General features: G+C 31.6%; 3 protein-coding genes across 6 annotated transcripts in view; all 3 read right to left on the bottom strand.

Annotated features, from left to right (window-relative positions):
- The window catches only part of LOC116776318 (uncharacterized), a 10,000-nt gene extending 4,273 nt beyond the window's left edge, over positions 1 to 5,727 (bottom strand). The window contains exon 1 of the mRNA XM_061525408.1: positions 5,532 to 5,727. Coding sequence (XP_061381392.1) covers positions 5,532 to 5,574 — 43 coding nt within the window. The 5' untranslated portion in view covers positions 5,575 to 5,727. The remainder of the gene's footprint in view (positions 1 to 5,531) is intronic.
- An 8,972-nt stretch (positions 5,728 to 14,699) lies between these two features.
- Positions 14,700 to 30,444, bottom strand: LOC116776261 (homeobox protein Hox-B4a). The gene is made up of 5 exons (XM_032669405.2): positions 30,356 to 30,444; positions 27,694 to 28,199; positions 26,237 to 26,410; positions 16,877 to 17,034; positions 14,700 to 15,564 (listed from the first exon to the last, which is right to left on the bottom strand). The coding sequence occupies exons 2-5, from the start codon at positions 28,190 to 28,192 to the stop codon at positions 15,217 to 15,219; spliced, it is 1,179 nt and encodes a 392-aa protein (XP_032525296.2). The 5' UTR covers positions 28,193 to 28,199; positions 30,356 to 30,444; the 3' UTR covers positions 14,700 to 15,216.
- A 9,090-nt stretch (positions 30,445 to 39,534) lies between these two features.
- LOC116776081 (uncharacterized) lies at positions 39,535 to 70,443 on the bottom strand. 4 transcript variants are annotated; one of them, XM_032669183.2, is made up of 32 exons: positions 70,054 to 70,443; positions 56,520 to 56,780; positions 56,140 to 56,220; positions 55,011 to 55,211; positions 54,259 to 54,413; positions 53,731 to 53,825; positions 53,227 to 53,293; positions 53,098 to 53,153; positions 52,723 to 52,852; positions 52,123 to 52,265; positions 51,700 to 51,793; positions 51,325 to 51,445; positions 51,011 to 51,106; positions 50,461 to 50,563; positions 49,476 to 49,574; positions 49,206 to 49,327; positions 48,826 to 48,912; positions 48,539 to 48,602; positions 48,369 to 48,427; positions 47,772 to 48,296; positions 45,679 to 45,772; positions 45,024 to 45,097; positions 44,475 to 44,577; positions 43,686 to 43,755; positions 43,117 to 43,189; positions 42,307 to 42,444; positions 41,998 to 42,099; positions 41,523 to 41,617; positions 41,087 to 41,163; positions 40,865 to 40,935; positions 40,742 to 40,787; positions 39,535 to 40,612 (listed from the first exon to the last, which is right to left on the bottom strand). In XM_032669183.2, the coding sequence occupies exons 3-32, from the start codon at positions 56,206 to 56,208 to the stop codon at positions 40,560 to 40,562; spliced, it is 3,282 nt and encodes a 1,093-aa protein (XP_032525074.2). In that variant the 5' UTR covers positions 56,209 to 56,220; positions 56,520 to 56,780; positions 70,054 to 70,443; the 3' UTR covers positions 39,535 to 40,559. The 4 variants fall into 4 exon arrangements, with proteins under 4 accessions (XP_032525074.2, XP_061381245.1, XP_061381244.1 ...); XM_061525261.1 differs by having other exon boundaries at positions 41,523 to 41,596; positions 70,054 to 70,442; XM_061525260.1 differs by having other exon boundaries at positions 52,123 to 52,253; positions 70,054 to 70,442.
- Positions 70,444 to 71,635: the final 1,192 nt, after the last annotated feature.

Below are 71,635 nucleotides of genomic sequence, written 5' to 3'. Positions count from 1 at the left end.
TAGTTTGACAATGAAAACGCGTACTACGGATACGATTTTATTATTACCCAACTAATTTAGTTTATTCAATTGTGTTTATGTTTTATTATATGAGCCATTTATATATAATCATGTAATATTTACATTAGTATGTCAATTTCACTTATGAATTAAAAAAAATAAGTCAAACACAAGTATATATATTTTTAATATTATAGGCTATAACGCAAAAAACTATACTCCACACTTATAATGTTGTAAATTTCTGGTAACTCGAAGATTATTTTTTACTATTTCCCTTCCATAATTAGTAAATTTTTTTAGTGCAAATAATTTGTATGAACGATAGTAACAATGTGAAAACTAACAAAAATACTCGTATGTTTTACTCATTTTCGTTTCTTATGACATAAAATTTTGTAAAATATTGTCGATTTCTATATAAGAGATAATTTTGTGAGACAGCTGTTCTGGGTTCATTGGTCTTAAGATCCACATCTTTGGGAACCGAAAACTTCATGATGAAGGACAAAGAAAGTGTACAGTAAAGAGGTTGATCACTATCCTCGTTTACTGATTCACGAATTAAGATTGGATTTATTTAATTAAGACATATATATACGTTATATATTAATACATATTTTTAATTTATATATATATATATATATGACGATAATTTTCGTTGAAACCTGTCCCTGGAACCTGTTTCTCCTAAACTCAGCAACCGGACGAGCATATAATACAACCAAGACTCGCTTCGTTACTCATTACATAGATTTTACTGAACCGGTTTTGTTAAAAATTCTATTTAGATAGCTCTGGAGATGGAATAATGATATTCCTATTGTACAAAATATACCGTAATTTGGGAAAAAAGAAAAACAAATGAAAATTTAAAAAAACTTGTATAAATTACAGACTTATATGATATTAATTTATCATATAATTACAGAGTATCCCAATAATAACCTGAGCCATAATAATTGTAAACGTTTCCTTTAACATAAATACATACGTGTATAAATATTTTAATAGTTAATCATTGTTCCGGTGACAGACGCACGGACAATATAACTAATTACATATTTTATTTTTAAAACTCACGATATTACAATCGAATTTTAACGTAGGAAAATTTAAATGATGGTTCTGCAAAGAAAACAAAAGACGTATACTAAGTTTTTTTTTTGAAAAATTGTAATATAATATTGAGAAACAGTTCTGTGTGAAGCCAGCAATAACGCTGCAATTAATATAAACATATATCTCACAGATAGCAAATATTCAATATATATATAGAAGTAATTAAATTCTTATTATAAATTATAACATTCTTTAATAAAGAGGAAACTTCTCATCATTCCACGGATTCACCGTGCGGGTGGCGGAGCCATCGTTGCAGGGAGAGGAGCTTCAACAGTACCTACGATCCAAGTATAGGTTTAAGGGGCTCCTAACTAACGCGCGTTAAACGCTCACCTCCAACGTCCAAGCACTTCTCTACTAAACCAAATTTAAAATGAACCTGTTAGGGCTGCCTTCGAAGTAGGTTCTAATAATGAGCTGATGTTGGTTCTGGACAGGCTCAAGTCTTTTAGTAGTTTGTAGAGAGACTTAGCTGTTATAATTCTCGCTCCCACTTCTACCACGTACGAATGTACAACGAACCTACTTCGAGTGAGCTCGTAATACTTGTTGACCTTGATGGCATGGTCTTTGGGATGTTGGTTTCCTAAAGAACCGTAAGCTCTATTAGCACAACGCACTTTAAAATTCGCGAAGATAGAAATATGTCTGATCTTGAGGTCGACGCACATTATCCTCTGGAATTTTATATTGTTTCTCATACGTATCCATCATTATAGTCCAATCCAAAGACACTTTAATGATAGAGTAAGGCTTGACGTTTGATTGTGTAGCCCTAGTGCCTTCTTACAAAACCTATTGATAGCTTGTTTGTGGTAGTAATTTCAAAAATATATATGTAATGTAAATACATTTTTTTAAATGAAACGTATTTAAAAAAAGGAAAAACCAAAATTAAAAAAAAAAATCTCATCAAGATTTATTACACTGATATTTTTCGAAAAAAAAAAACCAGGAAGTGACTTTCAAAACCTTGAAATAAATAAAAGAAAATAAAATGTCCCTGTCAAATAAACACAAGAGGTTTAAGAGAGGAGTTTAGGCTACGGACTATCATTTATTTGAAACGACTCGACGAGATCTCACATAAAAAACTTGGAATCAAATCCTTGAAGAACAAGTTTAACCGGTCGACCTACAGACACCGTTGTCAGATACTTAACAACATTGTTATGTAATAATAATAACGAAATTTAAAAAAAAAACCGATATTGGCACTACGGACGTAAACAAAGGCTTAAGTGCGGTTTATGAAAAAAAAAAGACAGTCAGTGTAAAAACTTAAATGACGAATTGATTTGAAATCATACGAATGACTAGGCTGTTTTATAGCATTAAAATTTATATTAGTTTTAAAAATTCACCTAAACACCGTCAGTTGCGTGTTTTTTCGTTCTTAATCATTAGCGACACTAATAATTAATAAAGATATAAATGTCACAACAAATTTAACTTCATAGATTATCACACACAATGTCAACGTTAGTTTATGAATGTGCACGGAACTCTCTATAAGTAGTATACACACACACATAGACTTCCCGTCTATAAGACAATTTATTTTAGACTCAGCGGAGTTTGGAGGTTCAGTTGGATTTAATTTCTATAAATAAATTAAAGTTACGTATAAATATTAAGTTCTGGCGCTTCATTGAGTTTACAGCTAAGATAGTTGCAAGGAAACTCGGGGTCCTTGCACAAGTGCGGCCGTACTTCACGCCGCGACATGCTTTGTTTATACAAAGCACAGATCCGGTGGACTGTGGAATAATACTGTCACATCTTGGACGCTAGGACTCAGCTGAGAGACGTTCTGAGACCTGTTGGTGACCACGACTTGGTTAAATCCAATCTCGTCAGCCTAGAGTACCGGCGAAAAGTAGCCTCTCAGTATTCTACAGCATACACTCTGGAGAGTGTGCATAGGATTTACACTATTTAATACCCGCAACCCTTTCTATATCGGAAAACCAACGCACGGCTGGCCTCCATCCTTAAGTTGTAGATCTTCTCCGCATCCGGTCGAAGCGATACGCTTACGAAGGGATACGCTAATCAATCCTCATGCGGACAGCGAGAGATTGGAACAGTTTGCCTGCGTATGTGTTTCCTTCGTGTTATAATTTAGGATTCATCAAGGATGGGTCGTATAGACTAACCCTGAGACAGTTAATTCTTCACCTAAGACTTCATATCCATCTTCTGACGGGTGCAATGACAATCAACCACTAGCCAGTCGTAATAAAATAATATTGAGAAACAAATTTGTTTTTGCCGCCAGAAAAAGTCGTCCTCAAGCAATTACAGTTGTGGTTGATTCAAACTTGTTATGTAACGTATTGAAAACTAAACGAACATCGCCGGGGCAACACCGTTGTATAAAATATAACGACTGACGTTGCTGACTCCGAGAAACGAACAGCTGGCATTGTGAACCGGATAACGATGATACAACATAGCAGTGAAATGACATTGATATCGTAACATCTTATTGTTTTACAATTACAATATACTATATATATTAACAATGTATAGGGTAAAATTAAACGAATGTAAGTGAAATGTGTCCTCGAATATTAATAACTAAATTTTGATCAGAAATTTGACACTTACTTAATGCAAAAACTATTCATTACACACTAGATTAAGGTTCACTTCTCCGGTCTTTATAACCTTATTCAGATATATATATTGAGAAAAAAATATATATCTAGTATAGTTTACTGCATTACTTGTAAGCATCGGTAATTATTTAATTTTAAAATTAATTACACGTTTTAAATTTAAACATTTCTTCAGCAATGCATTACGCAATAACGTATGCATTTGCTAATTGGAGCGTCGCTTTACGATTTCGCGATTATAATTTGAATTATAAAACATTTTTACGAACTAGTTTCACATATTAAGAGAATTTTTTGTTTAACGATCCAATTTAAAAAAAAATCATGAATGATAACAGATTATATATATCTATATGAAATGACAGGTAATAATAGTATTTTAGGTCATTTAAGGCACAGGCCATACATGACTTTTGTATGTTTAGGAATATAAAAATATGAAATATATTAAAACTTTTTTAATTTGTTGGCTTAGCAGAAATAATGTGACACAAAAAAAAACAGTTTAGAACTAAGGTTTAATTGATTATTATCATTATGTACATTTACAACAATTGAGATAAAATATGGAGTGGCTTTTTAATAACTAAGTTATTTGTATAAGTTTAAATGACAAAGGAATTTGAGATATATATATACATATATATGTTATTGAGATGAGCTAAAATACAGCTTTACCGTCAATAGTCTTAACTTTTTTTAAACTATTCTATTATAGCTTTGTGTATTGTAACAGAATATACAATCCTGTTTAAAACTCCCTTAAATTAGATAAGAAATTTAGTATTGTTTAGAATTCTAATACTAAAGTAAAAATATTTCTGACTTAAATAATATTTGAAATTAGTATACCATTTTATTATTGTTCATTTGTACTCAAATAAACATTAAATATGTATTTTTAATGAAAATCAGATATAGTAAAACTACTCGTTATAATTTGATTTCAAAACAAAATCTATGTGTAACGGGGTTTTTGTCTGTTTCGACATTTTCATCGGGTTGTTATAGCATAAAAGATTTGAAATAATGATTAAAAATAAATAAAAAAAAAACCTTAATACTTTTTGTGAGTCACATAAAGGTAAGACTTTACCTTTAGACTGTATATAGATACATACACAAAATATTGTTTAAAAGAAAAATTGTGTTAGTTGAGAGTTCAATGCTCTTATGCCTTTTATATTAAAATTGAAAAAAAATTTTTTGTTTACCTAATTGTTTATGAAGCAAGAGTACACATTTTTTGTTCCAAGAATAGACAGATAAGAAATAATTTTTAGTAGATTAAAGTAGAAATTTAAAATGACATATTATTTATGGTTTCAATTTCACTTTGAACAGTGAAAATATTTTTTGTTGGAAATGTTTAAATTAAATTTAAAAATAAGACAGTACTGACAGTTGTGTTTAAAAAAAAATACTTTGTTTATTATATTTTATGATTTGCAAATATATTTTTATTTTATCAATATCTTGAATTATTGTTGATATTGCTTTCAGCTGGGAATTAAAAAGTATCTAAAACTTCTAGAAAGAAAGAAAAGAAATCTAAATTACGAACAAGATCGTTAGATGAAAAAACTAGTTATATTTAAGGTAACATTTTCAATGGACACTTGATGAGAATACAAAACAATCATTGTTAAGGCGATAATTGGATAATAGGACGTTATAATACATACAGTTCACAGACCCGTTTAATATTTCACAATACATCCAAAACCAGTAATTTCCCACATATTTGTTGCATTATAATCTGATGAATAAAGAAATAAATACCTTGGGATCCCAGCACGACGATCTTCGCCTCAACAACCTTCATTATGAGTAATTAGCACTATACTAAAACACTTATATACATAATTAAACAAAAATTTACATTTCCTTATGAAAATAATGAGAAACAAACTAAAAAATATTATTTAAAAATAAATGGACGTGCTTCCATTATGACAGGATAAACATATCTAAGTTTAGATGATCGATTTAAGAAGGATTTTTGGAAACATCATAACATAATATACATTTAATTTTTAATGGATTATACTTTTTGCAGCGCCATCTGTGAGAAGATTTAAAAAACTATTAGTTGGCTCGCAGAATGAATTGTCTCTATTACACAATAGATGGCACCACTTGAAACGAAATTGAATTAGTATTGTTACTATCGTCCCGAATTTGTCTTAAAATGTCGTGATAAATTGGGCAATTGAACTGTGAACTGGTCTCGATTTACGGCCACATTTTAAATGTCTTTTATTAATTCATAAAATAAAGTTTCATTTATTTATAACATATAATCTTTTAACATTTAACCCCTGGGACTTAATTATAACCAAATATTCAATCAATAAAAATAAATATTAACCTGACTCAAAAGTAAAAAATAATCTTTAATATTAACAAAAAAAGTGGGAAGAAAATATTAGTATTGTTATGAGAAAAGCATGGGGCGCCTTGTACCATATCTTTCACACTATTTTTGAACTAATCGTAAGAAAAAAGTAATAGTATAGTAAACATCTATGTAGCTTACCAACAATACAATAGCGGTTGAGCGAGCATGCTCTATCTCTTTCACTCTCATGTAAAGGATCTATGATATGATATGATCCTGGCAATCCTAATGATTGAATTGATATAAATTCTACGAGGTATTAATTTGCCACCGGTCCTTGATAAGCCTACAATGTTTGTGAAATCGGTCCGTTTAATGGGTCAAAATCGGTTTGGAAGAAGTCGCTCACAAACATATACACATACACGTGAAGCTAAACAAAAGCATGTAATTATGGTTTTTGAACTTCAAATTTGCTGTCGGTAGCAACTGTAAGGAAAAACAACGAGGATAATGTAATGCAATATTTTTTGTAAAGTGAACAACTGACTAACAATGTCGTTTTAAATTAGTTTTAAATATATTTCATATAAAAATAATAATATATATAAAATTAATTAAATTTTTTAACGTTACTTTAGTGTCAGACAGCCAGATACAACATTTTAAACGTGAGCATTTACTTTTCAAACATTCAATACACTCATAAAGAATATACGTATTTCTAATATATATTTTTTTGATGTTAAACTTTATAGTTATTAAGTTATTTATAATTTTAATAGGCTGTCGCTGTTAATAAAAAAACTTTACTCACATTATCTAGAATTAAATAGATTGTCACAGATTATAAATAGAAAAATATTATGCGAATCCATTGTTAATTACGACAAAAAAATTAAAAAAAAAATCTCATTTGTCATATTCATTATTACAATTTACTAAATTATTTAATACCTTAACTGATAATATTATGACATTTTGTGTATTTTTTGATTAGTTGAAAATAAAACTTTTAATCGTACTCGAAATAATAAGAAATGAATTTTTTATGAGTAGTAGTATAATGTATGGCTTTTAACAAATATAAGCTAAGTTATTATTAATGTTAATATATATAATTACTTATAAAATTATTATAATAATATTGCTATAATTAATTTATTAAAATTTGAAATTTAAATTATATAAATGTAAAAAGTATTGAATACACACACACACGCACGCGCACACGCACGCGCTCACGCACGCGCCCACGCACACGCACACACACACACACACACACACACACACACACTATATATAATTCTCTTGTTTTGTGATTACGAATGTAGAGTTATCAAATCCTGGTTATCTTGGTTATAGCACACATCCCTATTTCATCTCTGTTAATTTTTTAATGTTGTTTTCTATCCATCTATTAATTTAATTCTTATAAAGAGAATGAATAATTATAATTATAAATGAGAGATGATTTACAAATTAATCAGGTTGTAATTCCATAGAATTATTAATTACACTAATAGGGACCTGTAATTAATGTCACATTTTACGTTTCCGTTTTAATCTTTTAGTACCTAAAATGTAATTTATTTTAAGAACTATTTACAAATAACAAAAAAATATATATATATTATATCTATTATAATTTTTGAACGAAACTAGAATATAATATACTTTAATTATGTACTATATAAATACCAGTACTTTTAGTTTTGTAGAATTGTCTTTATTGACGAACAGACAAGATATTGTAGAATTAATTAACATAATTATACAACGATATTTGAACCCTAATAGTTTCATTTAAATTACATTATAATGTAGTATTGAATTAATTTCATAGTGAGACACGGTAGCTCGTTTTGGGGAGCGGCTGTAACACGTATCGGATCACGAGGAGTTCTAGGTTCGGACCCGGCAATTAATCTTCATTTTAATTTTATATATAACAAAGGAATATATTTACAGTATACATTTTTGTTTAATGCTATAAAATGTTATATATTTTAAGTTTATATATATTCTTATATACAACTATCATTTATGTATTTCATGATAGACAAATTCACATATTCTATCGGAGATATTTAACGAATATCCAAAAGTCTTAAAGACATATTAAGTGTAAAGAGGCTCAGGATATTATCTGAAACAAGAAACGTTTATTTACGTTCACTTATCTTTTCTAAAAGTTATGTTATGGCTGCCTTAAACAAAACACGTTATGTGCAAGGTGACATTCGTTTCATTATACAAGTGTGTTCTTGAATTATGTAATAAAAATATATAATGTGGCCATAGAGATTGTGGTTTATCAAGGGTGTGAGGCAAGGCTTTGAAATAAGCAGTGTTATATGGTCATCATGATGAAGACGAGATATGGAAGCGATCTTGCATTTAATAAATAAGGACAAAAACCCGAGCGAGAAAATACTGACACATGAGCTTGTGTTAATTTTAAACGGTTGTGATAAATTTAATTGTATAGTGTTTTTCTCTAATGCAATCTTTGGCGAAAATTACTTTAAAACTGACGGTATTTATGTATACGCGAAAACTCAGGTGCAAGTCCATGAAAGGTTTTTTGAGAATTTAAGACAAACGTGTTGTTCTAATATTTGCTGTAAATGACATTATGGCAAAAAATGATTTGATTGACAATGAAAAAATGTAAAAAATAATATATAATCAAAATAATACTTCGAAAATATAGCAAAATGTCAAATAATTCGTATATATTTTTGGACATTAGTCTATAATCTTTTGGTGTCATTAACCGTCAATCACTATAAAGATATGTCGTAAACGCAGCTTGTGCTATAAATAAACCATTAATAGTTAATAGATGATAAAATTTACGAGATACTTCACACAATATAATATTTTTTAAGATCTCAGCTGATCGATTACAGCTTTGTATGGAAATTTGGAAGTAATATCTGAGATAACGACGCCATTTTGATTAAATGTCAAATATACGAATTACAGAATTCAACATTTTATATTTGCGTCAAAATTGTTTATGAAAACGTATGAAAAAAATAAAATTATTATTATCTTATTTGCAAATATTCTTACAGAAATGAGATAAAAGAGGTTAAGTAATGGAAATAGCCGATTTCCACGCGCTTTGGCGGGGATTTCGGGCGCCATTACAATATTTGAAAAGTCAGATTTACAACACTGTGAATTCAATTCTTATGATACTTATTGCTCACAACATAAAGTTTAATTTGGCGAAAACTATGAATACCTCAAATTGGTTAGCATAAAACCATTCAGCCACAAGTCAAGTTGCGATTCGAAAACATTATACAGATTAAATCTATCCAGATTTATATAACGTTGTTCAATTCATTTATGAGTCAATTAATATATTAAATATATATTTAAATTTTTTTCGTTCTCATTATTGGTTCATAGATTATATTACAATACATAATGAGTACAGATAGTAAAATAAACTTTATTTAAAATTATAAGTGTTTATGATATCTATCGATACTAATTTTCACTGGGATATAAATAATGTTTACATGTAATTTTATTATATTTTTTATTATACACAACTCTATATAGTTCCAATGAATAGAAATACAAAGAAATATATCGTATTGGAGTGAACGCAGACGCGTGTATCTCGTTTACATAAAAAAACAATTTCGTTAACATATATCGCAGTTACCGACTCAAAATGGCTGTTCACCGTAAATTAACTATTTGGCCATCATTCTGATTTTATTCTATTGCCTTTTGGTTTTCGTTTTGAATTATATCGAATAGTTTACGGAAGTTGTGTTAAACTAATTATTCGATTAATTGGATGTTTGATATTCGATATCATCTTGAGTTTCTCTGTTATAAACAATATACAAATCTATCTATCTTCTGATTTTACTCTTATATGAAAATATAAGTGATTATTTCTATCAATCAATTTACTATAAATTAAAAAAATTATATATCATTTAACATTCTAATAATTGCTAGTTAGTTATGTAAAAAGAATTTCAAGATTGCAAATTATATATACATGTATACCCATTAACGTCAACTTATATCACATATGGAGAAATAGCAAAATCCTAGGCGTTATTTCCGCGCGAACAAACAGTAATTCGTCCACTCAGCGAAGTCTGTCTTTATGATACATTAAGCAAATTACATAAAGAAATCTCATATGTTAAGGTACAATGTATTGTAATTTAGATAAAAGCCTGCTAAAGCGTAAAGTGCTCGTAAAATGGAGTGGCAATAAATTTGTTACAGCGCCATCTATCAGACAAGGTCATGTTGAATTCATGACTTGCTAATAGATGGCGTTAGTTGTGCTTTCATCCCGATAACGTTCATTAAAATGGCAATTGTATTTATTCATTATTTTTACGCTCATACATGGTTTAGTCTACGGGTTCGTTCGTGTTAAAATCATATTTTCTTTCATATTGAGTTCTAATGGGTTTAAAAGGAGGCTGGTTTTAAATTATTATTTAATGTATTTTATGTACCTACTAGTATTACTATATACATTTATATTTAATTATATACATTACAAGCTTCTAAAATCCTTGTACAGCAACCTTAGACTCCAATTAGGTAACACGATGTTAAGGTATACAAGTTAAAAAAAATTGTGGTCATGAAATTTAATGTTAGAGTAAAGTACTGTGACTACAAATTTAATTAAGTATAATTTTAATTCGTTTGTCCGAGCAGTAACTGTTTAAACTACGAGCTAATACAATATGAAATCTTTGTTTAGGGAATAAGAAATTAGAAAAGTCTAAGCTGAGTTAAACATTATAAAATAATTATAATTTATTTGGATCAAATAAAATAAAATATATTATATATTATTATTATTTAATAAGACATAATCTGTTGACTCAGTAGTACAATACAAAGAGGCGTCTAATAATAGCGTCTTTGTATTCAAGGAAAGTTCGCAATTCAAACTGCGTAGATTGTTGGCTGAGTACAATGCGGTGTTGCTATACCTCGTCAAACGGAGGACAATCATGTGAACCGGCAACACTGAAGAATACTACGGATACGACCAATATATTATTACTTATTATTTTTATCTATGTTCACATTTCATGATGATTTTATAATACAAAATCATGTCTATTAATTTATTAAGTAACAAAATATTTTACTGAAAATTAATATTAAAATCTCTCATTTCCATAAAATGCTTAAAATATATTAACAATACGGGATATTGACAATAGAGTTTTATATGTCGTATTAAATTCATGATAATCTTATGTTAAAATTATTTATTAAAAAAATAAAAGTATTATCCATATATTTCTATCGTACCACAAACGAGCAATCAGCCAGCGATCGCCAACACGACAATACCCCCCTCCCCGCTCCTTCCAAATTCAATTTGCACCAATCAACGGGCGCCGTCTTCCCGCCTTCGCCCGGACGTGAATTCGTTCGTTTTAAATTACATTTTTATTCTTTTTAAATTGTGCTCGCTCTTTTTTTTTCGTATTTTTCGTAATTGGGAACACTGTTTTCGGAATACAAAGGATATATTTATATTAATATACATATATATAAACTTTATATAATCATTATTTATGTTATAGTGTCTTTTTTACGTGTGTATAATAAATATAAATCTTTGTTTATTTAATTCAACTGTTATGGAATGTGAAGTAAAATTAATATAAACATGAAAAAAATAAATGTCCCTGTCATGACTGCGTGTCAATTTTGTATGCAAATAGTTTGTCACAAGAATAACAATGAAGAGATCAGAATTGAAACGCGAATTTGCAAATAGTATCCATCCCTCAAACAGAACAGAATCGTGGAATATCAATATTTGATATTTGATTTTGTAACGAAAACGGCACCATATTGCTCACTTCTCGCGCGCTTTTTGACATTTTTTTTTTCTTATACAATCTATGGATTAAAATTATTATATAATAAAATAATTATAGTATAAATTTTTATTTTTATTTAAAATTTATGTTTCAATCTAAATTAATTTGAATTATATTGATCACATCAGGTATAGAAAAAACTATTTAATATAATTTAATCAGAGATCAAAGGAATATTTGAAGTTTTTAAACGATAGGAATGGATACCATCAGCCATCTTTCTTTTCAGTGACATTTTTATCCTCATATTATAAATAATTTAATGAATAACGCTTTATGAGGAATACTATCTCTATATATAAATATCTTTGTTTTAACATGTATGTATATTTTTTACAACAGATAGATAGACATACACAGATACAACCTGATTTGGACCTTTTGATTTCAGTTTACTATTAAGGATTTTATCTACGAATATAGTTTTTTCGTGAATATCTTAAAATACGATAAGAATATTATAGTTCCTGGGTTTCGATACTGTTTTCATTAAAATTGGTATCGTCTTGGTTTGATAGTTATTAGATAGGGATTTCTTAATATATATATGTATATATATATCACTTAAATAATTTATATTGTCTCATGAGAACGCTTACCTCAGCCAACGCCCTCGTATTCCTATATCAATTATAGTTTTATATTTACTTAATAAAGAAAAGCTGTCGATTACATTCAATCAATATTTATTTATTAAACTATTCAATAAAAATTAACCTTCATAGATAGATTCAACCTTGGAATTAATGCGTTTCGTTACTTTTCTTAAAAAAATTCATAATGTGTATTTTTTGGGATTTGAATTTGTCAGATCTTACAATAGACATAATCGTTTAAATAAAGAGATTGAAATTTTTAACTGTAATATATATAAATCTATTTGTAGTTTAAAACAATATTTAAAATAATATTTCTGAAATAAAATTCCATCGAAGTTTTTTTTTTTATAATTACTTTATAAATGATTTCTCTTAAAATCTGTTTGATACTCTACCAGGTAATCTCCTTGTTATTTTTATATATTTTTTCTAAAATAACATATTTCTAACTCACAGGCTGTTCGTTAAAATATACTGAAAACGAAGACTGCTCTGGAAAATTGATTTTACTTACGAAATAACTTATTGTAGTATCTACAAGCTGTGTGTTTTTTGAGCAAATAATATTAAGGTCTATATTCCTACAATTCAGGGATTGCTAAGAAATTAAGCATATATTTATACATTCACTTAAATTATCGCAGATAAATGTATTTTCGTATAACAATATAAAATGGCGCCATTAATGATTACTGTGAGTTATAAGACGTAGAGCGAGAGGGGATATATCTCCGTCTCACTCGCACCAGACGCCGCTCGAATGTTGAGTTTTTCGTAATTCATACCCGCGGGTATTAGGGCGAGTATACATTATACTAATAAGAGGAAGCATTATCTTAATATATATATATATATATATATATATATATATATATATATATATATATATATATATATATATATATAATTTTAAAAATACAGTACTTTTACTACAGTACTTTTTACTACAGTAAAATATTTTTTTTTTTTTAAATGACATAATCGAAATTAATTTTAATATATGTGCTTTAAATTTAATAACGTGTTGATATTGTTTTATTTTCTAATATATTATTATTTTCTTTGTTTATATGAAAATTATTCGCATTTATCTCATCAATGGTATACAATGTTCATCCTACTATCCAGAAGCTTCTTCCCCTTAATGTTGTCTTGCAAGCTATCGCAGACGGATTTCTTACGAACATTACACCCCGAATATTTCTATACTGTTATATTTCGGACAAAATCATTATTTTATCATCAAATTCAGTTATTGTTGTGCATAATGCTATGTTTTCATTTAAAAAAGGTTTATAGTAGCTTAATATTTGACACGTATGACCTTGAAAACAATATGTGACAGATGATTTTGTTATGACAAATTAAAAGGAGATTTCGTATCTAATAGTAAGTAAGTATGTTAGTTGTACAAGATGATAACGGATATAGTATGTACACTCAAATTTGATACTCATACGGAGCGTTATGTAGTTTTTCATTCATAAATCCTGGCATATAGTATTAACGTATGTTATTGAATGAGAACAGGGTGACGCTTCGTTAATAGTGTAATGTTGCATATTTCGAGAAGAGCTAATATTCGACTTATTTCAGAGAGGTTCATTACAGGAGAATTCGTCAGAGGAAGACATTATTATTGTAGTAAGTAAGCGTCGTAGCGCCATAGTAATGTTGCTATATATTGTCATTTTTCATAAAAAAAAATGTGTATAATATCATCATTAAAGGCAGTATTTAAAATTTTAAGTTAATAATAAATTTGAAGTATTATTTTCGTTATGAAATCGAATTTATTTTATTTTATTTATGTAAAGATTTGTTGTAATTTTTGTTTTTTTTTTTTTTTTTTGGGTGATCCATTAAAACACATCGTTCCAACATATTAATCTATATTTTTATAATTTTTTTATACATAACTTACATATATTTACAATGATTGCAAATTAACGCTCTATTAAAATAAAAATATCTAACAAATGAAAAAAAAAATTAGGTTATTTATATTTAAAAAAAAAGAGATCTTTGTCTGAAACTTAGTTATAAATAAGAAACATTTGAAATCCTAAATTAAGTAGGTAAAATTCATGCCGTTTTATAATAATTACCTCAAATTAGTTTTTTTTTTTTCAAATAATACAATCGTAAAGATGCCGTAATATTCACATTAAAAATTATATTTAATGTCCTTAAATTAATCTATATCAATATATTTTATTATAATCATTATATAATCTATATTTGGCCTGTATCAGTTCAAATTAAGTACTTATTATACATACAATTCATTAATGTTTTTACAGTATTACCAACTTAACTCATGTAACTTCCCGTTCTCTATTGTTTTTATTGATTTGGTACAATCATGTCACTAATTCTAAATGTTTGACTACATTTTGGTCTAATATATTCTGGGTTTCAAACGGAAATTATTTCACGTATCCCTAAAACATTTAAACATCTGAGGTATGGTTTACACTTACTATAAAAACCTTGCACATCTCTAGGACTAGAAATATTCCTTAAAATACACCGTATACAAGACAAATTGAAATCAAGCAACGTACTTTTTTTTTTGCTTAAATTAATTTAATTAAACCGAAAAATTTGATTCACTTTCATACTACGTAAGGCCTGAACATGTCAATGCCGGGCCGGCCGCCATCTTGGTTCATGACGACCAATCCGCGTCTATTGTTTTCCAAATTCGAATTGAAATTGGCGGCGGCCATCGCTCTCTCTCTCTCTAGCGCTATGATTCTGTCTCTGTCTAACAGCGGGGCCGGCTTGACAGATGTCAAATCTGCCGCTATGTGCTGTGAAGGTTGTTTGTCGTGTTCAGCCACTGGTACGTCCTTAGGTTTGTTTTTGTCGTCGTGGCTCTGCGGTTCTTTGATCTTCGTATCCTGTTGTGCTTTTTTCGACCGCTTCCACTTCATTCTACGGTTTTGGAACCATATTTTCACCTTTAACAGAAACAATTAAATTTAATCATCCTAAATACGCGTTTGGATTACATTTGCGTTTGAAAAGTTTTCTTTTTTTTTTGTTTCTAACACTCAAGATTATCGCGATATATCATAAGTAGACGCCGAGATTAATCTTTAAACCCACATAAAACGCCCCAAGCAATAAAGTTGATGGCGTACGTTTTGCCGCCCCCATAATCTTGTACCGGCATTTGTAAACTCAAATCCGGGCATCGTTCAAGTAGACAGCCGGTTAACGTCATTACCGGGTTCACGATGTTTTTGTTACGGTTATGATAAATACGGATATAGTTTTTACCTCGCTTGAAGGGATCTTTTCATTTCGATTTAAATTTCAGTATTTCCGAAAACGTGTATGAATGTTTTTTTATTCAAACAGATAGTTTATGGTCATGAGGTAAAGGCAGATTCAATATTACTTCTTTATTATTTAATATTATACATTAATAACAAAATAACTAACAATAGTTAGTATTATTTATTATTCTATGAGATATATCCAACCCTTGTCACTACTTAGGTATTCTGAACTATTGGTGTAGAACATATCGCATAATGCTATTGACTTGAGAATACGTAAGAGCCATTTTTAATTCTTATTTAATCATCAAAACTTTAATTTCAATGTATTTTAAGATCAGAAGGATTTCATGAGAGCTGAACCAATGAGATTAATACTGAGTAATGAGGAGTTTAAGCTAAGAATAAGCGTGCTTGAGCCTACCTTCGTGATTATTATCCAATGGGGAGCTGATGAATTTGGGCGAAATTTAATGTATGTAGGTAAATAAATGTTTTTATCTAATTACTAACTTGTGTAAAAAAAATCTAAGTTAGTTAATGTAGTCTAATCTGAGATTAAATTTTTTCGTTTAACTGGTTGGTTAACAGTTGGTTAACAGGTAAGTTTAGGATTTAACCCTAATGTGTAACCGGCTTTAAAATATATAGGTATTTAGTATTCGATAGTACTTCGATCTTAACGTTCATTACTTTCCTATAACCGATAATTGTTATAAAGATTTTAAGAGATATGGAATTTTAGAATGAAAAAAAAAAACTATTTTATTGCATACAAATATGTAGGTATGTTGTCATATTTAAGTATAATAATTTTTCTACAAAACAAGACCTCAGCACAGATTATATTAAAAACACTGAAAAACACAAATTAACATAAAAAACGAATTAATTAATTACTTCCGTTAGTTGTCGTTAGTGTCAAAATATACCAACTTCTTAATTTCGTATTTCTAATACAAGATATGGTATACAACATTATGCCAACCTGTGTCTCTGTGAGCATCAAACTGGTGGCTACTTCGAACCTCTTTGGTCTGGACAGGTATTTGTTCATGCGGAACTGCTTCTCAAGTTCCAACAACTGCTGTGACGTGAACGCGGTCCGTGGTCTTCTTGTCTTACCGAGAAGAGCGTGAGGGGCACCTGGTTGAAATAGCTTATTTTTAATGGCTAATAGTTACTTCATTAACATTGATGTTATCTGAAAATATTCATTTTAATATACGCTGTACTATAATATAGGTCCTTAGTGTTATTATTATATTAAAATAATGAAAAGTAAACCAAAAATATTTTTAATGTTTTTGAATGAGATAACTCATAGGATTGTTCAACGTATTTATTAGTTTCGTGCCAATGTTTTGTATAATTATTTGTGCTATTAAAATGGAGGGTATTTATAAGAACTGTATGCATGTGGTAGCTAAGTAAAGTCCAATATAGATTTAAAATCTTCCTAATAGCCTGTTGTATGCAATGACACATCGTCTGCTGGTGTTAGAAAAAAGTAGAGGGTGCACTTAGCCGAGAAAGGTGATCAAATCATGAGGGAAATAATTTAAAGAAATCGCGTCCGTAAGCAAAACAGTTTATATAGGATGATAAAAATATCACCTAAAATTTTTTGACGAATTTTAAAAGATGACTTAAAACTTGTAGCCTTGTAGTTACTCTAAAAAATAATAAGGTGGACAAAAAAAATATCTACTTGGAGGACACAGAAATTAGTTTTTGAATGAGAATATGTTTACAATATAAAGCTGTATAAAAAAAAAAGAAAATGATTGTTTATATGTTGAAAGCTTGATAGACGCTTACCTAATAGTGGACAGAGTATAAACGGAGAAGTGATAGAAAAATAGTCTAGCTAAACAGACATCAAGACAATACAGAATTATCTACACTTAATGTATTTTACAGATTTAAAGTAAAGAAAGTAATAAATAGTGAATTATTTCATACATTGCTTCGATAATTAAAAAAATATTTGTGAAAATATTAAACAAGTGTTCATGTAAATATTATAACAATACATACATACAAATAAATAAAATAATAATTTCATCTATCTGTAAGATCTCATATAGATTAGGCGGAATTCGTTAAATGATAACAGTAACTTTTTAATTATAACAGATAAAAAAATATATACCTTTCGATAATGAAACTAATTATTGCAATGACATATTTTTTATCTGTCGATCTAATCAGACGATTTGATGAATTACACGGCATAATAAAATTAATATAGATTATGAATTAATTAAATTATTAAATAAATTATATTTAAGATTTATTTGATTTAGTTTTATTATCAACAAAATAACTAAACAAAGTAAAACTATAACTCTTATATATGACATTGGCATAATATTCCACGATTCAAGTGCGAATGAAGCCATAGCATAAAAGGATATTATATATATAATTTTTTAATTTTTAATGGATTAATATATTAGGAAAATATAAAATAAAAATAATACAACTAATTGTACACACAAAACACCCTCAGATAATCCTATGGAAGTGATAATTATCAATTAGTATAACAGGATTGTTATTGTCGTGACATTTGGTTTGTGTTTGCACAAAACGATAAATACCAGCTTAATTCCCGAACGCATCTGTCAAGTTGGTAGTGTCGGGTTCTTTGTGACTTGCGCTCGTATATTTTATTTAATAATAACCTAATATTATTTCTCCCGCCAAATTATTCGTATAATTTAATAGTTTCTATTAATATAGAACGTTTAAAATACCAGCTTATACAAATTTTTAACATGTGTGTTGTTTTAAGACATTTGTGATTAGGGGTGTGACAAATTCACAGTACACTTTTTTTCTTTGTTAAAACAAATGTATGATTTAATTAGATTTATTGCTTCAATCCATAATATAATTCACGTGTGATTCCAAATAGGTTAAATGGAAGTAAACATTGATATCGCCGTTATAAATTATAATACGTCGACATTGCCTTTAAAAACTTATTCTCTCCAACTGCCGTCACAAGTCCAGGAAAGTCACGTAAAGTCAATAAACAATTTCAATTATTGATTTATGATTTCGACCCTTAAGCACGGAGTAATATTTGAGTTCACCTTATTTAATGTACTTTTAAATATATTTAGAATGTTTGATCTGGACCTTGTATTTAAAAAGTAATTTCTATTGACTCTTTTATCGTCATGTTAGTAAACTTAAAATTCGAATTTCGAATTGATGTTGATATTATAAAAAATACAGCATAACCATTCATATAAAAATATGAAGAGATTAGTTTTAATAGTCATAATGATTATAATATAACAATAATATATTTATATTAAATCAAACAAAGTTATTACGTTTCCTTTGGGTCCGCAACAATAACATTAAAACGGCTGACTGACATCCAATCAGCGATAATTTGATTTCCTCCGTGAAGACAGCGGCGGCGGCGGCGGCCATCTTGGACGAGGATATGTTGAACTATCTTTGTCAAATATTGTTAATATTAATGTTGTTTCTCTATCGTTTCTTATTATATTAATATATATTTTAAAACATTGTCTTACAAATATATTTAAAGTTATTTTGGAGTGTATTTGGTTTTTAATTATACTATATTAAGTATGCGTGTAGGACTACACAAATTTTGTTGTATAAATATTGTTTAATGATATAAATCTTATAGTTCCGTCAAATTACAATTATAATGTCCTAAAACTTTCGATTTATTAATGATTTGTATTGATACAAGAAACTTGTGTTTAAGAAAAAGTAGTTAATTTGATATAATTATTGTTTTGTAATTATTAAATAAGTATAACTTTTGACTCATAAAAATTTTTACATTCACAGTGAGTACTGAGGATGTCATTTGTAATGTTTGAAGTTTTAAACGAAATCAAAAATTACGTGTAAAATAATAAATTACAATTCTTACTTATTGTTTTCTTTACATTTTTATGTTATGGAAGTGACAAAAATGGTGAGTATTAAAATATTTTGTTCAATAATATAATTTACGAATTACTATAATTATGACGAAATATTATGCGTTAGTTATATACCTACGTCATATTTAACTTATAAAAGTTAGGTATTTTTTTCTCTTAAATCATTTTTATTTATATAAATAGCTGAGATCTGTAGTTTTTAAATCATACATGATTATTAATAGTTTATACATTCAGCTTTCAAATAACCTCAAAAGATTAATGAATCAATTCTTCTAAGCGTACGTGTTCCGTGACGTGTATTTTCTTGTACATAGAACAAAAAATTATATCAAAGAAAGTGAAAAGCTCTTTAAATAGTCTCCACTCATGAATATAGTTATATGTGTTGACTTCGAGTCATGAATTAGGAAGTGAACGAGTATTTTTCCGTATCAATATTGGTAGCACGGTTTTCACTGACGTCTGGCGTACCTAAAAAGATACACTCATCAGTATTTCATTTACGATAATATATTGAATTTATAATTAAAGATTAGACCGTTTTTTAGTTTAAAGAATTCGTGTCTGTCTTATTACCTATTACAAAACAAACCAGCTGTTAAAATATTGTATACCTAAATATTATATATTTTAATGTAATCGGACACCATGTTTGTTTTCTGATAACTCGGATAATATTATTATAACGAATAATAACTTTATATATATACACATAGAATATATTACGCTTTGGATCCGTGTTTATAAATAAAATTCGGAGAAAAAGCCAATATCGAAATGACCTTGATTGCATATTCTAAAGAGGCTTTACTCTTTCAACAACTAGTACCTACTCATTGTATTATACAACGCGCTTTTTATTATTTAAAATTCTCTCTCGACTTTTCGATTACTTCACAGCAAACGTGACTCCGGCAGGCGAGATGAGAATGTATCTATTAAATCATCGACATCTAACGTAATAATTAATTTTTAAACTACGATTAAATTTTTAATTATGATTAAAATCATTGTTATGATTATGTATTATATAATTTTAAACGCGTATATGTTTGTGTAATAACAACGAAGGTTGTATATGTGTGACCAAAAATCTAGAGTGCAATAGTTCGTTTTAATATTAGGTAGGTAATATTAGTTTTTTGTGCAAATTCTATTTATCTCATTTTAAAGAGGAATAATTTATAATTATTATATTAGAAAAATATTTATTTTTTTATATTCTACAAGTAATTCCCAGATCTGGTGAGATCTGGATACCTACGTGATGTGGGCGTGGTGTAATGACGCATGCGTGAGAGAAAAAGTCACGTACATATATATACAATAAAGCCTTTGTCCTATATAAGGTTAAAAAAAAACGGGTGAAGTAATGATATTAGCTTGTTGTAAATTTCATAGAATTTAAGTCGTACAATTAATAAAACTATATAACTATAATTGTTATAACATGATTATAAGAAAAAATTAAGCATTAATGTGCTGATGTACGGAACCAAATAAACAATAATAAACTACGTGCTAAACCCCATAAATTGAATCACAAGACGAACATACATTAAATATGGCCAAAATATAAACGCGACATATTTTCCTCCGACCCCCGAATTAATCGGAATTAATCTAGCGGACCATAAAATTGCAAACCGACTAATAAAAATAGTGTACGTGGTTGTGGCATACAACATTGAACCCTATACGCATGGGGCCAGCTATTAGAACTATTATAATGATCACAGTCGGTTAAATGGTCGCGATTAAAGGGGAGTCATGTTTATTGTAATTTAATTTGTTTGTTTGTCACGTTGAAGTGAACGCTGGGGTGTTGATAGCTCGGAAACCTGGTCGAAAAAAATGTATTAGAATAACGAGATAAATTATTAATTTACTAGAAATAACATTGATAGTCTTATTCTTACTATGAGTTAACGTATAAAACAGTCTGTGTCTTCGTTTGACTGTGGGAACTCTTGGTATTATATAAAAAAGTGTAGAAATTTACTATTATATATATAAATATAATTATTTATTGCTAGTTTTATTTCTTTAGTTTAACACAATACCTATCTAGGTATATGTCTATGTCCTATCTTTATAATCTTCCTTAAATTAAATTAAGGATACATTCAATTCAGACATCAAATAACATAAATCTTTCAAAGGTCCGTTACTCCGTTACGAGCCGCCGTATAAATAGATTCTTTACTGAATATCCACTGAAAATCTACCCTATTTCGGACACTAGTGATGTACCTCAACAACATATCGACATTTACGAATATATCCAAATATTAAATCTATCGATATAATTATAATGAACAGTTGTTTTACGCTAAAATATTTATGTATTATCATATATATATACATATTCTTATAATTTATATTACCAACTAAATATATAAAAAATTCAAAATAAATTATGTTTATTAATAATATATTATATTTCTAATGGCATAGATCAAAAGTTAAGTTAAACTATAATATGATAAAGGCGAGGCCCTCTATATCTAATTTGTCAAGGCCCGGGACCCGGGGGCCCTTTGTTTGGACGTTTAAATTGCAGCCGGTAATTGGCTTAACCGGCTGGGTTTTTGTACTCCTTAATTATTAGCTGTTAGGAAGAGTGATTATTCTAGACACATACAATACATTTAGCTTTATTTAAATATAGCGACATACAAATATTTTAAATGTATAAAAAAAAACATTTGTTTAAATCAAAATCATTACTATATATATATAAAAGATAAATAAATGGAATATTTCAATTATGCAAAAATTTCAGACATTTTTTATCAAAACATTGTATTTTTTTTATAAGATTATTTATATATAAATCTACTTTAACATGTGTAAATAGTTCATTACTTAAAACACGGAACACCCTTTATATTCTAGTTAATTAACTGTCTCCTAAACGCGTGTTTATTAAATTTAACCGACTGAGTCAACACAAATCTTTGTTTTTATAAAGGTTAAATGAACTCTGGCGCGTGTTCACTAATTTAATTGTAGGATCGATTTTGATGTGATTAAACCAATTTGTCACGTCGATTTTATGAGAATCAAATAAATGTAGATTTAAAATACGTAATTGACTGAACCTAAGTCTAAAAACTCTGAGATATATTTTATAGATACAATCATTTAATTTAAATAAATAAAAATATATATTTTTTTGGCGCCAGTACTTGGGACGGTGTTGAAGTTTTCACAACAGCTCGGGGAACCCTAAAATCACTTGTCATGGGGTCCTTTTGAGTGGGACACCTCTCCCCAGGACTCCCCCATGGAACAGGTAGCGACATATGTGATGGCAATTATCATCAAAACCCCAAGTCGATCGTCATTTACGGTCATATTTTATGGTCTAATAGATTTATATTTAAGTAATTGCTATATTACTTAAATATAAATCTATTAGACCTATTGTATATATTATCAGTATTAAAAAAATTTGATAAGAAAATACTTACTTAAAAAGAATATGTATAGACAAAATCTATCAGTTGCTTAAGAATAGCCAGTATATTTTTATTATCAAGAAGTAATGAAGTTATCAAAATTCTATTCAATTCTATAAATTGTTAAATGTGTATTAATATTATCGTTAAACGCGGAGCAATTTGTAACATTAAGTGATGTTCCCCAATTAGTTGAACCTAATCGACACTTATTTGAATGGGACAGATGGGCCCCCAGTTTTATAGATATCGATAACATTAGCGCCAATCCCTAAATTTATTAGATTACTATTATTCAAATTAACTTTAATTTATTAAGTTGAAAATAAAATTAAATGGAGTAATATTTTTTTTTTTTTTTTTGGTAATTTTATAATTTAATATAAATTAACTTTATTTGTTAGAAATTATATCTATTTTTGTTTGAAAATAAACATTATAGCTAAAAAAGTTGCAGTGATTATTATCTAATTTGTCCGTTTTGCGTGTTTAAACTTACATACTATATTATCTGTGAAGTCTAATAAGTAATAGCACAAGTATTTGTTGAAGCTCTGTTCGGCATTACTCTGTAATATGTCACTAAAATATAACGACATATTTATTACTATGTATTCATTATTATCAAATACATATATATATACTATACTTATATATTTGTAAAAATTTATATCGCGAGACTAGTTACAAACAAAACATTGAAACAATTTGACGATTTTTTTTTATCAATGGACAACACGAGACTAAGACGTCGGTATTCAGCCACACCTCTACGTGTGGATGATGAAATCATTAAAAAATAACATTCGTTCCTCAATAACAAGATTACTATAACAACTTTTTAAAATAATGAAACTATTATAGATTATATAAGATATTAATATTTACATTTAAAATTTTAGTATCAAAGTAATTCTGTTCGAAGAAAAATGTTTAAAAAAAATAAGATTTTAAATCACTACACACATTATTATTAAAACCGATTAGTTGAACCTGTAATAATATAAATATTTAATTAATTTTTTTTTTTTATTTAGAAAGAATTACATAGAAAAATAATGTTACCATTTAAAAATAATAAAGTAATGTATAATGCAACATTAAGAAGCGTCCCTTATCAGCGTGATAGCGGGAATCTCGTATTCATTATCTTGGACATTTTGCTCTCGATTTGTTATCAAAGTGACATCAATACATCATTTTTCTTAAATTCACTTGGGAATTACATTTCTTGTAATTTATCGTTCACTGACAAACGATTACGATGTTGCTATACAAGTTTTAAACGCGACTCCGCTCGGCATTTTTCGTCAATTATTTTAGAATTCTTAGATTATATTGGATTTTAAAGCTACGTAATGTTTCAGCAACTTCAAACTTTTCTCTATACTACGATACATTATCACAGACTATATATATAATTAATGCTCTTATGTTTTATATAAAATATTGAGTATTTTTTTTTAATAATATAAAGCAAAAATCCATAATTATACTTTTTAATAATATGTTTAAGTGATTATTATGTGTCACAATATAAGGATTTGACACTGAGGGTCATTAGAAATTAAATACAGATCATACATAAAAAAATGTTATTTAATTTTTATTATTATGTATGAACATTATTATTGTAAACAAATGGGAAGAAAAAAACACAATATATCTCCGTCTTTAAGTACAGACTAATGTCATGTTCAGTGATAATTTTATCAGCCTCTTCACTGATTTATCGTTTATTCGGTACAAAAGTTTGTGTTCTCAAAAAAACGTCGGACGCGCGTTTTTAATTTTTCATCGAGCATAAACGCTCGGTTAAGTCGGACAAATCGTATTAATTTTTTCTTTGATACCGTTAGTTTGGAACGCGTACTAAGGATACTGTTATTTGAAATACAAACATTATGTTTTGAGTATCCTCAATATGGAACCGTCTGTTAAAATTAAGGGAAAATAAACAAGCTAGGCGTTTCATTAAATGACATCATACTAAACTAGGTCTCAGTCGCGACTTCGTCTGTGTTGTTATATATATATATATATTAGAAAAGACACGATCTGAACATGGTTGATTATAAAAATCTTAATAAATAGATTTATATTTTGTTTATGAATGAAAAAATGTTAACGCTACGTATGTATCTAACAATGCGGACTAGTACTTAGGACTATGGGACTTAGGATTTAATGACGTCTGGATATAGGTATATTTGCCTATTTAATTTACACTAAATTGATGATCGAAGGGAACAATAGTTAGTGATAGGTACTAAACGCGTGTGCACGGTTGAATTCTTCATTATGTAACGTATTTAAAAATCAATTAATGTATAGGTACAGCGAATTATTGACCAACCAGGAAAAACATACAGCCGTTAACAAAATGACATAGTGGATAAATAAAGATCACTATTAAATAATGTTAGGGATTGATTTTTTTGTATCGAAAATCGAGTTTTCTAAATAATCTATAAAATATTTCTTTACTTCATATTCATGTATGAATGTAAATCTCTTCACGCACTCGCTTCCAACCGTTCTCGGACAAACAGGGGTGAGTGTGCAAACACGTCGTCACTTGTCATAGGGTTTTATCTCTCCTATTGACAGTCGACCACTGCATTCATGGTTTCCTCAACCATCAAATCCTCGCAGCCCATGGTAAAGTTATCTCAGTCTATAACTCCGTATAATTCCATCGAAACGAGATTATTTCAAAGTTCGGAGATATATATATATATATATATATATGAATTGCTAACGGCTTATAAGCGTATGACGTAATCAAAGTGTCGTAAATCTATGGAAGTTAAGATTAAAAGTAAAAAAAAATATATTAAATTATGACTCTAGAATGATCGATATCATTATATTACATAAACGCTTATATACATCGTATTTCCAATACACTATTCCATATTCCAAGTTCCAACTCACCTCCCAGCTCTGGTATCCTGTGGTAGAACATTCCAGTCCGAGCCAGCCATTCCAGCTGCATCTGATGCAGGACTCTGTCTCCGGGGTGATGGAAAGCCGACTGCATCATCTGAGGCGGATACAGCAGGGGTTGGGACATCGGAGGCTGCAGTAGACCGGGTTTCGGGATTATGCCTACAGAGAATCGAAAATATAAGTCTTCGCAACGAGAATAACTATATTTTTTTATGATTTTACTTATATATACAAATAATATATACAAATTAAGTCGTTTGTGTTTATCTAAATAACTATATCGATTTAATGGACAGCTTGTTTGTTTTATATTATTGAAAAACCGTACACAGCTGACGCGGTTAGTAACGCATCAGATTAGTAACGCAATTATTACCCGACGGAAAACTGCCTTTATATTTCTGGTTATAATAATGACAAAAAAATATATATTTTTTACTGCATCAATGATATTCATTATTATTTAATTCTATACAAACTAGATAAACTCATTAATGTAAGTTTGGAACGATGGAAAGGTATAAGTATTAGGAAATTAAATATATATATATATATATGGATATATTAACTCGGCTCTTTAAATAAAATAGAAAATATTTTTATTGTATACGTAAATAATTATTTATATTCGATACTAAATTTGATTTTAAATTTTTCAAAATCGTAACGTTTAAACTATCTGTCTGTCTGTCAAAGTATAGTAATCGTTAACCTCTACGTTTTAAACACACACACACACACACACACATATATATATATATATATATATATATGTGTGTGTGTCTGTGTGAAATCACGTCACGAACAGAGAAACATCAATAATGAAGAGAGTAAAGCCCGCCAGGATTTTCTTGACGGATTATGTCATACCGTATGAAAGTGTCTTATTTATATTTTACATAAATATAATAAAAATTAATTAATTGCCGGTTAAAAATATGAAAAGTTTAAAAACATAACTGATGTGTACAAGTTTTTTTCAGAGCGCTTCAGTGTAATGAATCGCTCACCGGTCACCCATCTATATTACGGCGGCTATTGACGTCGTTTAACTTTGCTAACCATCGACTATCCACTCGTATCTTTATCACAAAACTCAAATTTACGCGTATTTCATTATTTTAAACCGTGATCACGGTTGCTGCCAAGTAATCAAACGCAGGGAGTACGTGGTTTAAAGTAATCATAAAAATATTAGTTTCGTTTAAATGAGCACTCGCTAGTCTTAGATCTCATAATATTTTAGTTTGTTATAAGAATTTAACATACAGAGAGGTCATTATTTATTAATTTTAAAGATTGTATGTTTGTCAATTGTAAAATTATCATCATCAATCATCTATTGGAAGAACGGGTTTATTCAAAGAGTAATCTGTTATTTGCCCTTAATATTAATGCACAGAAAGCCATGATATACACTCGTATAAATAAATACAACTCACCAGGTCTATAGTTATCGTATTCGTCAGTGCCGCCTTCCACTCCAGGCGAAATCGGTGGGCTGTAGTTATCTGAGCGGTTCCCGTCTTCAGACCCCGGACTGCCGCTCCTGGGGCTGCTCGCCAGAGACCTGGGACTGCTGGCCCTATCGAAGTTCTGGCTGGGAGGTCTATTCTGGCACTTGCTTATAGTATTCTGCTCGATTTGCGTGTCGTAATTCTCGTTCTGATATCTGGTGATGTAATTCTTGTTCTGTATCAGGGCTAGATACTTCTGCTGCGCCATCTCCTGTATAGTCTGCTCTGGTTCAACATGTTTTGATAGCAGCGCGTCTATGCAGAAGGATTTCTTGGCACTGACGTTCGTCTTGTCATCTTCTTTATAGTACCTCATGTTCTTTGGACTGTTTGACCTGCTGCGGTCGGGGTTGGAGACCTGGTCTATGTCCAGCGGTTTCTCCGACGCCTGTGAATCCCGTCGGAACATCGTCGATGACAGCATTGCTAACCTGGAACGATTATCATCTTTATATCCCACAAATTCATAATCCTATTCAAAGCGTAGCTTACTATACGATCTTTTGACGTTAGACAGTTAGTTAGTTTATTATTTAACTATTTTATTGTCATATCATATTAATATAATATATTTTCTGGTATAATAATTACAGTAAGTTAACGGCACTTATAGTAAGTTAATGACAAACAAACCTTTCAATCGACACGCGTCGCTTTATATTAATAAAGATATTGTGAGTGTTATTGGATTTTAATGTTTTTTTATTGGAATAAATTAATCTGATTGAATATTTCGATAGTTATATATTGCGAAAATACGTAGAAACCAACGTCGAGTGAATACTTACAGTTTTAATGTAAATACATTGATATGAGTTAGTTTTAAGTAATTTAATGAATTAAACGGTGTTTAGTCTGTGGTTCAAACTCTTGGTGTTCCCTACCACAAGTGTTTACCGTAGTCTCTACATACGGTCAGTGTATAGTTCTTTACCAATAAATCTTTGTTAATATTATAACGCAAACATAAACGTTGAGTATGCAATGATATATTTAACTTTCGCGGGTATTCATTTAAATAAAACTAATATTTTCGGATTTACTACGCGTTTTTTTTATTAGTTTACTAGCGATCCGCCCCGGCTTCACACGGGTGCAATGCTCGTATTAAATAAACTACAGAAAAAACTGTGAACCTTGTGTATAAAAACATTATAGGTTTAAAATTTAAATACAGTAAAGGGCCGTACAGATCTATACTAAACCAATAACGTATTGCAGGTTAAATTGTTATAAGGAATAATGATGTATTGGTTAAAATCGCTTCGAAAATTAACCATTAGGTGTTTGTCGTAACAAATAAATGACAAAAAAATTTTTATGGGATATCCGTAAGAGATAGACTTATAATATTGAGTACCTACATTATTTTTATTCATAGAGTTCAGACTTCGTTTGCAATTTAAGCTGAAAAAACGTAATTATTTCCGACATCACATTAGAAACCTCAAAAAAACAGTATTCTCCAATATTTCATGTATATTATGATACATAAAAACCTTCTCTTTCAATAATCCTATCTATTAAAATAACTCCATCAAAATCAATCCCGTCGTTTCAAAGATAAGCGCACATAGGGATATAGGGACAGACAAGCTTTGTATATACTATGTCCTGGAACTACTCCCGACATTTCGGTTACTGCCAACTTAACGAATAACAAGACAGACTGATGATTGCCGTAAAGGAGACGAAGTGTCAGGAGTATGTGGAAAAAATAATATAAAACGCGTAGTAAAAAGTAAAATTACTTTTGTGAAATATGGAGTATAAAGTAATCTTGTCTGTATTAACTGTATTTTAATATATTTCATTAGTTTTTAACGCACTTAATACCGATAAATAAAACACTTACAAACTGCGAGTTACACAGTAACCGACACTAGATTTTAATAACGATATTCACACTTATTAAAGACACAGAGTTTTGAGATTTATAAATTTTTTTTACGTCTAAGAAAAAAAATACTTTGAAACAATTTTATATATATATATTAGATATTTAATTTTCGGCCCTCGCTGTATACGTCATTCAATTCACATTATATAATATATAGGTAGAGTTAAATAAAATAACTGTATTTAAAATTTTAACTTCAAGTTAAATTTAACTGTTGGTTACGTTTTCAAAAGGTTAAATTATTTTAAGAATATATTTCTATATCCGGTTAAAATCGCGTTTAAATTAATACAGATACTTTTAGATTAATTTGTAATTGTTTAGTCCGTAATCTTCTGGTAGTGTACTTAATTTTCGACATTATTTATTGCTAAATATTTATAGTTTTTAAATATCTTTATTATAAAAAAATATATTTAAATAACTATTAATCACAAAATAACTAGTTATATTATAAACAATACCTCCGAATCTGAATCGTGTGACAGGAACGCAAAGACGGATATAAGTTTAGAATAGGCTAAATTATTATTTTTTATTAGAAAAAAATGACTTCGATCTCATATAAAAATATATATCACATCAGTAAAATATGTTTTAACATTTTGGGAGAGAAATATATTGCTTGTATCGTGATTTTGTTTGGGGAAAAAAAAAATTCTTATTAATAGAGTTGAATAAACTTACCTAACAAAATAAAACACAATAACAAAACAGTTCTAACCGGCAACCGAACCTACACCCGCGGAGTCTCTATAACAACTGACTTATTTTATTACAATTCGCTGTCGTAATTGCCATATGTGACGGTCTGGGCGGTACGACCACTCGCAGATGGACCAGCATCTCTAATAAATCTTTCATATAGATAGCTCAGTCTGACTTGGACGGCTCCGCCCCCTCTTCTTTCCTACTCACTCAACTTCCTCTCACTCAATATTGAGGTACACACTAATTTAAAGCTAGTTTTGTTTTATTAAAACATTAAAAAATGTATATAATTATTATATTTTTACTCTATTTTCTTATTTAATATATGTACTTATATTTTATCACAACACACAAGTACTAGATAAAGTGATTTTTACCATTTTTTTTTATTACTCTAAACGACTTAGGATATGGTCGTAATTTTAGGTAGGTAGATTTCAAAATGGCGGACGCTTAAAACATATGTTTATCAAAGACATCACAGATAAGATTGGTAATTAAAAAAAAGTATTTATGAAAAAAAAAAAATAAGCATAAAATACATATAAAATTAATTAATATAAGTATTATATATATATCTGAGATTAATATGAGAGCATTTATAACTGTAAAATCAAACAATGAATTGAATAAATGCTCCCGAATCAAAATGTCCTCAAAGAGAATGTTCTGTTATTGAGACGGGGATACGGCGGGCGCGGTTTTGTAATTTTTAACCAATGGTGCATTGTTAGAAGAAGAGAGGCTGTTCCTGTAAGAGAGAACAGCTCCTTGGCATATTTATCGAGGGTCCTGACATGACTTGTGGCTATTTCTACGGTGCTTTTAATTTATTACGTACTTATAATACGTAACTCGGACTCGTGGAGCGACCTCCGTCGATGTTGTATCGATTTATATCGAATTTGACATGTTATTTATTGTTATTAATAAGGTTTTATATTTAGATATGATCGATTTGTTAATTGTTAAACATTAATCGATTTTTATGAATTTTTTACAGATTTTTCAAGTAAGCATTCATTTTGGCTGTTATTTTTCATACTATTTAAATATATATTTTTTATCTGTGTATATCCTATTTATTTTTTACTGTGTCATAATATATTTCTTTGATATATATTTTATATTTGTATAATTTTCTTTCACCCGGTAACATCGTCTTTATTTACTGTCACGCGAGAAGTTTTGTGATTGGAAAACAAGTAACTGTAAGTGTTGAGTTTGACAATGAAGACTCGTGGTAAGGAAACGGAAAGCTGTTTTAAATTATAGAGATAATGTTGCTTCTACATATAATATTTTCTTTTATAAATTGAAGATTAAATATAATTTTGTTACGATACTTTTTAATTATTCATTGTTTTGTTTAAACTGCTTTTGAATTTCGTGTGTACACATGTCTTAATTTCCATTAAATCGTAAATATTTTTTTATATATTCCATCAGACGTGAAGATGAGAGTTTATTAATAAGTTACTGTTAATAAAATTGTAGTTCCTAAACGCTAACACTGGCAGGTTAGGTTGATATAAAAAAAAAAATAGTTTACCAGCCGTTATACGAGATAATAGATTGATTATAAAATTCAGGAGGATTTTAAATGGAGACGTCGGAGCGTAGTAACAAGTTAACAAACGATTCAAATGTGAGTCTAGTGCTTGTGTTTTGATGGATATAGGTACCTATGATTTTGAGGAATAACAATAAGGTTTCAAGGACCTAAGTGCAAACCTCAAGATGTCCCTTACGGAGAAACTCTTACTCGCCAAAACAGATTTACTCTTACGAAATTCAATTTAAAAACAATAAACCTTCATGATAACGGACAGAGAAGAATCGGTTGAATAGAGCAGTGATCAGCGACAATAACGATTTTTCCACCGAATTCTTCGTAAATGTAAAAAAAAATTTGCACCTTGGTAGTTTTGTTGATTGCCAAAATTTACGCATTTATTGTTCAGAGAAGGCTCATCAATTGTTGATGAATACATCCAAGGCGTCTGATTTGCTGCGGATTTAGGACTGGTGCTGACATTGGAGCGTGGTTCTTTGAAAATGATGTTGGTCAAACAGTTATGGTCCCTGATGCTCGTTATCTCGCCATCATAACACGAGTATGCTTGAGATTGATCACGTTGACATAAACGATATATTTTGACAAGATGGCGCCGCGAGCCCGCGAAACAATTTGAACAGCATGAGAAGTTTCACTTTGGTATTATTTTCGTTGTAAGAAAAATTAAACCTTTTACAAACTAGAGTGTGTCCTAACAAAGCAGTGGAGTCATATTATCTGATGCTTTATCCGTATTTTGTTTATTTTATGATTAATAGAAAAAAAATTAGTACAGTTTAAAAACTTCGCTAAAGTCGGGACACTTTATATGTATGTACGAGTATGATTGTTGCCGTTCACGCAAAAACTGTTTAACGTATTTGTTATGAAGAACGATGTAGCTCGGACACGAGAATAAGGCATGGGCTGAATGTCCTCCATCTTGAACTACCGAACTACCCACATTCTGTCATCGCATAAAGCATCAGGTTTTAATAAATCTCTCATGTGTCTAACAAAACGGCGTCTAACAAAAATGAAGACAAAAACACAGGATACATAAAAAAATATGAATAAAACACATATATATATATATATATATATATATATATATATATATAGAGCAATTTAAATTCAAATAGTGAATTAAAAAATAATCACACACGCCAAACATAGCTGACCTAATATAAATTTCCCACGAAACCGTTGTTTGCTTAAAACGATTCACACGCGATCGTGAACATACAAATTAACTATCGCATTGCAATATTATTATCATTTATGGTTAAGCAACTTGTTAGAGTTGAGTTTACAAAAAATACGTACACAATAATCTGTTTATTGTCATTCAGTGTTTAAAAATTATATATTGTGAAGAAATATATCATTAAGATTGTAACGAGATGAATCATTGTAAGAAATTTATTTATTTATCTATATTTTATCGATAGTTTGATATTTTTTTTTGTTTATCTGATTGTTATGACTGTATTTTTTATATTATTTTAAGTCCTCTAAAGCTGAATAGACTTGGACCTTAGAGACTCAGTGTTGACATCATCATTAAAAAATAATATACTTCTCGCTTGTTATGACAAAATGTATTCTGAAATTAATTCAAGTTTAATTGAAAACATATAATGCTGTTAATTTTAGTAAATTCTATTACATTTAAATTTGAAAATTTGACTGCCTTATTGTAAATCGTAATTAAAACGGAATTTTAAAACGTTACCATAAACTACCAACAGAAAGTAATATTATTATATATACTTATTAAATATCTTGTAAGTATTTGTATTTACGTTGGACGTATACTTCAGATCTGACTCAAAGGATGTATTAAAAAGCAAATAATTCACATCCAAATGACGCTATCTGACAGCTGTCAATTGTGACAGATGTCAGATGAATCGGAAATTACGGTCTGATTGTGAGATAGCCCGCTATCAGCTCTGTGCAAACAATATTTAAGTTATTCGTCAATCACCGGACGTAATTTAATTTTTATTTCACAGATATGACATTAAGGTTGTGTTAGAAACTTTTTTTTATGAAAGCTAACTTAATATGAGCTTTTGACGAAAACTATCAACGTATTCGTATTCCACCAATTAGTTCTTGAGGACTATAAGATGTTACTATCGTCAAACTAACATTGAATGTCTGTGAACAAAAAAAGATTTAACTGTCAGTGTTTTTGAGATTTAAACTCAGGCTAGTTTTTAATTACATCGTATTGCGCTATGAGACCAGTAACTAGTAAGAATGATAAGTAAATTAAAACAATCTTTAATATTAGTATAAAATCTCACTGTCATATACGCAATATTTTTAATAACAATTAAAAAAAGACAAGGTCTTACTGTATTCAGACTAATATTATGCATATATAAAAATATTATAAAATTTTTACTGAAATGTATTAATAGTAGTAAATCATGGAATTAGTATCAATTTATTTCTTAAATAAGCTTTTAATTTGGGAAAATTCACTGAGTAAAGAGGATAGCATTAAATAGTATAATAAAATGCAAATAAAACCTCATTTGTTTGTTTATGTATGTGTGTGTGTGCATGTGTGTGTAACCCTCTGTTATCAATACAGTAGCACTCCAAGTTAAGAGATAACTAATGCACTCTATAACCTAAAGCTAGTCCGTCCTTCTGTTTGCTATAACCGAAATTTATAACTGGCTATCACACTCGGCTTCGTCTGTATAATACGAGCAATAGGTTAGGAATTATATGAACAAATTCCACTAAATATAATTTTATTGAAACTAAAATACTAACGCGTTGTTCTAAATATGAAAAACCGTTTGAATTCAAAAGAATATTCTAGAATATTCTTTCATCGGGAACACAAAGAGGAATGTAGAACTATGTTTGTTTCGTCCACTTATAATGTTATATGATATATATATATATATATTGTTTATTACAGACGGGCAGTGATGTTAATTTTATATGAGTGTATAATAGATTAACTGTTAGTGGTCAGTTGTTTGTCTTCACTTAACGTCACTTTATAGATTAATGTTCGTTAATGATAAATGCGACTGATAACACGAGGATATACATATATATATATATATATATATATATGTGTTTTTTACGTTTCCATGGATGTAAATATTATAGGATTTTATTTTGAGATATATATAATTTTTTTTATTTTAATTAAAACAATGATTTTTTTTAAGTCTCAATAAAACAACGCTCGTGTTTGAGTTTGTATTATCTGCTCAAATATAAATATTTAATACATGAAAAATATTATATTTTTATTGTTTTAAAAATGACTTTTATATACATTAAGGTTATTTGTATATTTATAACTGGCAAAAAGAGTTTCTCTCGTCATCAAAAAAAAAAAAAGGTATAACATATAAGATCTCTTCACGAAATATTCTGACGAGAATTTTTGAAATTAAGATAGAAAGTAACTTAAAGTTATATTAAGATAAATTTATTATTTAAAAAAAAACAATATTCGCAAAAATTTTCATTTTTTATTCATTACAAATTTTTTTTGGAAACATCAAGTAGGTGAGTGAGTTTGTTTGTTATGTTGTTTGAAAGGGAAAAAGTTTTAATATATTGTGAATTTAGTATAATAGGTATGCAACTATATACAAAACATTTGAATAATTTTACAAATATTTTTCTATAGTCATTTAATTGGTTATCTGTGTCCGTGACTTGATGATTGAGATGAGATCTTCTTTCAACCGTTTCATTTAACTAAAACAAAATTAACGTAGACTAATAAAAATATATATTATTTTATAAGGAATTAAATAAAGCATAATATAAAAAATTCGAAGAATTACTTGCTTTCGATTTTTATTTCGTAACATTAGTTCCGTCGCGCGGAGTTAGGTACTTATTATTTTTCACTTACCATCCTCACCGTGTTTCACGTCAATACTCTCCGTCTGACGTTTATTATGTGCTCTACCTGATGCCAACACTGTGTTCTATTTTTAAATCTGTTCCCTGTCGTCCTCGGCGTCTGTCGGTTGTTTCCTTGCCTATTGTATTATAACGCTGTATATGTATAAAACAATCGTACGCGGTAGGCGCGATTAAAACAATTAGATTGGATGGCGGGACGGCGTCCGGTACGAGGCACAGGCGGCAGCGGGTTCACAACGCACACCTCATTATAAACATTCAATAAATAACCTACACGTAGATAACCATGGGTAAATATACGATTAAATCTTTTCAGATATCGACTCTGTGAACTTTAGACTCTATTGTACATTATAAATAACTGAATGGCATTAATGGTTTTTTGAAGTGAAACTTCTTGTGCGACTACCAACAAGGTTGCGTTAAACCTTTAACGCTGAGGGAGAGGGAAAGAAAGATACACAAATGTAGAATGTAAGAGTGAGAAAGAGAATGATTGTATTGTGTATTGTTGCTATACAGCGAAGTAAACAGCGAGAGCGGCGTGTCATTAGCTGAAACACGTCTACTTGTTGTTCTGTATTAGTTTATTTATAACATTCATTAGTTTTTATTGCGTATAATTTAATGTACGGTATTTTCTTTTCAAATTTAGTGTATGAGAATTACGAAGTTTCACTTCTACCGCGCGGAGGGACTCTACACACTATTTATATATTTATAACTCGTCAAAGAAATTCAAATTATAAAAATAGATCAAGTTGTTGTCTAAGAAAAAATTAAATAAATGAAAACATTATTAAATAATATAAAACAGATTAATATATTGTCTTTATAAACGTATTTATTTTGAAGATTTGGTAATAATTGGTATAAATAAACTTACCTATACATATTTATATTTAAAATCATTATACATTTACCTTTATTCTTTTGTTGCATTCAATGAACATTAAAAAACATTTAAGTTTTTTATAAATTATGACTCGAAAAACAGAAAGTTTTTAACAGAACAAGTATCCGCCTTTAGTATATACACCTACATACAAAGACGTCTTAAGACTACAACACGCAGTAAGTATATTTTCATACAAGGAATCCAGATTGGAAAGGAAGTATAAAATTTTCTCTTATTATATATAACATAAATAATAAATAGTTTTATTATTTACCATATATTTAAAAATATATTATTTTATATGAATCGCTGTCCGCTTCTATCTTGCACCACGGGCTGAGCTGAGCGTAATTCGTACGTTAATAGCTCCCCAGCGGATCTTTAATCTGATCGCTAATTGGATGAAGAACAGAGAAGTACTCGGACACATTTATATATTAAACTATTTTTTAAAAAAAACTCACTTGTTTAAGAAAAACACATTTACAGTATAGTACAATACCAAAAATTACGCGTTCTATTACAGACACATGAAAATTAAAAGTAATTATAGCATTTAGAGTTGATTCGTTAAATCAACTCGAAGTTTTTGTGAACATAAATGTTAATATATATATAGTATATTTTTTAATATAATATATAAAACGCGTCAGTATATGTTATATGTTTGTGAAGTCACTTAGCGAATGAAACGACTACCGTTTGGAGTAATTTTCGTAATTAGGAGCGAGCGGAATAGTCTAGAAGCCGTTCTCATGTTACGAAGATAAATATATGTCATACTTTAAACAATTTCTAATAATTGCATTTCGTAAATAAAATTTAAATTTGCAAATTTACACGACGCGTCAATTTTTTTTTTATTTTTTAATTATTATTTACTCCATAGTCGACTATTATTCAGACTATAAAAAAGGTTTTATTTTCATGCTGATTTAATAATATCCAAAGCGCATTTATATTAATAATTGTTTATATGTAATAATTATCATTGTATTTTATTTTGTATTACTTGTTTAAATTCGTTTTTTCGTATGTGTTATGCGTTATCTCTTAGAGCACTCGGGGCGGAGCAAATTAAAGACGCTAACGTGGCCAGCATTCATTCCGATTGTAGAACACAGAGGTGTATTCACAGACAGACACTTTTATATTTATATGTGTTAGTAAATATATACATATATAATATATTGCAGTACTCTTGAGTACAGACATAATACGTGAAGACGTTAAATACTTGGGATACTAATAAGGATTGATTTGATATAAAAAAAATTAACGGTCATTTTCAAAAATGCACGTTCTTTGATTATTTTACCAAAAAGTCAATTGACGATTGTATTTCCATTTGCAATTAACAAAGGGTTTTGTCTAAATTACACGAACATACTGGATGTTATTCTCTCCTTAATGTAAATATGAATTGCAAATTTATGTGTTTTGTATAAATTTCATTCATTTATACAATATTTGTTAGACTAATTTAAGATATCAGTTGTGGCTGTGCGAGCGAGACGGGTGATGTGTGTAGCGTGTGCGAGCGAGACGGATGCGGAGTTAATCAACTGTTGTTTTGTGTTGTCAGGGACGTAATGGCGGGCTTTTATTTTGTTTTATTTTTATTAATTCTTCTTAATGTCGAGAAGTTTACTTGTAGAATAATTTTATGGCTTCAGAATTCTAAATCAGATTGAAGTATTGAAACTTAACAGATTAAAATAAAGTCATATTTAAGTTTTCAATAAAAACAAATATCAATCCTGAAATTCCATAGTCTCATGATATAGAACCATCTCCTCACATTGAAATACACAATGTTGCTATAGTAAGAAATTAGGTTGTTAGTATATTTTTATCTGATATCTGTTTCACTTTAAATGTAATCAAGAGGGCTAAAGATATACTTGTGTATGTATATATAATTAATTTCACTCTAGCAAATAGCTGTGAACCAATAAGTATAAAGCTCTTTTTACTAATAAGTTACCCACCCCTTGGAATGACTAAATATAAGTTATATATTTATAAGGAAATCTAAATTCTAGTTTATTTTCGACAGTGCCATCTACAGATCCACTTCAGTACTATTTAGTTCATTATGCTAATTGTGTAAAGCAAAAAAAGTCACTAGATGGCAGTACAAACAAAACTGAATCATGGTCCATGGCTAAGTTTTATTCTCGAAGACGTAAAGTCCAGATAAATCCGTTTTCCCAAGACGAATAATCCAGAAGTAAGTTTAACTATAAAACAGAGAGAAATAGTGGCATCAGACTTAGTTGGACAGATAACGAGTTAGTTCTTGTCGAACTTAGCATATATTCCGTGATATCATGTGGACAGAGTTGTTGGCAGCTTAAGAAAACTCAGTCACAGACTTTCCTTGAACAATCGGAAGAGGAATATTACCGCGGTATTCTATCTAGTACAGTGTGCTGGGCACATGGAGAATAACGGTCGTTGGTCCTCGCCGACGTACTACTAAGAGATGTACCAGCGGTCAGATATACGAGGCGGAATTTCAGTAGACACAGAAGACAGGACATTATAATTAACAGGGGGAAGTGACAGTATAGGGCCTCACAGACTGATACGTTACATGAAAGGAAATACTCTCTGAATAGATATGGAAATTAATTTATAATTATTTTTATTTATAAAATTACCGCGTGTCTTTTAACTTCTATCAATGTTAATAAATCACACGTCAATAATGAGAAAGCACAAATATATTACTTAAAATTCTGATTATGTATAACTAAAATGAAACAAACAATGTATACGCTAAAATCTTTATTATTAACAATAATATACTCTACATCAATAAATCTCCTTAATATGGGACATTGTCACTGACAGCTGTCAACGTCAGCCGGACGTTTGACAGCTGTCAACGCGGAGGTGACGGCTCGTCCGCACGACCGGCGCCAGTCGGGAGCCCTATTCAAATGTCAACTCTAACACCGATATAATAAGCTTCAATGTCTAATAAACAACCATCCAATACGTTCTAACGCGACGAAAATGGACCCTAACAGTAGACCTAGAGCAGCCGTGACCTGGATGAGACGTGTTACTGTTACTCACTTACCTTTTAATGTATAGACGGCTTTTATTTACAATAGTGTTGTAGACGCTAGCACAGTGTAGGAATCACGATAACGACAAAAAAAAAAAAATAACAAATAAACGAAATCCGTTCGCGATATATATGTTATATAAAATAATCATTATTGTCGGCGACTGACATCGACACGGAAATAAAATGTACCGATATAATTTTAATAAAGCGTTTTTTTTTTTTCACATTAAATTATATAATCTATATCCTTAGTCTATGTCATGGCGTCGGCCGTGACGAAGGGACACGTTGTTCATATTATTGTATATATATATTTATATATATATATTTTACAATTGACCGACGTCTCTACGAACGGAAAATAAATTTGGACAGCATTTTTTGTTGACATCAATACAATAACACGAGCAACGTTGAATTCAACCAAACAAATAACATACGTCTATATCTAGATGGATATAAAAATGACTAGTTCGCTTTCAACGTGAGATCTATCGCGTCTGTGGACACAGGTGGCGTTCCGAACGCTCGGTCCAAACGCCACATGCATTTGGTAAGCACGTTTTAAACTCGACATATATATATATATATATATTTAATTAAAATTAACATCCATGTATTGTGCGCGGTGATGTCTCTTTAAGGAAAACTTTGACAGTAACGACACGCTTATAATATGTAATTAATATTTTTTGTTTGTTTGTTTGTTTGTGATATGTGTTTACCGACGAGCGTTCCTGTTATCTGGGTGAGGCCGGCGAGGTTGGCTGAAGGCTGAAACATACATACAGCATATATATATGTATATATACAGACAAACAATGTGATTATTGTTAGTCAAAATTATCATAATATTTTTGCTAAATCGCTTTTGATTTAATTATCATATAGAAACATTCTAACTTTGCGGCATCGGAGCTGGAGAGCGGCACCAGGCGCCTGGAGACATCTGGAACACAACAAAATTATAACACCTGGAACTATGCAGCTGAATCAGACATTAGTTATATATATGTTTGTATATACCTGTCTATACACCGGGCCCGCGGCTCTCCTCCTCTGTTCCGGGCGCGGGGGAGAGCGTCTTGACTCGTGGTCTGTCATAGAACAAGTAACTAGTACATTAGTCAGTCAAAATTAATTATAATATTATATATATATATATCCATGATAATAACTATCAAGTAGCTAACAGACACACATACAAAACATTATTTATTATATATATCAGTTGTCTGTATATCTCACATGGGTTCTTGGCCTGCATGTTCCTTATGGAGTTGACGATGGCCCGCGCCGCTGTGGTCAGCTGGCTGTCGTCGGCCCTGGAGCCGGCAGAGACGGGTGTTAAGAAACATACGATACAAAACATTCGAGGAGGCTGACAGGGTGACGTGACGAGTACTGATGACTGTATAACCCAGCACGCGTCGGGCTGGCCTGGCGGGTGCCGCTCTAAAGCTGTTCACATCTATACAAGCCTGAACCTGGTACATTCAGTCAATGTGTTTGTAGTGTTCAATAACACTACTGTGTGATAGCAACACTGAACGACAGGAGCTGATACAACAACATCTGCCCACGTCACCGACGCCACATTTAATTCTACCCACCAAGTGTGACCGACGCATGCTACTGTTATACAGGGTGATGTATGTATTATATGTAGCGTATCGCTCCTCACCCGACTCTCCCCGGAGCACTGCCCAGTATACCTCCTCCGCTGTTCCGTCCCCTGTCTCCATCCATCATATCCACCTGTAACATAACAACGCCCGTCTGTCGCACGACACGGAAACATCTGGAATATGTGGCTGTGTATTGATCGTGCATTGTTTTTGAGATGTGAAAAAAATATGAAAAAAAAAATTACTAGTACATTCTAAAACGTCCAACACTTGACATTCGTGAACTCTATTCGGAGATAAACATTTCTGTCCAAATTTTACACACAGGTACAGGTCAGTCAACCGTTATATACAAAGCCTATATATATATATTCCTTCTATTGATATCGTCTGATAATGTACATACATATAATTTCATATCAGCATTTATTTCATAGTTTATAATATTATCAAACGTCCACATTGTTTGTCCGTTCGTTTGTTGTCTTATTGTAATATTTACTCTATATGTATATAATCTGTGTCCGTCACCTGTTGTTTTATCTGTTGTATCCTCATAGCTATCTCCGCCTCTCTATCATACCTCTTCTTCCGTCTATCTTGGAACTGCTGGATGGGGTATTGCGGCAGGACCTGGAAAAACAGACATTGTATTATAATAAATTTTGGAAATGATATGATATGATATTATAGAATTTATTTAGCCGGGATTTATTCACAAAATCATACAGACAAAAAAAGTTTTGGAGTTACTCATATAGACATACTGTTTCTTTGTATGAAAAATTTTAATAATATATTAATTTAAGGAAATCATTGTTATATAATATTCTTATTAACCTGAGGGTACACTATGTTGTAGGGTGGGTACACGTTAGGGTACACGCTGGGGTACACTATAGGGTACACGTCGTGCATCACGACCTTGGGCGCTGCCGGGGCCACGTTCTGCCACGGCACCTGCATCTGCTCCTGGTACTGAAAATATATTTTTGTTTATAAAGATGTTAACGAAGCTCTCCTTCGTTTGAGCTTGCTTTCCCGCGCACTGAAACCGTTCGTTATCTGTGGACATCAAGCCCGCTGCTCTGTGGTTATCTGTGAGAAGTTTAGTTGAACACGTCTCACTCATTGCTGGTGAAATATAAGATAGCTTTTAATTTAGTTTCTCTTACTTCAGGTTATCAGTTACCTAGTAACAGTCATTTGTTTGTTGAAGTGGTTTCCAGAGCGATAACTTCTGCAGTTGTTTCAATATAAAAACATACTACATAGATATTTAATATTTTAAATCAAAATTAAAGCCAGTATCCTTAGCACGAGTGCTGTCAAACTATAAACAGACAGTTACGAGTATATCGTTACATTTGTTACATAATTAACTGTGTTTGTGAATACTTAGTGTTGCAAAATTTTCTATTGTAATAAAAATTACATACCAGAGATACATGAACGCGTGTCCTGATATGTAATCTATATTATTGTGAAATTACATCAAAATCGCTTCAGTATTTTTTTGTTAAAGCGCTACAAACATAACATACTCACAAAATTCGCATTTACATACATATAAGAATCTTTAAGATATTTTCGTATATAGTCTATGGTAAGTCACAGTCAATACAGACAGCTGGAGGTGCTGCTACTTACAGGATACTGCTGCACCGGCTGCATCAGCACGTTGGGGTACATCACGGACTCCGGCTGGTACTGCACGTTGTATCTGATGAAGAGGAACACAGAAATGTATTTATATGAAAAAAATATTTCAAACATTGTAGAAATTAATAGAGATCTGGAGATCTTGATAGATCTCATTTAAATTGATGCTGAAATGAAGCCGTTTTAATGCAAATTCGTTATATTTCCTGAATATTCATAGTCTAGAAAGTCACTATCAGGAGTTGGGAGACACGATCCAGGGAAGCCGGGGACAAGTGACGAGACAAGTTTAAAGGGACATAATGAGATGCGTTCAGTAATAAGCGGAAAAACTACATACGAGACTAAGTCCTGCACACCAGGATCAATACAAGTTGATAATATGTTAGTTATAACTTAAGAAATGACTGTTATTAATGAAGGCTCCGAGTTGTTCTGTATCGTACAAACTGACATATGTTTTTTGATTAGAGTAAGTTATAGGCGTTTTAGGGTAAGTTACAGGCATTTTTAGGGTAAATTATTGGCATTTTTAAGGTAATTAGTCATATACAGACCCTCTAGCTTGAGTCGGGTCACAGGCACCACAAGCATTATTAAAGTCCGCCAAGTACGGATAGCTCGGATCTGAAAAACAAATATAATAATTTTATTGTAAAATCGGTGAAAAATCGGTGTATGTAAATCGTTAATACTATTTAAAATTTTAAACATCGGCAATGTGACGATATAAAATAAGAAAAAAAACGCCCAGTGTATACCAACAGCTTTGATGTATTTAATATGATAGAAAAATATTTTTTTGTGTCTTAAATCATAAATTTTTTTATCTATATTATTGAAGTGAAACTTCTTATGCGACTTCTAACAAGGTTGCGTTAAACGTTTAACGCTCTGGGGGGAAAGAGACGGAGTGAGAGGGGATGATGGCAATAAATTGTGACTTGTAAGTGATGTTAATAAAGTTTGTCTTAAAACACTGAAAACTCCTTAAAAATCAATTTCCGCCGCTTCCTGTTCTCATTCCAGCGTCACGGAGCTTCACTTCATCCACGCACTAATATTTTTATTTACATTTCTACCCACAACATGTTACTTTAAGCATTGCCACGTCAGCTCTTCCTGTGTTGGTAGAATATTTTTTTCACAGACTCCAGCTAGTAGCCACGATAGCCCAGTCGGTGACCTGACTGAAACGACACACGACGTCACAGGTTCGAGTCCAGATTGTAGTTGTAATAAATGTACATTCTGTGGCTATTTGATTTTTATTTCAATTCCTTGCTCACCATTTCCTTAAAGTTAACATGTTAGAGACTGCGGTGTATGTGTGTTTGTGTATTTACCGATCCTGAACGTGTTCTCGCTGTGTGGGGACGGCGTCATCTGCTTCTGGTCCTCGGTCATCTGCTGGTACAGCTGTGGCTGCAGGTGCTGTACCGGCTGCTCCTGTATACACATATTACTTATAAACACTAGCTTCTGAGCGTTTCTTGGCAGCGTTTTTTTAAACGTCCGTCTATTTCATCCCTGCTTAAGTCATCTCTGTCAATTGCCGGCAGCATTTAAAAGCGCTGTCATTATTGATTATTAAATGATAAGTGTACAAACACATAACATGGAAATATTTTAATTGGTACAAAAAAATCTTCTGTTTCCTTTAGAATTATGTATCAGGTATATTATGACATTGAGCACATGTAAGGATAAATAATCATGTGTGTGTGCGTGTGTGTATCTAAACACCCGCACACACACACACACAAACACATATATATACAGAGATACTGTCCATAGTCCACCTTCCATATATTTGATCCCCTCAAAATCAGACATCCATTAGAATGGACATCATCTGTATCAAGGTAGCTTCCTTGGGTGTAACCGATACTCACCACTCTGTAGGGAACATACTGGTAGTTCTGCACGGGCTGGTAATACCCGGGATGACTGGGGACGGGCACACCACCTGGAAGGCCGGATTACTTACATGTTATGCTGCCAACTGCATCACAATTTGTATATACAATGAATTTTATATATATATATATAGCCAGTGTTACCATGATATGTACACAAATATATATATATATATATACTTGGTTTTAACTTTTGTAATGTCATTAATATATGCATGTTAAAACCCATGGGCATTTCAGATACAATTTTCATATTATCTTGGAAATATCAATATTTAATTGTTGTTATGTAATATGTATGTAAAAATTAATATTTATAATAACAAATAAAATAATTAGTTATTAGCAAGTATTCAATGATTTTAAAATTAATCTTCAATAATGATATATATGATAGAGATAATTGAAAGGAAAAATTTCCTAGTTGTGTAAGGGTCAAGTAGAAATTGAATATCTACTACGCAATGTAGTTCTGAAATCCAATATAAAATGATCTCTGCTTTTCTATGATATGTATGATAACTAGCATTTATAGAGTGATGCTCGGTCGCTTTCAGACGGAAAAAAAATAGAAGTTTATGGTCTCTGACTCCGGGTAAATAAATTCAAATCGCTGATAAAATATACATACGCATGTTGTCCTGCACCGGGACTGGCGTCATCTTCGCCTGCACCACCTGCATGTCAGCCATCTCCGACGGATAGTTCACCATCATCTGCGGCGCCTGACGAACAAACAGACATTAATTCACACTCCCACCCACGATCAGCTGATCATCCATCAGTTTCTCAACCGACCGCTTCATCTGCGTCTTCCTCCACTTCATCCATCACCTCCTCCTTCACCACATTCTCCATATACATAACGAAATTTTTTTGTTCGCCACCAATAAACGATAAAAATCTTCAATCGTAAAACCGTATTACACACAACCGTTAATCACAAACAAGCTTTAAATCACTAGTTCCGATTATAAATAATAATATTTATATCATCCCTGGGACGAGCTCCGGAGTCGAGCCCGGACTGACTCAAGGCATTCCGGGTGCTACGACGTAAGGAATTAGGTCGATAGTTGAATGCACTTCCGTATACAATAGTCCCGTATACAACACCACAGTGCATATAAAAGCGACTTTATTACAAACGCATTACGACTAAATTCGTCTGTACAGCCCAATCGCTTCACCTGTAGCGCCTACTGCGGACGGTACGTAAATTGATTCTTATTGCAATGGAAATTAAGTCGATATTAGAATGTCCTGTTCCTACTGCGCATGTGTTGTTATTGACAGAACGTGGCCGGTATTGCGCGTGTGCGGATCCATGGAACTTTCGAGAAGTTTCTAGAAAATTCCATGAATTGATGTTCTAACGAAATACGACTCTATTCACCCGCCGTAAAGCCCATTTTAGCTTGAATTCGAGTTTTTTTTTTGTATATATATTTAAGATATTCTATACATCAAATCATATTTACGTATTTATCTCCATCGAAGTGAAACTACGTTGAATGAGTTAAAATTAATCGTAGATATTGACTTGTCAAAACTTTTAACAATTATTGATTACGCTAACTTTTACTTTAACTTATGTTAGCTATAGTGAAGGTGAATATTTTTTTTTTTCGTTCATTAATGTTGTGTACTTGTAGTGTTAGTGGGCGTCACGTGTCTTGGTGACGGCAGTGTGTTTGTCGTTTCAATGCAAATAATGTATAAACATAGAAAGATATTATTATCCCTCTCAGTACAAATTAATCAAATTCCACTAGTGATGTTAATATTTTTAGTCTGTCTGTTTGTTATGCGAAATGTACTTAACCAATATAATATTAAATACACGATAGTCTTCGATATTACTAAACTAAAATACAACATACATATACTAACTTATTAACTCTCCGATCATGTCTTGTTATATAGGAACCATTATTTACGACCGTTCGAGTACTCGGTTACAATAAGTCTACATAGTCTTTGTACGTCACTTTATGCTGTCATTTGACATGAGGAGATTTAATGTAGTATATATATATATATATATAGGATTTTCTATAGAAGTGTATCCCTGTGGAAACGGTCTCCTAAATTCTCATAATTGATAGATTCTTATAGATCTGTATCAGAAATTTTTTTCAATCTTATAAATATTTTTTTAACTGATACATTCTGATACCCAGTTAGCTGTTTTGTATCAGAATTTATAGGACTTTTTCCACAGGGAGTAGTAAATATGATATAATGTAATTTTATTTCACGATAGCCTTATAAACTAATATGGATGAAGGTTTATCTCAGTATATATACCTGTTAAACTATGCTGGTAGTTGTTAGGGAGTAATCTTTAAGGGATGTCACGGATACACACACATATTTATGTAAAATGCAATTTTGTATGCGAATTGTCTGTTTTAAAGTATAGCAAAATATCTTTACCAAATCTCTTGTTTGTTTTTTTTTTCATAAAACGTCTCGATTGTCTATGCTTTTGATTTAACTCTCAGCTATTAAAATTTTTATTTACAAAGCGACCGGTTTTTTGATTCTTAAAACATTTGCATGAAGAAAGTTAATAAATTATTGACGGTAGGTGACAAATATACGATTGCGAATACGAGCTAAATATGAAAATGATGTTTAACTCAAACACGCATTCCTCGTAAAGATCTGACGTAACCTAGGAACGTTTAGCAGCCTGTATTAGAGTGCACACGAGCTCACCTCCTCACTCTTATACGGGACGTAGCTCTCGTGATAAGCCTCTTCTAGAAACTTCCTCTGATTGTCAAAACTCCTATTCTCCAAAGCCTTACTGGGGACGTCATATCTGTCGTACTGCCTGTTATTCGCGGGGGAATCGAATCTCTGGACAGCTTGCACGTGATTGGCCGGTGAATCGAATCTCTGAATCTGCTGCATCTGATTGGCCGTTTCGAATCTCTGCGGCTGGTTCGAGGCCGTCTGACTGGCCGGCGAGTCGAACCTCGGCGAAGACGCGACCTGATTGGCCGCATCGTACCTCGGAGACTGAATCTGATTGACGGGTTCGATTTGGACGTCTTTCTTCTCTTTGACCGGTGATTTCTGTGTTATTTTAATATTCTCGAGAGCCTGTTTTATTTCAGCGACTTCGCTCTGGTCCACGTCTCCGTTGGGCGCGGGCGCGTCCGGCGCCGCCTGCTCCTCGTGCGCGGTCCGCGTGTTGTTCGGGCTCGCCGCTGCCGGCGTCTTCGGTTTCCGCTGGCCCTGGGAAGTAAACACAACTAGTTCGATGTAAATTCATATATTTTTAAGTTACTGTCGTCCAATAAGACTTACTCCGTCGTTGTCTGGAGCGCAGTCACAGCGCTTGTCCCGCTTGGAGTCGAAATCGCATTCTGAAAACATATTAATATATAAGAGGTCGCTCATTGTATGGTTAGTCGGTCAGTCTTCCAAAGCACAGTCTGTCCAGCCTCCACGTTAGTCGCCACGTGTATGTTCCTCACCGTTATCTATGAAGGAGTTCTGTTTTTCCAGTTTCCCGCGTCTCTTCTCTGCGCTGCCGTCGATCTGAGAGGTAGGTTAACAATTAACGGGCGTTTAATAACAACGGATGGTTAGTGATTAATTAACGTCACAGACGGCGCCATTAACTATAATTTATATATTAGTATCTCATTCGTATGTTTAATTTGATATCTCTTAAGATTTGTGTAATATGAATATGTTATTAGAGGCGCGGTTCGTCAAAGTCAAGCAACCGTCGCGTGGTGTAGCTGAGCGAGCAGGTTACCTCCCCCCGGTCCGCGTACAGGCGCGGCGGGTTCTCGGGGTCGAAGTGGTACAGGCTGCCGTCGGGGTTGGTGAGCGGCCGGCCTGTCTGTTACAAACCACATATATATATGACTGATCAGTCTGCGTATCGCAGCTCACACTTAGTACAACTCTTTCCTCGTATCGTAACCCAAAGCAATGATTCATTTCTCTTACAATGTTTGTCTTTTTGTGCTCGTGTCTCAGAAACAAAGAAATAGTTTCCGGTGAGATTTTTAACAATATAAAGCATTAAGGTTCAATACAAATGTCTCGGCTTTATTTCTAGCACAGTCGGTTAAGCGGAGCCGCCAGCGAAATGAGTTTAAATTGTACATATGCTATGTAATATCAAATCACCTGCGGATGTATGACTAGTGCCCCGGGCGGGACCGCGGCCATGTCGGTCACAGCCCACACGAGGGCCCCCGAGGCCCCCGGCACGCACAGGGAAGGGGGCCCCGGCTCAGGACTCGCACCGCCTGCGGGAGAATTGGAATATATTAATGTAGTAAAGTCAGATCACACAACCAACATATACACACATATATATATATATATGAATGTTATATGAGACGACATGTACTTGTCTGATATAACTTATATTGTATAATATGAAATATATGTAACCTGTGGGTGATGGTGTGACTGAATCCGTGCTCCGCAAACTGAGGGTCTTGTACCCGGAGCTGGACGGAGAGAGACGCCAGCTGGATGACGCCAGGTCACCTGGAATATGAAAACAAGTAGCTCACATATATAGCTGAGACATTCTAAGGTAATGATGGCTGAGGAGTTTTTGTGATGAGTGAGTGAACAGGTAATGAAACGGAAATGTAATATTTTCGTCAAAACACAATAACCTTCAATATAATAGCAGGAGTTCGGTTGAAGCAGTGTGGACACTAACACACCGCTCACAGTGTGTGACACACGAGCATTACTATATACATTGACACGAGCACACGGGACACGATCATACGGACACAATACGATCATACACAGGACATATATGATCACACATAGTACTTACTTGATCACACAGAGGACTTACATGATCACACAGAGGACTTACACGATCACACAGAGGACTTACACGATCACACAGAGGACTTACACGATCACACAGATGACTTACACGATCACACAGAGCACTTACACGATCACACAGTTGACTTACACGATCACACAGAGGACTTACATGATCACACAGAGGACTTACACGATCACACAGAGGACTTCATGATCACACAGAGGACTTACATGATCACACAGAGGACTTACACGATCACACAGAGGACTTACACGATCACACAGAGCGCTTACATGATCACACAGAGGACTTACACGATCACACAGATGACTTACACGATCACACAGAGCACTTACACGATCACACAGTTGACTTACACGATCACACAGAGGACTTACATGATCACACAGAGGACTTACACGATCACACAGAGGACTTCATGATCACACAGAGGACTTACATGATCACACAGAGGACTTACACGATCACACAGAGGACATACATTATTACACACTGGACATATACGATGACACTTCTTCCAATCGTTAGTTGAATCATCACATCAAAATATTATATAATCACCCTGTCTGCTGAGTACTCTCTGCTGGGGGTCCGTGTATCCCCCGAAGCTGTGACTCTTCGACACCACTCCCCGGCCCGGGGACTTCGCCTCCAGGGAGTGCACCTGGCGAGGGCGAGCGACGGATCGCAGGAGACATTTAATATTATATATTTAATATTTAACATATGTGTAAATTAACATCTTGTTTTAAATGAGGGTAGTTTTAAAATAGTCGTTACTCGCGTCTTGTCTATGTTTGATATAAGATACAAAGTCTTGGTATATGCTTGGTATATGAGAGATCACTAAATACGGATATTATCCGTATATATATATAGTAGTTTCTAAATATTTTAATAACTTTATATTAATTTATGATGCCTCAATATAATTTTTAATTTAAGATACAGCTGTGTATTATTGAATTTTGATTGGAATCACACAAAACATATCACTACAATATATTATAATGTTCTCATTAATCATACAACACATTAACACATAATTCCCCCCGCCTCGGTCATCGCTCCAGCACCCACTATGTGTACATCATATATTTTCTCAATATACCTTCAATAGCTTGTTCCTGCCAGTTTCCGGTGTCAGTAGCTTAACGGGTCCGGAAGTCAGCCAGGGCCATTGCGTCTCGTCCTGGGTGCAGTTGTCCTGGAATATAATGACATATATACACGTTTTATACGATTAGGCTGTGTGTAGAAGACTTTGATGTATGGAATAATTGTTATAAGGAGTAATAGATAGATACAGGGTGTTTTTATGAACCTAGAGCCAGTAACCGTGTTGATTTTCAATGGCCACCCGTGTTTTGGTCACAATATTATATGTTACATATATACATACATACAAGTTATCACAACTCTCACCGTGCTGAAAATTCTTCTCCTGACTCTCTCGTATTCCCTCTCTCGTTGTTCCAACGACTTGCTTCTGCCAGCTGCCGAGCTAGCTGTACCAGGTGGTCCCGAACAACGCTTTAGAATGGACCTGGAAAATGTAAAAATATATGAAATGGTCACACAGAATCCTTTGATTCGATTCTGCGGCCTGCGAAATATAGAATTTAAATTGCTCTATGAATTAAACTATCATAGCCCAGCTTCTTCATATATATGTATATATATATATATATATATATATATATATATATATATATTATATAGGCTACACATATATTATGTAGGCTAAGAAGTACTACTTAGATATGTAAGGATATCAGCGGACGAGCATCAAGACATTACTTGGCGAGCGTGTCCTCGTGTGTGGGTGACCTCGGGAACACGGTGGTGCACCACTCACGGAAGGAGGTACAGGGCAGGCGGCCACCGCACGTGCCTGTGACAGTGTGATATGAGCCTTAGAATAGCGTAACAGTGTGATAAGAGCCTTAAATTTACAGTTCCTTGTGAATAGAGGACCTATATGGTTTAGTGCGATATTAATTTTCATGACAGGTTTATTGATTCGATATTTGGTGTCAGCTTGGACCACGCAACCTCAGGTTTTACTGATATGAACAAGATTGTTTTCTGGAACTTACTTCCTGAGCGGAATAACAGAAATTTCATAAAAAATACTTCTATTTTTCTATATGTAGCGACATCCAGACGGGCGTATGTTGTATTAAGAAATAAAGAAACAAAACTATACGGAGCCGCACTCACCGCTTTTGGACACCAGCACGGAGTTCTTGTTAGAGTGGTCGAGGTGGTGCGCCAGTTGGAACAGAGCTGCGCAGCGGTGGACCAGCATACGGCCGTATGACGTCATCACGGGGAAGCGGACGATGCAACGACTGGGGAGGGCGCTAGTAGTCATAATAAGGATGATGAGATGATGATGGTTAGTGATGGACTGGTGACCAGGGCACGTGAGGACAGACGCTGCCGTGACTCGGTCACTGCGAGGGGTTATGATATGAATCATGAAGGTACGTGGTTATGTTAATTACTTTTTCATTTACATTACAATAATAGACATGATAAAATTTAATCTCTCATCATTTCTTTTACGCTTCGGATTTATATGGGCGACCACTTAAGAATGACCTTCATTAATACCGGCCTGGATCCGTGACAATACATGCACGCGTGAGATACACTTATATAAAAAATGTCTATAATAAATCTAATATCAGAATATTGACATAAATATATCTGGTTTTACACGGCCGGGTCTCGAACCTACCACTGACGTGATCTCTTTCCATTCCCTTCACAACCTGACCGGTATCGTCTCCGCATGGGACCAGCTCTGTGTGTTACCTGTTGTCTGTTACAAGACCATGCAGTTCCTTCTCAATCCTCAACAAAGTGGCTCGGTCTCTTGGGTTCTTGTTCAGGGTTTCTTTGATGAAGGCCACCAGTTCCGGACCTGATAGATCCGTCTTATCCTCTGGGGATAGAGGGAAACCGGTTATAAAGTAAAATAGATAGACAGTGACCTCGCTTAGTTCTCTAACGAGAGTTATTCCATTCTTATATAAACTATGACACCGTTAGTTTTACTTAACAGAGTCACTTAATGTATAAATAAATAATATTATATATATACTATTGATAACTTTATAAAAATATGCTAAAGCAGAATATCTTTATTTAAAAGTCGGTTGTAAAATACTAATCATATATTGGGCTCACCAAACTCATTGCCACCTATGCACATATTCTTCGGCTTGTCCTTGCGATCGATGCATCTGGAAATATAAGGATGAGCGGTTACAACGTGGACCAGGTGCTGGAAACATCCAGGTCCAGTTCTTTTAATACCTGCAATAATATGCCTGATCGTCGCTGTCCAGACTCCCGGACATCCTAGCGCCGTCACCGTTAGGACCTAACAGGAAAATAATATTGAAAGAGAGATTTTAAAACAAAAATCTGGACTACAAGTTCAAGAGAAATATAATTTTATGTTCAGATAAAATATCAAAGTAACAGATATTTAAAACCAAAAGAGATTAAAATTTACAAAATTAATAATATATATATATACAAGGAACACATCCGTCTTTGCACACTTATTTCTATACATATATATTATATTTAACAGCAAATAGAATAAAGGGGACCAGAGATATCATCAAAAGAAGATTGCTGCTAATTCTTCTGCATCATCTTCTGTGATGGCACTACATAATTTGATAGCAGAAATGGATTGAATGGATTAAATATCCCTAAAAAATACTTTCGAACCACGAAAATCACTTTAAAATAATATTATGACAGTGGCTCAATACACAAAAAAAAATAATTCAAAGTCTATGAACCTACCCGCATGTTCTGAGTCGGTGCAGTCAGGACAATCGTCAGAACAAACGATGCCAGAGTCCTGTTTCGTCGGACACGCGTGTCTTCTTCTGCGCCCTCTGAAGACGTGAGCAGAACATAAGACGATATTATCACATAATAACATCTATATATAAATTTTTGCTCACATAAAAGATTTAGGATCAAAATGAACTTGTCTTGGGATTATTTTTGATGCAGACCTTTAAATAGTATCAATATATAGAGAATAGATAATTTATTTCAAGGTACGTCAATAATGTAGATTTTTAGCAAAAATTGCAGTAAATATAATATTTTACATATCGATGGTCCTCCAGGGAGGTAAATTTGGACAACTATCAAACAAACGAAATACAAGCAGACAAAAGTTAAAATTCTTCCATAGATTATAAGGGCAGTATTTTATACAACAGAAGATAAAGTCAGCAAGGGAGACTTAGCCTATACAGATTGTGTAGAACAGATCCTTCGATATTAGTTATATTTAAATCACCTATACAGATATGTTACCTGCAGTGCGGACACTCGCAGGCCCCACAGACACAGGCCACCCGCGGCCCGTGGGTCAGAAGGTCCCTCGCGGAGTCAGAGTGGTGGTGACCCAGCCAGCGACGGGTCCGCTGGCGTTGGTCACTGTTACCGTCCTCCCAGGAGTTGGATGTTATCTATCGATGGAACACCAGCTCGTCGTAAGGATACGTGCCTTTAATATTTGAGTAATACTACTCTCTATTTTACAATTAGTGTATTTATTAACGTGATCACGGTTGCTACACAGCGGAACATCGGGAGTGTGTAGTTTCTAAATTAAAAAAACTACGCGTAGTACATCATATCTTTAAGTCTTATAACTGGATATTCAGAGGAACGGTCATATTTTCGGTTGTGATTTTAACGTATCGGATCCCATGTGTTCCCGACGAAATTCTTTCCTGGATTCGTATTTAAGATACGAATTAAACTGATGTCTGATTTTATATGAAACACGTCGTCTCATTATGACCTTATAGATCTTGTTGTTAAACGATTTCTTTGTTGTTTTGAACTTTTTATTTTAACCCAAACATATATATTGTTCGGGTCTTGTGTGTATGGGATATTATTCTTCTCATTAAACCTATTAGCTGTAACAATATGTCCATGTCCATGTTATGTTCATTGATGGAACAAATGACATATAAAAATACATATATTCGTAATGAGGGTAGTCTGACATATTTCTTCTGCGTTCATCGCTGCTCCTCTACATACATGTCTCTCACCTGTATTTCAACGGGTTGTTTGCTGTCATTGCTGACTACGGAACCTCCGTCGCTGTGACTGGAGGTCTCGCTGTTCGACCTCTTCTCGACCGCGTTTCCGGTCACGTTTGGTTTGTCGCTCGCCAACGGTGACGCTGTTCGTGGCGGCGACGTTGCTTCTCGTATCGCCTGACTGCGGACTAGCTGCTTCGATTTGAAACTCTGGAAGACGCAGGACGTTTGATTTACGGATGGATTAGATGATGGGCAGCAGTTCCTATGGTGGACGCTGCAGACTCGGTTTTCACGGTTATGTCACTGTACCAAAATCAAAGGAATCGATGGATTCAGAATAAAATGACTTCTGTACGGAGCTCTCAAACGATCCATCGTACCGACGCGGTTTTTTCATTGCACAGAAAGTTTCCCTCTTTCGTGGTTCATAGTAATATTTTTCCGGCAGTTGAAAAATATCAACGAATTTGCCAAAAATACGTAAGCATTTTTGGCAAAATGATCTCCGAGTGCTTATCGCTCGCTAGTTATTTTTTTTACATTTCAATAAAATTTTGTTAGTGTTTCGTGGCATACTTGGCAATAGTTTTTTTGTTTACTATTCCACGCATATTCAAAGCGTGTAAGATTATTCTATCACACTAATGTCCGCCATCGATCTTTGAATTAGTATTTGATAGAAGAATTTGTAGTCCATACCAAAGTTCAACCAAAGGAATGAGAACCGCGATACAAACCTCTCGTTAAACTTAATGAGATCTATGATTTTCGCGAGTTTTATTCATTTAAATGAAACTAATATATTTTCGGACATACTACGCGGATTTTATTATTTTAAAAAAGTACATAATCCCGACGTTTCGGTTGCTTTTCAGCAAACGTGATAACGGGCAGACGAGATGTGCGTTTTAAAATAATAAAATCCGCGTAGTATATCCGAAATATTTTAGTTTAATTTATTGTTAAACTGTTACCGCCATTGTTATGAGAGACGATGTTACTTTTCTTCTGTTAATATAAAAAAAATCTCCTTAATATTTGTTAAAAACCGAGAATCGAACCTAAGAATGGTCCATTATCAAGGCCCTTAGTCATCATACTAGACACAATCAGAGTTATAAACTTATGAACTCACTCTATTTCTTGTAAGTTGTGCTCCGTACTCCGAGCTGCCGCAGCCCTTCTCGACTTCCGGTTGCTCCATTCCAGTACTAATCTAAACAAAAAACGTCAATTTTACATAATTTTCGTATATTTTCACCAGCAACGGACGATTTTCTCGACTTTCGATCTCGATCCAAACTTCTGAATCTCTAAAAATATTGTGCAACAAAACATTTAACAGGGAAGACTTATAGTTTAAGAATAATTTTGTGACAAAAGAATAACTTCGCAACCGAGACAAATAAACGTAAAGTTCGTCAAAGAAACATGGCTGGGGACATTTTATAGAAACTTATTAAAAGGAACTTTTTGCACACACACACACACAAAAAAAAAAAACCGAATACAAACCTTAAACGAGCTCGGTAGAAATATTTAATGTCTATAAATCTACAACTAACATGGATATATTATCTTGGACCAGAGTCTAGGGAAGGCAACTATTCTTATTCTCTTAAGGCTTCAAATCTCCCTCAGTGGGAGCTTTTTTAAGCTCGATTTCTTCTTAATTTTGAGGTTCTTTATTGAGTAAGGTATGAGACGTCCGTCTACAGTTATCATCTTTGCTTCCAGCAGGGCCCGGTTCAGATTCTTCACCTGGACGCCATACATCTGGAAAAATATGATACATTACTGACGAATCGTTTGCACAAAGAATATTGTATTTTTAATTGTTCTAAAAAACAAAAAAAAATAATATCAAACATCGATAATATTTACAGAGTCAACTTGGATTTGTGTATTAAACCTTGAAAAATAGGAGTACTTATGATATACTTAATAGAAAAAAAAAATTACATTTTATTTGGACACAAAAATTAAATTGTACACACTTAACTGTATGTACATTTAATCTATCTTAGACATTATTCAATAACCCAACAGTTCTGGCTCACGATCAATCGCTACATCTAGCACATACAATACATTTTATACTTCTCGGAGTCTGCGAACTCAGACTGAGACTCATTAACTGAGAACGAAGAAAAACTCATTAAGAATAATTATAGTTTTATCAATAAAACGCCTACAGAAATTCATTCTTAGTTGCTATATGATTTTGCATTCAGCTTTTAAAATCAGCGTCTAAACTTACCACGAGACAGTTATTCAAACATAAAATCATTTTGATGTCATAAGAGAAGATTTTTTTTTATAACAAAATACTATCAACCGGCCGTGTGTAGTTTAAGGATGCAAACTTGTAATAAGGGTTCGCAAGATCCAATGGAATGAACAGACGAACATACAGTTTATATACTTCACAGGTTCAGAGTCACTGCTGACGCATTAAAAAAATATACAAAAGTTTCCAAATATAATAACCATTGATGAATTTTGTTTACATGATAGTAAAGGCACGCGCTCGGTCAAAAAAAAAATGTCGGAACCGGGAACACGTAGACGCCAATGACCTTAGAAGACGCTCTCAGCAATGATCACGTAACCGTTCGAGCGTCCTTGACCCCGTGTCAAGTTTACCTATGAGTCAACGCTGTCACGACGCCTACATTTTGAAAGAATGATTTTATTATAAAAGTCCTTCATTTTACAAACATATGTAACAGTCCTCATGCAAAGAGATGAGATCTTCTGAGATATCAAACAAAATCTCCAATGATTTTCATAAAATGTTTGTTCCATATTCTCAAACGTCACAGAGGACCTCACTAAGATCTTTGAACAAATCAAGACAAAAATTTATTGCTGGTCCTTATAAATGAACGATAAAACAAAATCAGTCAAATCTAGTGATTGAAAAATGCGAGTGGAACTCATTCTACCGGAATTTAATAAAATCAATACGTTAAGGCACTTTCACGGTTCTTAAGAAACAACAAATGGACATTCCTACACACGTGTATGGTTCGAGTCTATTAGTCTCGCTTACCTATATTAAGAGTGCTAAAATATTACCCGTATGTTAGTTAATACCGATAACGAAATACGGAACAACAATTATTATACTGCCTCGAGCTGGACAGAAATGTATACAACTTCGACCAGTGTACATATATCCCTCAATTGTCGTTGAAGCATAAATCCCCCAGGTGATTTTCCCCCTTAAAATAAAGTCTGAATATAGCCAGTCCAGTTTTATGAGACTAACGCTCGATTCAAACAGAATGCAGGTGTTGAACTACCAACTGGAAAAAAATATCCATAATATTTAATTTATATTAATATATTTAAGGAATATAACAAAAATTTATAAAAAGCGACACATATAGTTCTTAGACGTTAAAAAACCAAGAAAAAACTAATTTAATTTGCAGTAGATAATTTATATGTATATAACATCTTTAACTGAAATCTCTATTTTAAGGAAATTAATAAATATGGAGTTTTTGATATTATGAAAACATGCAGGCGAGAATGTTTTAATCTCACTAAATAACTTAATGCAAATATATAAATAAATAAATAAACTATTTGTTGGCCAACTAAATCGAGTATAGTTTTTAACGAAACACGAGTAAAAGTCTTTACTTACTGACTACCCTCACTCTCTTTATTTGCTTCATACTTTATGTTACGCGTGGATTATGATTTAAAAATTATCATTGCTATTTGTTGATTGTCGGTATGTTTTCTAAAACCTTTGGCCACGGCGTTTCTTACTCCCTGTTTTTTGGTTCCTCGTTAGTGAATAGAGCAATAGGATCTTCTGCAGCTTTTATTATCTTAAGCTACGTTTTTGATCTTAACACCTGTCATTATGATGAAATTTCCATGCATACATATATATGTAATTATATATATATATATATATATGGAAATCTATTTGTCCACGGGGACTCTTATCTGGGAAGGATATATTTTTTCTCTTCTTAGCGTTTCCTATTTTTGACATATTGTTTCTATTTGTCAATGGCCTTAAATTCGAGGTAATTAATTTTTTAAATACATCCCCTGCAAAGCCTTTGCTGGTCTTTCAGAATTTGATTATATCATGAAACCTTAATAAGAGAACCTAAATATATATATAAATTCAAATCTAATATCTATTACTACCAAATTTTTATAATATATATTTGTTAACGATCGTAAATGCAACGAAACTGATTTTCTTAAGAACAAGACTTCTCATCCGGACTACACTACTAATAATGGTACGAAAAATTATGGAGCAGTGATACAGTGAAAAATTCTGATAAAATGCCAATTTTGTTCAAGCAAGTTGTACTGCATTACAAATTGATATACTATACTTACTTATTTAGAGTTTTCAAAGTAAAATATACCTTACGACAGTATTATCTATCGTTCAAATTTCAATAACATAATTCGTTGACAAACTCGAAAGAAAAAATAATTCAAAACTTACTACATCCATCAGTGGTCGCAGACTCGTATTAACGAGTGTGAGCGGGGGAAGACATCGGAAATAATTTATATGTGTCCAATGTGAAGCTCGCAAAGAAATAAATTTAAAAGGCACGTCCGTTAATTTCGGAATCATGAATTTTGGCAAAAAGCAAAGTCAAGTAGAATAGACAGCCAGCCCTGGCTATAGGAATACGTCAGCAATTGGTACATCATCGGATATTTTAATGGTCCTAAAAACGGAGTAATTTCCGAACGACAAACATTAATTTGTTTAAACGGTAAAACAGTAAATTATTTTCAACTAATAATAATACATATCAATGGATTTCTTATAAATGTAATCTTTCTAATTATGTGTTGCCAGTATGAGCTCCGTACCAACCACGGATCATAAACTATAACAAATCACAAAAAATTATCATCAAACTAAAGGACATACATCTATTATAACATCATTTATGATCCAGTTAAAACTACCCTCAACAAATCTAGAAAGTACTATAACAAAATTATAGCGAAGATTTTCATGAAAACATATTTACATTTCTGATAAAATATAATAAATCTCGTACTATTTATGAAAATACAGTTACATCAAAATTTTATAACAATTCTATTGTTATAAAAAATATGTATCTTTCTATCCTCCTTTCTTACCTATTTAATGTTATATGTATAAGGGGTAGGTTTAAATGTATATATATTTATATCAACCTACCCTCTACATAAATTCAAATATTTTCTCTATATCCGCCCTTCATACCTAATACCATATATATAGAGGGTAGTTTCAAATGTATACATATTTTTAGACCTACCCTCTATGATCCTAAACCGTGCAGTGTCCCCCCGGTGACCTATATCAGGCGATCGATCAGCCGCTGTAAACTGGAGCGACGTCCTGAATGCACACAGTACTAATGTTCTTTACCTGTTATCATTTCGTTTACCTATAAACATTATATATATTTAACTGTAACTGTATAATAGTTTACCTAAGTATAACGTAAAAAACGTTGTATAATAGACAGGTTGCGATTATAATAGATATAATATATTTTTTTATCTTTGAATCATTTCATGGCATTTATACATTGTATTTATATATATATATATTATGAAACAACTTTTTATGAAGAAATAATATGTACGTAAAAAACTTAAATATTCATGAATAAACTAACTAAAAACTATAGGTTTGTAGTTAATATTTTTAGATGGTTATTTAAAGTTTAAAAATAATATACCTACATTTATTATTGATATTTACGTAGATGAGTTATATCGCTGACATTCAAGGCGCTTTATTCATGAGCATTTCAGACCTATGAAGTTCCAAAAAAAATTATATCACGTGTCTTATAAAAATCAGCACGTATTTAGATGATCTATCTTGTATGAGCGTTTGTTGTAATTCTACGATTGGATTATTAAACCTTTTTTTAATATAACTGTAATAAAAGAAATAGTATAACAAATAAGATATAATTTCTCGTCGAACTATAAAATATGCTATAAAATCTTAAATAATTCTATTGAAAAGTCTCGCAATGTCTGCGACAGAAGCTAGTTAAACTGAACTGCTATGACAAATTATTGGAAATTAAAAAATCACCTTAAGGCGAAATAATCTATGAAATCTACACAATATTATTGAAACAAATATGCACCGTTCCTAAATACAAAGCGGTTCCCTTTTCTCATTCAATAACATACGTTAACATTACAATAGGACTTATGGATAGAATACTGTTAACTCTCCGTTTTTAGTATTCAAATATTGGGTAAGCATGCAGCTTCTGTGAAATACGATTCTGTTATAACAATAAGACAATCAACTTCCCCCTGGGACTAAAATCCGATGCCCAACACCCCCTGGAGATGTCTCGTGACCTGTGCTCGTAAATAAAAATAGTCCATATAATTTATTTTTATCTTGCTGTTCCTATAAAATATTAATATTATATATAGCACATAAAATAGCTATCATAAAAAATAGTTACAAGCTTGGATTGGGTTAAATTTAACTTCGTTTAAATAATCAGATAAACAAAAAGTAATAATGTTTTATTGAAAAATATATACGTATTAAAAGTTGAAGGAATAAAATTTTAAAGGCTCGGATTTGGCTAACTTTAATCGGATTGGTAAGCAAAATGTCAAAAATAACCAGTGTATAATCTTATATAATGAACATAGCAAACTTTATAGAGTCAACAATCAAAAGACATTTTTCATATCTATTAAAATTCCCACGTAAAATATAATTATTGACTCCGATACATAACAAGGTAAACACAAAGCGAACGCTTCGTGTATCTTCGTGCACGTTCGTGTGTTTCCGTGATAGTTCGGGTTTTTTCGTAGCCGTTCGTTTGAACCCGTCGCTGTTTGCCTCCTGCATCCGGGGATGACCGGGTTATTGGGGCACCGCACACGCGCCATGATGCACACCGATATATATAAATATAAACCTTACTTATATTGATATAATGTTCAAAATCATTGTATAGTCTATTGGGAGTATCCCGATACAGGACAAAATAAATGAAATAGACCTTATTGGTACCAAATACGGTTGTAAATTCGATAAACACATCTTTATATCACTTGTTTAATATGAGATTATGTTGATTAGAATCTTCGTAACACATATTTATAATTCCTATTAGTTTTTTTGATATCACCGTATGTGTATAATTAAAATTATACAGTTATACACCATGACAACACTTGTATATTACAATAAAAATTGTTCGTAACATATTCATTATAGACATGGATGTTAAATAAAAATAATATAATAATATAAATTATTAATAAACGAATATATATATATATATATATATAATCACTACGTGTCTAGTGTTGTTTTATTTTACGTACAGAGGAAATATAACATAATAAATAACGCGTACAAAGTCACCTGTATTAACTGGTCTAGTCAATATGAGGGTAGATATCAACTATACCTACCCTCATATTAATATGACCGACAAATTAAAAAAAAAAATCAAACAAACAATAAGTTATTTATATTTTACGCGTCAATAAATTACCATAAGCATGTTTAGAGGATATTTTTTTAAAGTTTTAGAGCACAGCATAAATATCTCCGCGCCATGAACCAAACATGTGGCGTCATGTGAACGAGTGCGGAGGACGTTAATCATGAGGCGACCTTGGCTGCCAGGAACACAAGGTGGCGCTCGTCAGAAGACACATGAACGGATCATAAAACTATTACTGAATTAATGTGTTAGTAATTAATATGCGGAATTTATTGCTGCATAAAAGTTTATGCAACAATACGATGTTATTATTTTTTTTAATAAAAATTTAAAAATACTAATCGATATAAATACATATATTTTGTAATGTTTTTTTTACTTTTGATAAAATTTAAATATTATACAAAACTATATTGTTAAGAAAATGAAATATATTTTATGTTTGTATAACTTAATTGACAATATATATATATATAAAATCTTCAGCTAACCAGAACTCATATAATACTGTTTTTCAACATCCCAAATCTGTTTCTTGAGCGTCGGTACACCCGCTGTAAATAATCGCCGGCTATTTCCTGACCGTCTTTATAAATATCTGACACGTTGAATAGTATTGAATAGAATTCAGACACGTCACTGGGATTTAAGATTCATACGATGTATTGCTAGTTCCGTTTAGAATAACTCATATATATATGTAAACTAATTTTTTCTTATTAAATTGCGTTAAAACATCAGCGACATCTATACGTGACTTTAAACACGATACTAGTGCCGTCTTGACCTATAGCCTATTCCAATGACTAATCTTATCATCAAAATCTGTCAAGCGATTTCTGTGTGAAATAGTAAAAAAAAAACATACGAACAATCTCACGAGCAACTTTTAAATAAAAAATTTCTTTTAAACTTACACATTGGATAAAAAAAAACGGTATGCTCATACGATAAAAAGTTATTACAGTTTTGAGAACTTTTAATTTTTATATACACAGCGTGTTCAGCGTGTGTATATAAAAATGTGTTGAATGTCGTAAATGTAATAAGCACCGCGGACGAAGTCACAGGAAACAAGTGATATATATTAATATATAAATACATCCGATATTTGTCGAAAACATAGTTTAATACGAGTTATTTTTTAGTATGGACACAATTAATTTACTATCAAACCGATAGTGTCGAGTTGACTGTTCATAGTGAGGATAACATTACACAGTCTCGGACTAAGTACGATATATGACGTGTCGAGTGATCTGTATAATAGTTATTCTAAGAATCGAACTACCCGCAAACTAAATGTATTATAAAATATTCCTTTGAAATTTAATTTTTAAATTAAATGTTTATTTTTTTTTTATTTCTTTCATTGAACACGTTTCTTTATACGTATATCAATAAGAATAAAATAGAATCATATAATTTGTTTTTCTCAACTGTATTATTAATTCTTAATATTGCTATGTTAGTTCAATGCCTAACTATATCCTTAACACAAGTTACGTTAACAGTTTTACTTTCATAAAACTTATCACACTATACTAACGTAGAGAATGAGAAACGCGAGACGCTTCGTATGTAGTGAAATACCATCTAGTGCTAAGGATACGTTTTAAAGAAAAACTAACGCTGAACATATAACAGACAGCTGTTTCGCTCCACGATAGGTCGTCATATATATATATATATATAGCACCTCACATACTACGTAAAGTATGTTTCCAGTGTAAGTACATTAATATTTGTTACATTTACTCACGTACATATATTTATAGGAAAAATAAAATAAAATTGTTTCGCAATTTAAATTATATTTTAATTAATTTATATATATACAAAATTGAATACGTGCAGTGTGTCCGAATATCAAAGTTTCATTAACAAATCCTCATAAAAATATTAAATGTCCAACCTCTCTTAAAATCATTGAAATCAATATAATTCTTATTTGTTCCTGACCAAACTGACTCAATTAATAATAATTACAAAATATAACGCTTATATTATAAAGGACTGTGTTCGTATGTTTCGTCAGTCTTGTATGTTGGTTGCTCCTGAATCGATTTTGATTAAACTTTCCAGTAACGTAGCTTAAACGACAGAATTGCGTCTAACTCATAAATTATCCCGCAATTCCGTTCAGTTCCCGCTGGATCACATGAGTCACGCGTCACTATTACACACATTACTCCTCTCTTTCCACAGATTTAAATCAACATTACTAAGAAACTTCTAATTTAATTTTAACCAAATATACGTTTGATATAGGTTTTCGGTAATATTTACAACATAAAATATAATCGCCCCAAATACATATGCTACTTGCATTGTTAACAAGTAAACAGAGAAAAAGTTTCCTAGTAAACGTGTAATTAAACAACGGACGGACGTCGACAGCATTAATACTATTACACTATACGTATCTAAGATTCAGGACAATACCTATTGGAGCCCCAGTTCTATATATAGCATGTGTTTATACACACATACTGTAGGTACGGCGTGCGATGACGTCACAGTATATTAATACCACTTACGTAGCTTACACAACAGCTAACCGGCAGACAGAGATCGATAGAGTAAAATTAAAACGAGTTAAAACATTCACAGATTATATAAAAACGTCAAACGTACGGTTTTTTAAATTTAAACCGGTTAAAAAATTTCTGTTAGATATATATATACATACAGTCACTGTTACGAGTAACTAGTCTTTCACGAGTAACCGAGTACCCTTACCCCGAGTTTGCATGTCGCTATACGAAGCGTCAAAAGTTTTCCACTTATTAAAGCAGCTTATTAAATGGGAAACGGGAAACGCTTCGTTTATAGTGTGACAAGGCGAAAATGATTTAATCATACGGAAATGAGACCGTATATCGTAATCGTAAACTATATTCGAGTGCATGGTATACCTTACTATTTGTATTCGTAAATTTAAAGCAATTAATTTCAACGCAATATTGTTCTTGATTAATATATATATATTACTCAAGAAAGGTACGATCTGACTGGAGTCAGGTAACAAAATTTTCGAACAATCTTCCTAGAGTTAATCGTTTATTAGTCTACAACTCGATCACAATAACCTTACTACAGGTTCGGTCCGTCAAACTATCAACTGATAGTTTACACTTCATTTACAATTTTTTGAAAAATTTTAGTCTCTTTGATACAAAAAACATTGAAAAAAATATATTCATACTCTATCTACGAATATGAAAAATGTTTGTTCTTTCTTAAAGTTGTAAAGGCATGTATTAATTCTTATTCGATTAGATCTTAATTCACATAGTGACCTATGACCGGTAAATAACAGCCGGTGTGGACTACAGTCACAATTGACCTGCGACCTTTAGCCCTAAATTCAATCCACAATTGATGACTCAAGTCCACACCGAGTCAAAGCATCGTTAATAAATAAGAAATGACGACCTTTACGTTACAATTTTAACAAAAAATTTTTGGTTATACATCATGGTTAAACATCGCAATTTAACTGTGTTTAAATGAGACAAAACCTCTCATCATTCCATGGATTCACCGCGCGGGTGCCGGGTCCATGGTTGCAGGGAGAGGAGCTTCAACAGCGCCTGGGACTTGCGACCCAGGTGTAGGTTTAAGGCCCCTATCTAACGCGTATATAATATTATTAGTGATAGTTTAAACTTAACAATGTACCTCATCACGTCGTTTAATACGTTAACTTTGAATCAGTCTAACTTCTCTCTTAAAGTGTCCCAGTTAAAATAGTATATGAAAATATATTGTATTAATCTTAAAAGTGACTTTAATTATTCTTATTACCTAGTTATGAACAGTATGGGAATAAATTATTTTACAATAACAAATACGAGTATATCGAAAAAATTTTTGGTACTAAGAAAATGTAGTGGATTTGTAAGGGCTGTAACACTAACTGATATTTGTAATATGTTTAAAGAGAAAATTTTTAACATTTTGATAAACAAAATGCTTGTATATATGTTGAAAGCTCTAAAAGAGCTTAACAAATAACGGACAGAATGTAACGAGGTGAGGCAAGGTGTTGGCTACGAAGTGACAGACACCTGAGGAAGAGTTAGGCCTCTTAACAACAAGTTATACAGTCACCATATATGGTCTTCCAGCGAGACCTGGACCAGGTCTTACAGCTTCAGCCACCTGATCTTAAGATCCGTAGTCAGTTTTAGAGCAAAGCTTGCTTTAAGGAGTGTAATAATTCAGAGAACATAAAAGGTTGACAATGATGAATTTTCCCATGAGTGCGTTCCGTTCTTTATAACTGACCTCGTTGTTTAAAGGACTGTACACATAATGGACAACACTTCTAATATATATATATATAAAATAGCTTTATGATTGTATTAAACTGCCACTGTGATAGCAACAAATATAATACTATAAAAAAATATATAATAAATCATTATTAATTTTTTTTAATTTAATTTTAATATTCTATATGATGTATGTATGTCTTTATATATAGTTTTCAATATATAATAAGCTCCCATTCCATACTACAAGCCAGTCATTACAATCACCTTGAACTTTGCCCTCTCTGTGAGTAATGGCAGGCTTTATGGACTAGACATATTTGTAAATACAAAAAAAAAATTTTGCAGGAGAATTCCAAGTCACAATTATATATATATTTAAGTGTCTGTCAATACATTAAATGTCATCTAAAGCTACATACATAGAAACTGTGAGTGTGTAAGTTGAAGATGGGAACTCATACTAAAGTACAGTTGGTTAAATAATGCTCACCAAGTTACATGAAAATTTTATATCAACAAAATTCAAAAGTTTACAAAACTTTGTTGACTGTGTTTCGGTACTATTTTCATTTCACCAGAAACACCTTCACGTACCAAGCTGGCTTTTGATCTTAAATTTTATGTTCAAATTGCACATAAAATATTTTTAAATGATAATTGTTAAACACGTTAACATTACGTAAAAAACTTTTTTGATCTAAAAATAAATTAGAAATTATAGCTCTGTGTGCTCCAAGAGAGAATTTTTTATTATCTGTTTCCATCAATTTTAATGTTATATACAATCTGTTGTCACAGGATGCCAATAATACGATTGTCAGAAAGGAAAGTACGTGTGACATTTATATCAGGCGATGGTTTTCAAACATTATGCCAACATCGAAATAAAAAAAAAATCCGTTATAAATCCGCATAAAAAAAAAAATGGAAAACCCGCTGACTGATAACGATCGCATTAAACGGTGGTTTATTCACGTGACCTTGTGATAAGGTGAAGGTCATCCGGTGAATCATAGCCCCTTAAATCCACGCTTATCTAGATGCAAGCTTAGACATATATGGCCTTGGTTGCCCCGTACACAACACAACATCCCCATACACCACAGTCTATGTATATATGGTAGTACGATGCTAGCTAGTAGCTAGGTCCTCACTTCGCCTGCAGTATTTTTTTATATTAAAGTATCTTAAAAATAAATCGATAAATTTTCATTAACGAAAGCAAATTAATAAGTCAAAGTCGTCAATCCCATTCATAAATTATTCAGTACAGATAAACAATTTTTTTTTTTAATATAGTTCTGGTAGAGGTATTATGTAAAGATATGTTTCGATCAAAAAGTTTTTATTTCATATCATTACACAAACAGACAATACAATTACGTTTATTTATTTACATGTATATATGTCAAAAGTGTAAATGCTAAACCCATTTTGATAAAATTTTATACTAATTACCTACCTATGTACTATCCATACTAATTTTGGTCCCGTTTTCAGAATATAGAATTGTATTAGTATCCTTAGTACTCGTTATTTTTCATCAAACAACAGAAAGACTCCCTGTTTATCATCACAACATTTATGTTAATACTATCATGTGTAAGTACTTATGAATAAAATACTCAAAACTTTCTGTTTTTAGGTAAATGATGCAAAAATGATTTAACTGCATATAATAAATAAAATATATATATATATATATTTATATACATTGTAACTCATTGCTATAAAACAAAAATTGTGTCACACTAGCTGAACAACTATTATTAGAAATAAAAAAAATTACACTATCACAAGCTTTTAAATAATATATATATATATATATATATGTGTCGTTTTTATTAAAATCTGTTATTACTTTATAAAATATTCATTAATTAATTAATTTATTTATTTATTCGCGTTCACTGTAACTAGCTATAGAGTGAAATTAAGTTTTAATGTCATACAAATTGCTTCTATGTAATGGAATCAAATAAAAATACAATAATCTTTATGTCCATAGAAAAAATATATTGTATCAGTTAATGAGATTTTAATCTGTGGTATTTATATATTTCTAAGGAATACCGTCATTTGACCGGAACTTACAAATGTTGTTTTGTCTTTATATATATATATATATATATATATATCTATATATATGTATACTGTCTGTGCCTCGGTAGACGAAATACAAAATGAATGTCATAACATCAGCAATTATCGTTAAGCGGTCATTGTGTCTCTATGGTAATGGAAAATGTTCCATTTAAATTTTTCAGTTGTAGCATAGATAATATATATATATATATATATGTGTGTGTTTGTGTGTGTGTGGGTGTGTGTGTGTGTGTGTGAAAAATATTTAAAACTAATTTCCATTATTGACATTGTTATATGTCATTCACAAATAAAAGCTGTGACTTTTATTTATGTTATTAATAAAAAAATCATTTAAAAACCCCATCCCGTCCAGTATAGACGGTAAATATCAAGTCTGATAAATAATTTAGTTTTCCTATATAATTATCAATAAATCCTAATAAAAATTAAATTTGGAAACTAAACTTATAACAAAAAAATATATAAAAAATTATGTCTAACTAATATCAGATAAATGTATTCCAATGAGAAAATTATCATAGAAATATGTTGGCCGAGTGTTAAGATGAGTTTACACTCAAATTAAGATAAGCAAATAAATAATGTATAAGTGAATATAATTTGTATACTATTTTTTTTAAATATTCCACATTCAGGTTTTGTTTATCGTGTTTTTTTTTATTATTTATTGTAATTATTACTAAAAACATCACATGTGATACATATGTATTAGTTTGTATAGACAAAAAACCTTCTCATATTTTTCATAAACTAAAATTTTTATCCTGAAATTGATCTTGTGATTTTTAAGCAAGTCCACTTTTTTTAGGAAAAAATATTGCACATAAAGAGATTTATTAAACATGTGAATTAGTATGTTAATAAAGTGCCTTTGTTTATAATGAATAAAATAAATTTAAAATTAAGAATCTGGTAAATACAATGGCTGGACAGTAATTTTAAATAATTAATAATGTACATTTTCATGATTATTACTCATCTTTATAGTTTTAATGTCAACTGTTAGACGTTTTTCGTAAAATTACGGTTTTGATAAAATATTTTCAATATGGTTCGGAAAATGATTGTATTTATGATAAAATATATTCCATTCTCATTAATACGTTGTTACTTGTTAGTCTTCATAAATAAATTAAAAAAGTAAGTACTTACGCAATTTCTACGTCTTCCTTAAGGAGAAATTCAACACATCACATCCAATGTAAAATTAGCTCGATAGCTGTCCGAACTCCGAAATAGAAAACTAAACAGAGCACTGTAATGAAAAAATTAACACTTTATGTTCATGTTAATAAAACAGACCAGTCTTCGCACGCGATGGAACTGAAAACCCTCAAAACTATTTAATATTTTTGGGGAAAAATCATAATTCACGGAAATATTATTTGAAATCACTTATTATATATTTGTATAACACAATAATCGGCGACGAAAAGGCTTTCATGCCCGCCGTCACGGTGTATTTTCACAAAATCAACTCAAGTCTCAATTTTAAGATTTCACAAAATAAAATGACAAGTATTTTTGACATGCGCAGATTATCCATTGCAAAAACGCCAGCAATAGGTATCCATTTTGGTAAATTATTTGACAAACCGCTTACCTATTCACAAATAAAGTTTTACTATTGGCTACTAGAGGGCAGTGTCAATTTCAAAAAGTAAGAATTTCTAGTATAGATGGCGCTTATTACAATTTCTTAATAGTTTTTTGATGAAATATATTAAAACTTTATACCCTATAAAAACACTTAATACTAAGGTTATAAATATTGTAATTAATAGAAAAAATTCATCTGCCTGATATAAACTATACATATAACATACATTAATTACTAAAGTTCACAAAATTGATTTAAAATAATTCCGACTAAGAGACGAAGGGAGAAGATTTAAAAGGTAATAATAACATTGTGAGTTAGAGATTGATAAATATAAAAAAAAACTTGTAGAAAATAAATGACATATAGCATATAGTACCTTTTTCTCTTTGTATATTACATTCATAATATATTTTTCTTTTCTCTCTCAGATAAATGCACAACAACATATTTCGTCCGACCATTTTTTTAAATTAAAAAAAAAAAATCATTTTTTGTAAAATAAGCTTTACACAAAATAAGAAATAAAACCTCTTTAGTGAAATACAAATTTATGTTTTTATGCATTGAAATAAACATGTTTTCTGAGAAGAGCAGGTACAGGTGACGTCATTATTAAAGAGTTGAGGTCAAAACGAACGAACGCAGTGATTTTATTAAAGAAAAAAACAAAATCTAAATATCAACATCGTCCTAACAAAATCGATTCATACATTGTAGAAACTCAAAAATTAAAAACTTATACAAAGTCGTGAAAATCATGTGCTTTTTTAAATTTCTTTCCACAGATCCAATGCCTACACTGATTTCAATTTTCGAATTATTTTTATAATTTTTTTTTTCATACTGTTCGAAATTTGAATATTCTACTGATTGTGATATTCAAGTTATTTTTATCGGCATAATAATCAATAACACAATCTAGTATTAATATACTCAGTGTTGCCAGAATATCTTAAATTGGATGAATAACTTTGGATTACAAATCGTCAACAGTTTAAAAAAACAATTATTATTAATATGAATGGTGTTCTTAATTTAAACATATAGATCATTTAAAGCAAGTAAAGTCGTAGCAAAGACTAGTATAAATATTATTAATCCTCGAAGAATGTCTATCTCAGGTTGTGAAGC

The sequence above is a fragment of the Danaus plexippus genome, chromosome 28, assembly GCF_018135715.1.
Source record: "Danaus plexippus chromosome 28, MEX_DaPlex, whole genome shotgun sequence".
NCBI lineage: Eukaryota > Metazoa > Arthropoda > Insecta > Lepidoptera > Nymphalidae > Danaus > Danaus plexippus.
Note: the sequence above shows the minus strand (reverse complement) of the source record. Positions and strands in the feature narration are given on the sequence as shown.

Excerpts from the sequence above, each read along its gene's own strand:
- LOC116776261 (XM_032669405.2), bottom strand. The coding sequence starts at position 28,192 with ATGCTGTCATCGACGATGTTCCGACGGGATTCACAGGCGTCGGAGAAA. Across the intron at positions 17,035-26,236 it reads CAGGATACCAGAGCTGGGAG|GTGCCCCTCACGCTCTTCTC; the intron begins GTGAGTTGGAAC and ends TATTTCAACCAG. Across the intron at positions 15,565-16,876 it reads TGATGCTCACAGAGACACAG|GTGAAAATATGGTTCCAAAA; the intron begins GTTGGCATAATG and ends TTTCTGTTAAAG.
- LOC116776081 (XM_032669183.2), bottom strand. The coding sequence starts at position 56,208 with ATGGAGCAACCGGAAGTCGAGAAGGGCTGCGGCAGCTCGGAGTACGGA. Across the intron at positions 48,428-48,538 it reads GAACTCCTTCATAGATAACG|AATGCGATTTCGACTCCAAG; the intron begins GTGAGGAACATA and ends ATATGTTTTCAG. Across the intron at positions 48,297-48,368 it reads GCGCTCCAGACAACGACGGA|GGCCAGCGGAAACCGAAGAC; the intron begins GTAAGTCTTATT and ends TTTACTTCCCAG.